At 42.8% G+C, this 72,089-nt stretch overlaps 1 non-coding gene across 1 annotated transcript; it reads right to left on the bottom strand.

The window, feature by feature from the left end:
- Nucleotides 1-28,598: 28,598 nt before the first annotated feature.
- Nucleotides 28,599-28,672, bottom strand: Trnat-ugu (transfer RNA threonine (anticodon UGU)). The gene has a single exon. It is a non-coding gene; the product is annotated as a tRNA-Thr (tRNA).
- Between the last annotated feature and the right edge of the window lie 43,417 nt (nucleotides 28,673-72,089).

Below are 72,089 nucleotides of genomic sequence, written 5' to 3'. Positions count from 1 at the left end.
TATTGATTGTTTGGTTTAATTGATTAATAGAATATGAAGCAATTGGTATAAAGAATGGTTTTTCCGAACTTTCTATAAAACAAAGTGTGCTATCAAGACATTGCTTTTGTTCTATTACTTTATTTATGACTGAATGTTTCTAAAACTGAAGACATTCATCCGTGCTCTGCTCTGCAGTCGAGATCTGGCAACGTCGTTCTCTGTTCATTGGCTGACTGTTTTTTTGTGACGTCAGATGCGCAGAACGAACCTAAACTCGGCCGCCAACATAAATGACGCGCACTTTAGTATTTCGATTCTAGAAGTGGCAACAATAGATGTGAATTACCCATCTTTCTTTTCGAGAACTCATTCAACATAAGCTCTGTCACAAAAAGTATCATGCTAGCTGCATAGTTCCATTCGAGAAATGGAGCATGTATGCGCCATACAACGCTGTACGAGTCTTAGAGCATACCATTTTCAGCATTATATCGGGAACGGATCTGTTTACGACCAGCCAAACGCAAAGAGAATCAAAACAGAAAGGAATTTACGCCAGTGTGCAAAACCAAATGACGAAAGTAATTTTTGCATCACGAGTCACTACCCGGTAACATAACTCGATGAAAATGGGACCAGAGTTATTTTTGCATAATTTGTCACTGCGAAGAAACATAACTCGATGAAAACTGGACCATACGCAGAGAGAACAGCTGCACTATAGTACAGGAGGTAAGTGAAAAAATACGCAGTCAGACGAACAGTAATGACATTTTTATTCAAAGATCATAGCCACTGAAGGGTAACCAACCCGGTGCCACATGATCAAATAACCAAAGGAAGGAATTGGCCCATTTTTCTTCATTTGCATGTAGTTGATGGGTGGGTAACACAGGCTTAATTTAACATTAATTTAGTCTTGACAGTACAAGGTAGTGATCCTTAACAATTTATCAGTTATTCTACTAACACTGCTAACAACCTAGCTAGGTAAACTCTTTCACACATAGCCTGGAGAGTTAATATAAAAAAAAAATTACGACGGAAATACAATTCCCAAGTAAAACGCTAGAAGGGCTGATTTTAATGAATAGCAAACAACAACCAATAACGCCTGAACGGCTAATTTAAAGAAATTGTCAATACCACAACCAATAACGCCTGAAGGGCTGATTTCAAAAAAATTGTAACTACCAACAAATAACCCCTGAAGGACTGATTCCAACAACAGACAGCAAACTGCAACCAGTAACGCCAGAAGGGCTGATTTTAAGAAATAGCAACTACAACCAAAAATGTCTGAAGGGCTAATTAAAGAAATACAATTAAAACTCGACAATTGAGTAGTACTGGAAAAGTTAATTTTGAAAGGGGCCTGGAGGGTTATCTTAAACACATGATATTTGACAGCAAGTTCTTTGACTCAATAATTAACAAGACACTTTAAACAGAAGCATAAGCTTTAACAAAGGAATCACAGTAATAACTACAATCGGCAATAAAATAACTGAAAATTTGGTTCTCAACTCTAAATTAGTCGAGTTGCTTCAGATTTCGCTCATACATGACCTGGCCAGTACACTACAGCCGGCTCACAAATCAACAGCTTAGCACTGGAGTGTCCACAAGTCTGCAACAGACTAAAACATTCAATTACCAGCCGGTAACGACAATTACATACAACAATAACAGAAATTAGAACCTAAACTGAATTATGCTGGCCCCACGTTAATATGTTGGCGCCGCAAGGAAACATTTTCTTACTAAAATACAAGTTCGAGGCTCCAGCCGCCAATTAAACAAACACACGTGACATACCAAGACGCCACGCAAATCGTACACAGCAAAAACTCTCTCCGCGAAGTTGTTAAAGAAATAGAGCATAAAATATCTTAATGTAAAGAGGGGCAGATTGAGCCGACACTGAGATCAGGTCAGTAAGTACAGTCAGACAATTCAAATTGAGTAACGACTATCTAGAATGGCTGGAGATAGCGGAAGAATCTTGAGGAGGTGGCACACTTTCGTAGTAGTCTGGAGAAGCAAATAATAATTATGCTCACTGTAGCAGCAGGTTGCTGATTTCCATTATGATGTAGTAAAACCGAAATGGATAACCTCTAACGAAACCCGCCTATGCATCTCACACAAACACCGAGACCGCCATTCCATAATTCCTTACGGGTTGCAACTAGCACGTTGCACCATGCCAACAGCCCGTGCTGAAACCTCCACAAGCAACAGGGTACGGCCTACTCCTTCCTCTCCAGCAAGGCCAGGCGTGGTTACATCCTCACACAGGCCACTGCTTCCGGCTAAAAGCTATCATGTGCCAAGCCAAACCAATCCAAAACTCACTGCATGACTGTTCGCATTGACAGCCAAGGCACCACTCCCTGCCGCACACCCCTTCAAAGACTCTCTTCCCTGCGCTCACTAATCTCTGACAAAGATTACTAGCCTCAAATAGGAAAGATAAACTAGCCGATCTCTGCTGGCGATCAACGATCCAGCTCAGAAGACAAGAATTATACTAAAGATACAGCGATTTATAATGGTCGACTGGACATCACAGAAGGCGAGACACAGGGTGTGTGATCACCATGGACAGCAATACACTCTCTGCAACGTCCATCATTTGGAAACTAGGGTTGGCAATGGGTTCACGTAGCAGGATCCTCCGTTCTTCCACCAGCGCGACTGACAACTGCCGGCTGGTTACTGGTGCGTGTGAACGTGCTACAGTACGTCTCACTAACGTATCCCACAGTTGATCGATGGCAGTTAAATGGGGAGAACGGGATAGCTAGTCCACTCGCCGAATATCCTCTCATTCCATGAGCTCCTCCATCGGCGCGCTTCGAAGCGGTCGCGCATTGCCATCGGTAGAAATGAAGTCACGGCTTTAAGCCCCCCTGAAAACACTCTCACGGGCAAGGAGTACAGTGCCACAACAACGGTGACCGGTGATTGACTGTAATGTGAAGTCGCCCATGTAACAGCATGTTTCCGCACACCGTAACACCTAGACACCCAAAACGATCATGTTCGACAGTACCCCTGGTTGCATTGAGTACCGTTCTGTGAGGAGAGGTTGGGAACACGTTGTGGAGTGGGGAGGCACATGTTGCATGGACGAAATGACCGCCAAATCTTTGCGTACGGAACTGCCACTGCACTCGGATTTTGTGTCACTGTACTCCTTTTGGCAATCTGGCATTGTGGTCTTGTGGCTGGAGAGCTTGGCCACGCTATAGGTAGTAGTGATAAGGTGCGTGATCGTGCAGAATTGGTCACACAAGAAGATGATTTATTCGTTCTGCAGCTTGAATACATCTCTCACTTGTTTCAGAATTGTCTTCTACTCGTCATAGTGCTATCTGCTGCGTATTCTGCTTGAGAACTGTGCAAGTTCCAGTGCGATATCCTGAATCGTTGCGAACGACCACGACTCTGAAAGTGGCTTCAGTAGATATTTTTCCCACGAAATACGGCGTTACGCAGTGGCAGCCGAATGTCTCCGGCATAAGAAGTCAAATTCATTCTGTCAACGGGCTTGTCAAAGAGGACAGAGGAGCAGACAGTGGTTCAGGGCACTCTCTTGTGATTGGGGCTGGAAATTGCGAAATAATCAGCAATCATCAACGGCATGAGAATGCAGGAGGTAATGAAACCACTGCATTAAACACACATAACGTGCATCCACAGCACATATGGCTAGTAAATGAAAAAGTGTCATGACGATCTCTCCATTGGCAAAAGATTCCCAAGTAGTCCCCCACTTGGATCTCCAGGAGTGGACTGTCAATGGGAAAGTGACCATGAGAAAAAGACTGAATAACCAACGAAATGATGACATTCTACTAGTCGGGGCGTGGCATGTCAGAAGCTTGGACGTTTTAGGAAAGCTAGAAAATCTGAACAGGCTAATGCAAAGGCTAAGTCTAGATAGAGTAGGAGTCAGTGAGGTGTGCCCTAGATAGACACGAAGCCCACTCCTACCATAGTAGTACAAGTTTATATGGCAACTATCTCCGAAGATGTCTAAGAGATTAATGAAATGTATGATGAGATAAAAGAAATTATTCAGATAGTGAAGGGAGACGAAAATTTAATAATCACTGATGACCGAAATTCGATAGTAGGAAAAGGAAGAGAAGGAAACGAAGTAGGTGAGTCTGGAATTGAGGTAAGGAATGAAAGAGAAAGCCGCCTGGTAGAATTTTGCACGGGGCATAATTTAATCACAGCTAACACTTGATTCGAGAATCATGAAAGAAGGTTGTATACATGGAGGAGGCCTCGAGATATTGGAAGGTTTCAGATAGATTATATAATGGTAAGACAGAGATTTAATAACCAGGTTTTAAATTGTAAGACTTTTCCAGGGTCAGGTGTGGACTCTGACCACAATCTATTGGTTATGCACTGTAGATTAAAACTCAAGAAACTGCAAAAAGGTGGCAATGTAAGGAGATGGGACCAGGATAAACTGACAGAACCAGAGGTTGTAGAGAGTTTCAGGGAGAGCATTAGCGAACGACTGGCAAGAATGGGGGAAAGAAGTACAGTAGAAGAAGAATGGCTAGCTTTGAGAGATGAAATAGAGAAGGCAGCAGAAGATCAAGAAGGTAAAAAGACGAGGGCTACTAGAAATCCTTGGGTAACAGAAGATATATTGAGTTTAATTGATGAAAGGAGGAAATATAAAAATGCAGTAAGTGAGCAGGCAAAAATAAATACAAACGTCTCAAAAATGAGATCAACAGGAAGTGCAAAATGGCTAAGCAGGGACGGCTAGAGGACTAATGTAAGGATGTAGAGGCATATATCACTAGGGGAAAGAAAATACTGCCTACAGGAAAATTAAAGATACCTTTCGAGAAAAGATAACAATTTGTATGACTATCAAGAGCTCAGATGGAAACCAAGTTCTAAGCAAGGAAGGGAAAGCAGAAAGGTGGAAGGAGTTTATAGAGGGTCTATTCAAAGGAGTTTATAGAGGGTCTATTCAAGGGCGATGTACTTGAGGACAATATTATGGAAATGGAAGAGGATGTAGATGAAGATCAAATGGGGTATATGTTACTGCGTGAAGAATTTGAAGGAGCACTGAAAGACCTAAGTCGGAACAAGGCCCCGGGAGTAGACAACATTCCGTTGGAACTACTGATAGCCTTGGGAGAGCCAACTCTCACAAAAGGATACCATCTGGTGAGCAAGATGTATGAGACAGTTGAAATACCCTCAGACTTCAAGAAGAATATAATAATTCCAATTCCAAACAAAGCAGGTGTTGACAGATGCTAAAATTACCGAACTATCAGCTTAATAAGTCACGGCTCCAAAATACTAACACGAATTCTTTACAGACGAATGGAAAAACTGGTAGAAGCCGACCTTGTGGAAGATCAGTTTGGATTCCGCAGAAATGTTGGAACACTTGAAGCAATACTGACCCTACGACTTATCTTAGAAGATAGATTAAGGAAAGGTAACCCTACGTTTCTAGCATTAGTAAACTTAGAGAAAGCTTTTGACAATGTTGACTGGAATACTCTCTTTCAGATTGTGAAGGTGGCAGGGGTAAAATACAAGGAGCGAAAGGCTATTTACAGTTTGTACAGAAATCAGATGGCAGTTATAAGAGTCGAGAGACATGAAAGGGGAGCAGTGGTTTGGGAAGGGAGTGAGACAGGGTTGTTGCCTAACGCCGATGTTATTCAATCTGTATATTGAGCAAGCATTAAATAAAACAAAAGAAAAATTCGGGGTAGAGATTAAAATCCATGGAGAAGAAATAAAAACTTTGAGGTTCGCCGATGACATTGTAATTCTGTCAGAGACAGCAAAGAAACTGGAAGAGCAGTGGAACGGAGTGTACAGTGTCTTGAAAGGAGGATGTAAGATGAACATCAATAAAAGCAAAACGAGGATAATGGATTGCAGTCGAATTAAATCGGGTGGTGCTGAGGGAATTAGATTAGGAAATGAGACACTTAAAGTAGTAAAGGAGTTTTGCTATTTGGGGAGCAAAATAACTGATGATGGTCGAAGTAGAGAGGATATAAAATGTAGACTGGCTATGGCAAGGAAAGCGTTTCTGAAGATGAGAAATTTGTTAACATCGTGTATAGATTTAAGTGTCAGGAAGTCGTTTCTGAAAGTATTTGTGTGGAGTTTAGCCATGTATGGATGTGAAACGTGGACGTTAAAAAGTTTGTACAAGAAGAGAGTAGAAGCTCTCGAAATGTTGAGCTACAGAAGAATGCTGAGGATTAGATGCGTAGATTAGATAACTAATGAGGAGGTAATGAATAGAATTAAGGAGAAGAGAAATTTGGGGCACAACTTGGCTAGAAGAAAGGATCGGTTGGTAGGACATGTTCTGAGGCATCAAGGGATCACCAATTTAGTACTGGAGGGCAGCATGGAGGGTATAAATCGTAGAGGGAGACCAAGAGATAAATACACTAAGCATATTCAGGAGGATGTAGGCTACAGCAGGTAGTGGGAGATGAAGAAGCTTGCACAGGATAGAGTAACATGGAGAGCTGCATCAAACCAGTCTCTGGACTGAAGACCAAAGCAACAGGTGAAATGGAAAGAAAACAAGAATTTCTGGTCAGATGAGTATAGGGTAATATCAACAGCAGCAGAAAATGGTTTAACGGGAGTAGGATTCGTAATGATTAGGAAGGTAGGGCAGAAAATGTGTTACTGTGAACAGCTCAGTGATAGTGTTATTCTTGTCAGAATCGACGGCAAACCGACACTGGCAACGATAGCTGAAGACGAAGAGATAGAGAAATTACAGGAGGATATCGAAAAGGTAATACAGTACGTAGAGGGAGATGAAAATCTAATAGTCATGGTGGAGTGGAATGCAGTTGTAGGGGAAGGAGTAGGAGGAAAGGTTACAAGAGAATATGGGCTTGGGGAAAGGAATGAGAGAGGAAAAATGCTAATTGAATTCCGTAACAAATTTCAGCTAGTAATAGCGAATACCCTACTCAAGAATCACAAGAGGAGGAGTAATGCTTGGAAAAGGGCAAGTGATACATCAATATTTCAGTTAGGTTACATTACGGTCAGAAACAGATTCCTAAATCAGATATTGGATTGTAAGGCGTATCCAGGAGAATATACATACTCAAATCACAATGTAGTAGTAACGAAGAGTACGCTGAAGTTTAAGAAATTAGTCAGGCAGAATCAATACGCATAGAAGTGGGATATGGAAGCATTAAGAAATGACGAGATACGCTTGAAGTTCTCTAAGGCTATAGATACACCAATACGGAATAATTCAATAGGCAGTACAGTCGAAAACGAATGGACATCTCTGGAAAGGGCAATCACAGAAGCTGGAAAGAAAATCATAGGTACGAAGAAGGTAACTGCGGAGAAACCACGGTTAACAGCAGAAATAATTCAGCTGATCGATGACAGAAGGATATACAAAAACGTTCAGGGAAATTCAGGAATACAGAAACACAAGTCGCCGAGGAATGAAACAAGTAGAAGTGCAGGGAAGTAAAGACGAAATGGCTGCATGAAAAATGTGAACAAATGGAAAAAAAAACTATCGGAAGTACTGCCTGCGTATAGGAAAGTCAAAACAACATTCGGTGGTATTAAAACCAAGGGTGGTAACGTTAAGAGTGCACGAGAATTCCATTGTTAAATGCAGAGGAGAGAGCGGATAGGTGGAAAAAGTGCGTTGAAGCCCTTTGTAAGGGGAAAAATTTGTCTGACGTGATAGGAGAAGAAACGGGAGACGACCTGGAGGAGACAGGCCAGCCAGTATTAGAATTTATGAGAGATGTATAGGAATTAAGGTCAAATAACACAGAAGTGATAGATAACATTCCACCAGAATTTTTAAAGTCTATGGGGGAAGTGGCAAGAAAACGACTATTCACGGTGGAGGGAAACCGCACACAGGGACCTTTATCGTCCAGCGGCTAGCTCCATCCAGGACCGCGATACTGCTGTCTAACGACATTGTATCACTGAGTGTAGACCCTGTGTGATGAGAGCAGGCTGCAATCATTACCGCGATGTACAGCGGCCATAATTTTTTGCCTCATCCTGATTTTTAGAATGTTTAATATCTTCTGATCACAAAGTAGCCTTTATTTTGTTTACAATCATTATACAACATGAACCCACTTTGTCTCGTATTCAAAGAAAAAATGTTTAATTTCAGCACGTGATTTCCCATATGAATATTGACTTTAGTATGAAGCGTATCCTAAAATATCATTTCCTCTCTAATATTTATAAATACTTAACGTTTTTAGGTAGTATTCCACCAAAATAAGATTTACTTCTTATATATGAAATCTTGAAGACGGTTGGACGACGTAATGTCAAAAAATTCTAGCAGAACATCCACAACGTTGTTTACGTTATTGAACAATGTTGTGTATTATTTATCAGAAGTCCTGGATTAACGAGGACCGAGCGATAGATTAGTTTCTCACTCATGTTGTCTGTGATAGCACATGTCACACTTGGAATGCATACCTAAAACTAACATACTGTATAAAAAGAGTGCCTTAACCCCGATGTTGCTCCACTATTTGAAGAGAAGTATATATATATATATATATATATATATATATATATATATATATATATAATGGTTGGATTCCATGCAGTCCACAAATATTATTGGCGACACAGGTGCGATTAATTGTGGTGGCAGTTCATACAGATATTAAAATAAACTGAGATCATCTCTCAGTATGGATTGTATCATTAATGCAAATTTTATAGAAATGAAAGAACCCACAGCGTCCAGTTGGTATTTTTCAGAGCGCGCTGTGTCGTTTCGAGACCAAATTAAAGCCACGTACATTCAAACGGAATCTGCGGAAATCCAATACTGTTAATTTATTACGTGTCCAAGAGCTCTGGTAATGAAATTGCTGCGGTTAGCTTTGTAGGATGAGTGTAACAGGAACCAGTGACGAAGCTTCACAGGAACTGGTCTCTGTCAATACACCGCTGAGGCTGTTTCCTGTTAGTGAGCTCACAAAATAAAGATAATGCTGCTGGAGCACATTATCTGAAAAATTTTCTTTCTGTATCCACTAGTCCGAAATTACTTCATTGATCTTACAGCGATGAAGAAATCGTTGAACGAGGTATGGCTTCCTATTATTGGCAATAGATTGTATTCATTAGCCACTAGATTCATTGGTAAAAACTCAGTTCTACTCAAACGATTCCGATATTATCAGTTCCAAGAATCTCTCTCATCTGCATCTCTATGTGGCATGTAAATGATATCGCGTTTCTCTGCGAATAGTCCCCGCTTTTTCGAAAAAGAGCCTGTATTGTATTGTGTGCACAGGGGCAGTTCACAAGAAGGCAACACCACTAGCAAAAGCCTTCTACACAGCGAATTACTGGAGAACCTGAAGTATTGGCAGTTCTCTCACCCATAGATCAGTGGTGTAGTTGTATGTCCCGCTTACAAGTATCTTCATTACAGGAGGACGAACTTCCGTAACCTACGCACATTTTAATTTATGTTCAAATGGTTCAAATGGCTGTGAGCACTATGGGACTTAACTGCCGAGGTCAGCAGTCCCCTAGAACTTAGAACTACTTAGACATAACTAATCTAAGGACATCACACACACCCATGCCCGAGGCAGGATTCGAACCTGCGACCATAGCGGTCGCGAGGGTCCAGAACGTAGCGCCTAGAACCGCTCGGCCATGCCGGCCGGGCTTAATTTATGTATTTATTTATTTACTTTTTTGTGGTGTTATCTTCTGGGGACTCTTACGGGGCACAACAGGTCAGAAATTTTTAGCCTAACTTTTACTGGCTTAACATTTTCTTATAGAGTATTTTTAAGGTTCATTCATGTAAAGGAAGTTATAAATGTTCAATTGTGTTAAAACCACTGTTTGCTGCGTGGGGGTCTGGCACATCCGAGCGCTCGAAAGCAATCGATGTAACACTATAGTAGTTGCCAACGGGATACGTGCCCTGTTTGCTTCGAACAGTATCAGAAATGTCATTATTACCATCTAAAATGCCATTCTCAAAAGATTTCTATTCGTAACATGATTTGTTTATAGTAAACAGTCTGAAAGTACGTGCTTCTCTCGCGTCTACTTAACTTATCATTTCGCTTGTTTTTTTGTACTAAGTAAAACGCGATCGCTTGACAATGACAAACAAACGTATTCATATGGACAGAAAAGATTCGAAAAGTAATCCCAGCCGTGCAAATTACAATTCGATTTGTACGCGGAAGCCAGATAATCGGTATAATTCGTCAAAATGAGAGTGTTCCGAAATCAGCGATAAAAGGTCAATTGTACGGAGCTGCCAGTGTCCATTAAAGGTTTGCTCAGCAACTATATCAAAAAACACGAAAGATTAAACGCTTGTTATTTTAAAAAAACAACATTTTTCAAGTTGTCGGGAACTATAACTCATGAAATATATATACACTTACGTTATACCCTTTTGTAGCTTGTGAGTCGGTGTTTTCTCTACTCAGTTACCTAGGAGTCTTGCGATACATTCTAATTTTGATTTTTAGCACACGTTTTTATAACGACTTTTATGTGGAAAACATTGACTTTTATTTCAGAGTGCCACTATTTTGTTAAAAATTAATTTCTTAATATTACTAAGTGCTTCGTTAAACAATATAATCTGCTTTAAAGAAATTTTTGAAACTTTGCTCTATGGTGAAAATTCTGGCGTTCAGAGGTTTCACCAACCGCCTCCGCATTCCACGAAGACGTTTCTTCGATAGCGTGTGTTGTCCTCAAGACCTTTTCAACATCTGTGTAGTTTTGCCACACGTTGTATATATAACTATACAGAAGCCAGATACACTATGTGATCAAAAGTATCCGGACACCTGGCGCCCTCCATCGGTACTGCTGGAATTCAATATGGTTTTGGTCCACTTTTATCCTTGATGATGGCCTTCAGTCTCGCAGGGATACGTTCAATCAGGTGCTAGAAGGTTTCTTGGGGAATGGCAGCCCATTCTTCACGGAGTGCTGAACTGAGGAGAGGCATCGATGTCAGTCGGAGAGCCCTGGCACGAAGCCGGCGTTCCAAAACATCCCAAAGGTATTCTACAGGATTCAGGTCAGGACTTTGTGCAGGCCAGTCCATTACAGGGATGTTATTGTCGTGTAACCGCTCCGCCACAGACCGTGAATCATGAACAGGTGCTCGATCGTGCTGAAAGATGCAATCACCATCCCCGAATTGCTCTTCAACAGTGGGGAGCAAGAAGGTGTTTAAAACACCAGTGTAGGCCTGTGTAGTGATGGTGCCATGCGTAACAAGGGTGCAAGCCCCCTCCATGAAAAACATGACCACACCATAACACCACAGCCTCCAAATTTTACTGTTGGCACTACACACGCTGGCAAATGACGTCCACCGGGCATTTGCCATACCCACACTCTACCATCGGATAACCACATTGTGTACCGTGATTCGTCCCTCCATACAACGTTTTTCCACTGTTTAATCGTCCAATGTTTACTCTCTTTACACCAAGCGATGAGTCATTTGGCATTTACCGGCGTGATGTGTGGCTTATTAGCAGCCTGTGGACCATGAAACCCAAGTTTTTTCACCTCCCACCTAATTGTCATAGTATTTGCAGTGGATCTTGATGCTGTCGGCGGTCTCTGTCAGTCAATAGACGAGGTCGACCTGTATACTTTTGTGCTGTACGTGTCCCTTCACGTTTCCACTTCACTATCACATCGGAAACCTAGGGATGTTTAGGAGTATGGAAATCTCGCGTACAGACTTATGACACCCAATCACCTCACGACGTTCGAAGCCCGTGAGTTCCGCGGAGCGCCCCATTCTGCTCTCTCGCGATGTCTGATGACTATTAAGGTCGCTGATATGGAGTACCTGGCAGTAGGTGGCAGCACAATGCACGTAATATGAAAAACGTATGTTTTTAGGGGCGTCCGGATACTTTTGATGCCATAGTGTAGGTCTACTGCAATGATAATTACTGAGAAGCTGATTAAATGCTATTGTAAACGCATAGGTGGACTGATATCATCATTATTATGTTTGATGTAGCAGTTATGCAACTCAATAGAAATGCTTTTCTCACGTGCACTAACTCTTGAGTGTTGTGTAAGACACTGAGATCGAACGTCACAACAAAATATTGACTATTGTAAGTGTCGGTTGCATATGTTGATGTGAAGCCTAATCAGAGTTAGTTAATTGTAATACAGTTTAGTAAATGCAGTTACTGATTACAGCACATATGCATGAAGTCTAAATTCCGATGTTGCAGCCAGCTAAATATGACCTTCTGTTACGTTTCAGAACAAGTCATGTCTTTAATCCCACATATTTAATCAAAATTATCGTTTTATTTAATCGCGTTCACAACTCCATTGCAAAGTATTTAACAAAACTACTGCAGCAATGACAAAGTGTGGATCTGTAGAGGAAAAGATCACGCTCCACGCTCTAACTTTAACATAGTTTCGCTACATCATATGAATGCAAAAATCTCATTGTGGGAGGAAGAATGCTGCCGCTGTTAATAAATTGATATGCTGTGGAATACTGTTAATTATTTCTTAAAGCAATACTAACACTGCTATTCTGTCTTTCTTAAATTTAATTCAATAGCCTGTGAAACTCTTTTTCGCAAGATGGAACGACAAAGATGGCAGCTGTAAGATAATCTCTGAATTACTGATATCGCTGTCCTTGTGATGGTCTGCAGCGTGGTGGACTCTTTGCTGCCAGCGCAGTGCTGTCATTCCTTTGAAGACCGCTGGACCACAGATATCTCTTTATTTGGAAAACGACAATAATAAACTTTTCCAAAAGTAGGCGGGATGGGACATGTTGTGTTACTAAAATTTAACACAGACCTATTCTGCACTTTCAGCAGCGGAGTCTGTGCAACTATGTTTCCGAAGGCAGAGCATCCGTTTACTACTTCACTCAAAATTAGGTAGCCGAAACCTCAGGTAATCACACTGTTTAACATTTGAAATCACTTCTGAGTTCTACTCACAGAACAATATCTGTCAATTTCCACTCATAAGCCCGTAGAACAATAAAGTTAATAGTCTCTGTTTGGTCTTAAATATCACCGAAAGTACACTACTGACCATTAAAATTACTACACCAAGAAGAAATACAGCCGGCCGCGGTGGTCTAGCGGTTCTAGGCGCTCAGTCCGGAACTGCGTGACTGCTACGGTCGCAGGTTCGAATCCTGCCTCGGGCATGGATGTGTGTGATGTCCTTAGGTTAGTTAGGTTTAAGTAGTTCTAAGTTCTAGGGGACTGATGACCACAGATGTTAAGTCCCATAGTGCTCAGAGCCATTTGAACCATTTTTGAAGAAATGCAGATCATAAATGGGTATTCATTGGGCAAATATACACTCCTGGAAATGGAAAAAAGAACACATTGACACCGGTGTGTCAGACCCACCATACTTGCTCCGGACACTGCGAGAGGGCTGTACAAGCAATGATCACACGCACGGCACAGCGGACACACCAGGAACCGCGGTGTTGGCCGTCGAATGGCGCTAGCTGCGCAGCATTTGTGCACCGCCGCCGTCAGTGTCAGCCAGTTTGCCGTGGCATACGGAGCTCTATCGCAGTCTTTAACACTGGTAGCATGCCGCGACAGCGTGGACGTGAACCGTATGTGCAGCTGACGGACTTTGAGCGAGGGCGTATAGTGGGCATGCGGGAGGCCGGGTGGACGTACCGCCGAATTGCTCAACACGTGGGGCGTGGGGTCTCCACAGTACATCGATGTTGTCGCCAGTGGTCGGCGGAAGGTGCACGTGCCCGTCGACCTGGGACCGGACCGCAGCGACGCACGGATGCACGCCAAGACCGTAGGATCCTACGAAGTGCCGTAGGGGACCGCACCGCCACGTCCCAGCAAATTAGGGACACTGTTGCTCCTGAGGTATCGGCGAGGACCATTCGCAACCGTCTCCATGAAGCTGGGCTACGGTCCCGCACACCGTTAGGCCGTCTTCCGCTCACGCCCCAACATCGTGCAGCCCGCCTCCAGTGGTGTCGCGACAGGCGTGAATGGTGGGACGAATGGAGACGTGTCGTCTTCAGCGATGAGAGTCGCTTCTGCCTTGGTGCCAATGATGGTCGTATGCGTGTTTGGCGCCGTGCAGGTGAGCGCCACAATCAGGACTGCATACGACCGAGGCACACAGGGCCAACCCCCGGCATCATGGTGTGGGGAGCGATCTCCAACACTTGCCGTACACCACTGGTGATCGTCGAGGCGACACTGAATAGTGCACGGTACATCCAAACCGTCATCGAACCCATCGTTCTACCATTCCTAGACCGGCAAGGGAACTTGCTGTTCCAACAGGACAATGCACGTCCGCATGTATCCCGTGCCACCCAACGTGCTCTAGAAGGTGTAAGTCAACTACCCTGGCCAGCAAGATCTCCGGATCTGTCCCCCATTGAGCATGTTTGGGACTGGATGAAGCGTCGTCTCACGCGGTCTGCACGTCCAGCACGAACGCTGGTCCAACTGAGGCGCCAGGTGGAAATGGCATGGCAAGCCGTTCCACAGGACTACATCCAGCATCTCTACGATCGTCTCCATGGGAGAATAGCAGCCTGCATTGCTGCGAAAGGTGGATATACACTGTACTAGTGCCGACATTGTGCATGCTCTGTTGCCTGTGTCTATGTGCCTGTGGTTCTGTCAGTGTGATCATGTGATGTATCTGACCCCAGGAATGCGTCAATAACGTTTCCCCTTCCTGGGACAATGAATTCACGGTGTTCTTATTTAAATTTCCAGGAGTGTATTATACTAGAACTGACACGTGATTACATTTTCCGGGTTCGATTCCCGGCGGGGTCAGGGATTTTCTCTGCCTCGTGATGACTGGGTATTGTTTGATGTCCTTAGGTTAGTTAGGTTTAAGTAGTTCTAAGTTCTAGGGGACTGATGACCATAGATGTTAAGTCCCATAGTGCTCAGAGCCGTTTGAACCATTTGAATCTGGCCGTAATAACGGCATTGATGTGCCTGGGCATTGAGTCAAACAGAGCTTGGATGGCGTGTCAGGTACAGCTGCCCATGCAGCTTCAACACTATACCACAGTTCATCAAGAGTAGTGACTGGCGTATTGTAATGAGCCAGTTGCTCAGCCACCATTGACCAGACGTTTTCAAATGGTGAGAAATCTGGAGAATGTGCTGACCAGGGCAGCAGTCGAACATTATCTGTATCCAGCAAGGCCCGTATAGGACCTGCAACATGCGGTCGTGCATTATCCTGCTGAAATGTAGGGTTTCGCAGGGATCGAATGAAGGGTAGAGCCACGGGTCGTAACACATCTGAAATGTAACGTCCACTGTTCAAAGAGCCGTCAATGCGAACAAGAGGTGACCGAGACGTGTAACCAATGGCATCCCATACCATCACGCCGGGTGATACGTCAGTATGGCAATGACGAATACACGCTTCCAATGTGCGTTCACCGCGATGTCGCCAAACACGGATGCGACCATCATGATGCTGTAAACAGAACATGGATTCATCCAAAAAAATGACGTTTTGCCATTCGTGCACCCAGGTTCCTCGTTGAGTACACCATCGCAAGCGCTCCTGTCTGTGATGCAGCGTCAAGGGTAACCACACCCACGGTCTCCGAGCTGATAGTCCGTGCTGCTGCAAACGTCGTCCAACTGTACGTGCAGATGGTTGTTGTCTTCCAAACGTCCCCATCTGTTGACTCAGGGATCGAGACGTGGCTGCACGACCCGTTACAGCCATGCGGATAAGATGCCTGTCATCTCGACTGCTGGTGATACGAGGCCGTTGGGATGCAGAATGGCATTCCGTATTACCCTCCTGAACCCACCGATTCCATATTCTGCTAACAGTCATTGGATCTCGACAAAGGCGAGGAGCAATGTCGCGATACGATAAACCGCAATCGCGATAGGCTACAATCCGACCTTTATCGACGTCGGAAACGTGATGGCACGCATTTCTTCTCCTTACACGAGGCATCACAACAACGTTTCACCAGGCAACGCCGGACAAGTGCTGTTTGTGTGTGAGAAGTCGGTTGGAAACTTTCCTCATGTCAGCACGTCGTAGGTGTTGCCACCGGCACCAACCTTGTGTGAATGCTCTGAAAAGCTAATCATTTCCATATCGCAGCATCGTCTTTCTGTCGGTTAAATTTCGCGTCTGTTGCACGTCATCTTCGTTCGTTATGGTTCATTGTATTTCGTCTTAAGGGACGTTACATTCTATCCGTTGAAGTTCGTTGTTGGTCTTTTCACTCAGTTTTTTTTATTACTGAGGCCAGACAGCTCTCTGACCGAACACGCTGAGCTACAGTGCCGGCATCAAATTTCCGTAAGTGATGATGATGGTGATGTTTGGTTTGTAGGGTGCTCAACTGCGCTCTCATTAGCGCCTGTACGAAGTTAGCTTTTGCACAGTCCACTGTCACAACTGATGATGATGATGATAAAATAATGAGGACAACACAAACACCTAGCCCCAGGCAGAGAAAATCCCCAACCCGATCGGGAATCGAACCCGGTCCACTAGACCACGAGCTGAGGACGTCAGCTTCATGTTGAGGTACTCCTGTGGCCAGTAAGCTCCCAAGATTTGTCTCTTGTATTACACGTGTGAGATCAGCTCATACACCAACTCCGTCCCTGTGCCTGCATCCAGGATACAAGGACCATTTGCAACGGTGGTGGGCCATTTTGCATGAGGAGATGACAGAATGGCCTTATGACAATCTTCCCAACAAACTCGATGGATGCAACGAAACCGCTAGGGGTGCAAGGTCATATTAATAAGTTGGCTCGTACTGCCAATTTCTTTGTTACGTGTGACTCGATTTTGTAACCAGTGCAGGGACATCACACACCGTGTCAACTCAGAAAGTTCCATTCTGTTTGTACTTCTCCTTCTGGGTGGTGCACAAGTTTTTGTCATGGAATGCTTTTACCCGGTGTAGCAGGCTTGGACCCAGTTAAGGCGGCTTCCTCCACTGGTGACACAGCATGGTGTTAGTCCGACAACAATGGATCGAGTATTCAATACAAACACAATTGGGCTCTGCTAGTGGTTGAAAAATGGTTCACAGAATGGAGAGTCAGCAAAAATGTTTTCCGCCCGTAGTGGTCGCGCGGTTAGAGGCACGATATCACTGACTGCGCGGCCCCTCCCGGCTTAGGTTCGAATCCTCCCTCGGGCATGGGTGTGTGTGTGTGTTGTTCTTAGCGTAAGTTAGCTTAAGTAGTGTGTAAGTCTAGGGACCGATAAACTTAGCAGTTTGGTCCCATTGGAATTAAAAAAAAAAATTTTGCAAGAGTTAAACTGTTATACAAGACTAAGACAGCATTTACAAACGCCGCTGCTGTTTTTCGAGACAGCATTACTTGGGCTGAATGTGCCAAACGTCTTAGTTTCAGAAACGTGTAACAGACGACGTAGCGAATAAAGCAAGCAGTGCGTTAGCTACCTTATATCTTTATGCCTGATAAGGCGCCGGCCGGAGTGGCCGAGCGGTTCTAGGCGCTTCAGTGTGGAACCGTGCGACCGCTACGGTCGCAGGTTCGAAACCTGCCTCGGGCATGGATGTGTGTGACGTCCATAGGTTAGTTAGGTTTAAGTAGTTCTAAGTTCTAGGGGACTGATGACCTCAGCTGTTAAGTCCCATAGTGCTCAGAGCCATTTGAACAATTTGAACCTGATAAGGCCGTCTCTAAATAGAGAAAAAACGCCTTTCGCTTTACAAGTCGATAATAAAAGCAGTAATGTTTTTGCCGCTTCATATGGGGAGAAGCCATTTCTACGCATATTAACAAACTTCAGATTCTCCTAAATAAGATACTGTAAATGGTATTAATTGTAAATGTTTCGTCATAAATTCAAAGATCCACAATCGCTTGGAAATGAAAACTGTTCCAGGAGAGATCCGTTCCATATCTGAAAGCTCTTATAGAAGTATTTCTTACTCAGCCAACACGCTAATTCATCAGTTATCGACATCTAGGTTCAGTGTTAACAAAAAGTCCAGATGTGGTACTGTTACACATCAGTAATGCTAAATCAGGCTGATATACAACACCAACATTGTTGTCACATTTTCACATATTTACAGGTCAAATAGACATCACTGTCAATAACAGTTTGTTATTTTTTGGTAACAATGTTGCAAGTTGTCCAATACTTACGTGCAAGAATCTTCGGCACCTTACTTTGATTTCAGTTTAATTACTAACTAGTCATTGTAAAACAAAAACTTCTACCTCCGTCTGTATATTCATCCGTACCTTGTCACGTTATCGTTTTTTTTAAATTATCTTCATGGTATGTAGGAGCATTTGGGCTGGGGCAGGGGACGATATGTGCTCTAGTACGATTCAAGTTCATCAAATCTTCATAAATTTCAGATGCATCATAATTATAGAAAAATTGACTGTATGTTAAGGAATTACGTTGGCTGTCAAAATATAACAAGTGAAAATATAGTTATTCCTATTCGACAAAATATATTACAGATGATCGGTCAGCATTAAAATCGAATTAATGAATTGCACACTTATTCCAGATTAATATATCGCACTTGCATAATCCAAAATGTCTATTATTAGTTCTTCTTAGTTTACAATAATCCTCGTCACCCACTTGCCACAGTTACGATGCACGTCCACATGTTTTTATCATTATGTCTGCTTCTGATAGCTATCGGCCGCATTTGGTAAGTGGTCGGAGCACCGCATCTATTACTGAACAATGCAGTCTTCTCTACCCCATTGGACCTATTTCGTCTCCCCGTGCTGCGCAGTGTCAGAGAGTCAGCCTTTTACGCCGATGCAGTAACGCTACTCAGTCACGGAAGAAGTATTGTTTGCTGTTCATCTTTTACTGTTAATCCAAATATTGCAGTACACTAATTTGGGCATAGAATTGGATCATAATGTTAAAATTTAAAAAAAAAACTCTCTAATGTCAATAGGCATCGTATGAAACAGGTGATGAATATTATTTGCTTGGAATGACTGTATACAGATACTGCAAAAACTAAATTTTATATACCAGCAGTAACTTTTCACCTCAAATTACTGTTGACTCGTCAAAAATATTTGGAAACGTTTTTCTCTTTAGCAAACGGTGACAAATGAGCCACAAAACGGCGACCAACCATTTTTTGTAACCTTACTAATCACAAAAACACAGCCATTAAGTTCTTTCATATACATGTTTCATAGTGACAAGCACCGATAAAATTCTCTTGAGCTTCAGGCTGCCTCGAGTAGTTAAAAACCCTTGAGCTTTCGCCAGAGAACGCCTCGGCCATTGAAATGTGATGACTGTGTTGAGGTTGCCACTGTCGTCCTTGTACAGTCGCGCTACCGTTTTGACACCACTGGTGCACAGAACAGTGCCATAAATGATAATGTTTTAGTTGCAAGACATCACGCTTGCTTCAACCTTGTGTTGGCGTTGAAAGAGTTCTTAGAAATTGTTAATCTTATTCCAGCCCCTGAATGCCTACGCAATCGCCTGCCCATCAATTTAACGTTCCGTAGTAGTAAAATCATTGGGAGAAGTGGCAACAAAACGGCTATTCACGTTGGTGTGTGGAATGTATGAGTCTGGCGACATTCCATCTGACTTTCGGAAAAGCTTCATCCACACAATTCCGAAGACGGCAAGAGCTGACAAGTGCGAGAATTATCGCACAATCAGCTTAATAGCTCATGCATCCATGTTGCTTACAAGAATAATACGCAGAAGAATGGAATAGAAAATTGAGGATGAGCTAGATGACGGTTAGTTTTGCTTTAGGAAAGGTAAAGGCACGAGAGAGGCAATTCTGACGTTACGGCTAATAATGGAAGCAAGGCTAAAGAAAAATCAAGACTCGTACATAGGATTTGTCGACTTGGAAGAAGCGTTAGACAATGCATAATGGTGAAAGATATTCGAAATTTTGGAAAAAGTAGGGGTAAGCTATAGGGAGAGGCGAATCATATACAATAAGTACAACGGCCAAGAGGGAATAATAAAAGTGGACGACCAAGAACGAAGTGCTCGTATTAAAAAGGTTGTAAGACAAGAATGTACCCTTTCGCCCCTACTGTTCAGTCTGTAAATCGAGAAAGCAATGATGGAAACAAAAGAAAGGTTCACGAGTGGAATTAAAATTCAACGTGAAGGGATATCAATGATACGATTCTCTGACGACATTGCTAACCTGAGTGAAAGTGAAGGAGAATTACATGATCCGCTGAACGGAATGAAGTCTAATGAGTACAGAGTATCGACTGAGAGTAAACCGAAGAAAGACGAAGGTAATGAGCATTAGTAGGAATGAAAACAGCGAGAAACGAAACATCAGGATTGGTGGTCATGAAGTAGATGAAGTTAAGCAATTGTGCTACCTAGGAAGTAAAATAACCAATGACGGACGGGGCAAGGAGGACATTAAAAGCAGACTAGCTATGGGGAAAAGGGCCAAGAGAAGTCTACTAATATCAAACATCGGTCTTAATTTGAAGAAGAAATTTCTGATAATATAAGTCTGGAATGCAACAGCATTGTTTGGCTGTGAATGATGGACTGTGGGAAAACCGGAACAGAAGAGAATCGAAGCATTTGAGATGCGGTGCTACAGACGAATGTTGAAAATTAGGTCGACTGATTAGGTATCGAATGAGGAGGTTATGCGCAGAATCGGAGAGGAAAGGAACATGTGGAAAACATTGATAAGGAGAAGGGACAGGATAGTAGGACATTTGTTAAGACATGAGGGAATGACTTCCATGGCACTAGAGGGACCTGTAGAGGGCAAAAATTGTATAGGAAGACAGAGATTGGTATACATCCAGCACATAGTTGATGACGTAGGTTGCAAGTGCTGCTCTGAGATGAAGAGGTTAGCACAGGAGAGGAATTCGTGGCGGGCCGCATCAAACTAGTCAGAAGACTTATGACAAAAAAAAGTAATATATCGTAAATAGATTACATTTTTCCGTTCTCTTCATTTTTTATCTACTGCATGAGTTGGTATATGTCGACATGTATTAATAAAAAATGTTATTTGAGTTTTTATGTGATTTTTACTATAATCATACATATCCTGTATGTATTCCTGTAGGTTTAAGCCCATTAGGAAGTATTTAACCTGCATAAAAAAATCTGCAAGAAGAAGTGACAGTTGACGATCCAGCCAGTCTAACTGCAGGACACGAAGGTGTTAAGACAGCATGTCTAATTACTGAGGAAAAACTGTTGCATTCTTAACGAGACGTTGTTTCTTACTATTTCCAAGGGAAATATGGAGTTTGGAAGAAGAAACTATACAGCTTGGATTTTTTTTTATGGTGGTGTTTCCCAACGAAACTAGAGTGTGTTTAGATGGTTGAGCGCAAGTCCAGGATAAATTCCCGAAAAATTAAATAGTTTGTGGATAGAATAACAGTTCAGTAGCAGTGGAAGGATGATAAACTTGGAAGATCTCAGAGACAATGTTTTTAAACTGAAAATGTTATAAATTGACGTAGAGAGGCGAAAGTAGATGGAGACCTCTGGAACACGAATGCTTCAAGACCGTTGATGTTATCACCTAATGTTTCTGAAAGAAGATACGTTTCGGACATAAACACAGAAGAGGACAGCGCAAGTGGTAAAGACTTTGGAGAAGAATCAAGAACACGAGGGAGGACATTACGGGTTCATCACAGAAGACAATGACCAGAAGAGGACGAAAAATATCTAACAGTCAATTAATCCAATGCAGTTTCATCAAGAGAGCGCAATTACAACGTGATAAATACGAGCAACAAACGGAACTACACTACTGGCCATTAAAATTGCTACACCAAGAGGAAATGCAGATCATAAACGGGTATTCATTGGACAAATATATTATTCTAGAACTGACATGTGATTACATTTTCACGGAATTTGGGTGCATAGATAATGAGAAATCAGTACGCAGAACAACCACCTCTGGCCGTAATAACGGCCCTGATACGCCAGGGCATTGAGTCAAACAGATCTTGGATGGCGTGTACAGGTACAGCTGCCCATGCTGCTTCAACACGATACCATAGTTCATCAAGAGACTGACGTTTTGTGACGAGCCAATTGTTCGGCCACCATTGACCAGACGTTTCCAACTGGTGAGAGATCTGGAGAATGTGCTGCCCAGGGCAGCAGTCGAACACTTTCTGTATCCAGCAAGGCCCGTATAGGACCTGCAACATGCGGTCGTGCATTATCCTGCTGAAATGTAGGGTTTCGCAGGAATCAAATGAAGGGTAGACCCTAGGGTCGTAACACATTTGAAATGTAACGTCCACTGTTCAAAGTGCCGTCAATGCGAACAAGAGGTGAGCGAGACATGTAACCAATGGCACCCCATACCATCACGCAGGGTGATACGCCAGTGTAACGATGACGAATACACGCTTCCAATGTGCGTTCACCGCGATGTCGCCAAACACGGATTCGACCACCATGATGCTGTAAACAGAACCCGGATTCATCCGAAAAAAATAACGTTTTACCATTCGTGCACCCAGGTTCGTCGTTGAGTACACCATCGCAGGCGGTCCTGTCTGTGACGCAGCGTCAAGGGTAACCACACCCACGGTCTCCGAGCTGATAGTCCATGCTGCTGCAAACGTCGTTGAATTGTTCGTGCAGATGGTTGTTGTCTTCCAAACGTCCCCACCTGTTGACTCAGGGATCGAGACGTGGCCCCACGATACGCTACAGCCATGCGGATAAGATGCCCGTCATCTCGACTGCTAGTGATACGAGGCCTTTGGGATCCAGCACGGCGTTCCGTATTACCCTCCTGAACCTACCGATTCCATGTTCTGCTAACAGTCGTTGGATCTCGACCAACGCGAGTAGCAATGTCGCGATACGATAAACCGCAATCGCGATAGGCTACAATCCGACCTTTATCGACGTCGGAAACGTGATGGTACGCATTTCTCCTCCTTACATGAGGCATCACAACAACGTTTCACCAGGCAACTCCGGTCAACTGCTGTTTGTGTGTGAGAAATCGGTTGGAAACTTTCCTCATGTCAGCACGTTGTAGGTGTCCCCACCGCCGGCAACCTTGTGTGAATGCTCTGAAAAGCTAATCATTTGCATATCACAGCATCTTCTTCCTGTCGGTTAAATTTCGCGTCTGTAGCACGTCATCTTCGTGGTGTAGCAATTTTAATGGCCTGTAGTGTATGTTAAGTGTGAAGGAGAACATTTTATGCTTTCCGTCTGATCACCTAAGAAGCGTGCTGTTGTGCTGGTATTTTGCCGAAAGTTATTTCATTCTCCTTGAAAATTAAACGACACTCAGAGCTGCTCGTCCCTTTTTACGTCTGAACTGCAGCTGGTGACACCACTGCAGGTTAGTTGGACCAGCTGGCTGGCCAGTGCTGTCTAAGTTAAATGCTCCGCTAAAACTGTTGTGCAGCATTATCGCTGAGTCAATGTGCGTGCAACTCAGCTTGAAACGTATCCTTATGATCGTACTTAACTTTACTGGACACGGCTTGGGTTCCACTCCACGTGAAACGAAACCCAATGACATTCAAGCAAGCGCGGAAGAATACATAGTGTAATGATTACATGGAGTTCGTTCGTATGACGAACAGTGTATAGAACCTGTTGTAAAGTACAGCTGTTTTTTACATTTAGCTGATAGCATCAGTGAATTTAGAATTCATACTGAAATGACAGTGCGCTAAATGGGACGAATATCAACTTCTTTACCTCAGCAAACGTTTTAGGAGTGATAGGAGATGAAAATATAACTTGGACTGAGCTCGCTACTGCAGTAGTCAAGAAGGCAACAGCATCTCTCCACTTACGAAATACTGTTATCTCTTGACCTGAAGAAGAAATGTTGCACAAACACTTATGCTGCTACTTATTGATTATAGGGCTGTTATCCTGCAAGGCCTTTCTCAGAAAAGCTCAAGGCTTCTGGCACTGGTCATGAATTCCTGTGTTCGTTATATTTGTGATGGTCGACTATTTGATCGTATTTCACCATAGCATGCACAGCTCTCCTGATTGACTCGAGAGAAAGGGCAGAAATTTCCATTCCCTCTGACTTCTCTACTGCCTTATCAATGAACAGAGTCCTGCATATCTCTCCTCGACCTTAAAGCTCATGTCTGAACAATGCGGCAGAAACACCATCTCCTATCAGAGCAAAATCCTTTCCGTCACATTCAATCGTTCAGCCACCTTCTTGTTCTCCGCAGCAGAAACCCTACTCTGGAATAACTTGCTGCATTATGTTACAGAGGGCAATGGCCTTGCCGCAGAGGATGCACCGGTTCCCGTGAGATCACCGAAGTTAAGTGCTGTCGAGCGTGGTTGGCACTTGTATGGGTGACCATCCAGGCCGCCATGCGCTGTTGCCATTTTTCGGGGAGCACTACTCGACCTAATGTAGCGGCTTCGCTCAAGAATACCATCATAACGACCTGGAGAGCGGTGTGCTGACCCCACGCCCCTCCTATCCGCATCCTCCTCTGAGGATGACATGGCGGTCGGATGGTCGCGGTAGGCCACTTGTGGCCTGAAGGCGGAGTGCTTTTTTTATTATATTACAGAACTGAATTACTTCTCCAGTTTCAAAAGACATTTAAAGATGTGTCCACTAAAGCAACAGTAATGATTACCACTGACCCTGTAAGCACTCATTATCCTTGTACATCCCTCTTTCCAACCTAATCTTCCTCATCTAGCAGTATTCTTAGTCGATGCAGACTCCTTAAATTTCCTTTTTGTGCTGGCATGCAGCATCGCCAGCACACAGGTCGGCACTAAGAATTATTATAAAGCAGGCGCTGAGCAAGGCCCGCCTATGACAAGACAAGACCAAGACACGTCTCCAGGCTACGCGCCGCCAACAGCCCGTGGCCAACGTGCATGCAGGCCACCACCGCCGACCGCGCTGCCTCCATCTCCCAGTCTCAGCACCTTAATACCTCGCACTGTGCTGCAGTCTTCCAAGTGATAATCGTCGCCCCGCACCTTATCTAGGCGTGAGAGAACGTATGTAATTGCAACATGGACACGGACACGGACAAGATTCTAGAATTAGTACATGTTATTTGATTGCTGTTAACCACAGAACTTCAGATTTGGCATAATTGAAGTTAAATACTTAATTGGTTACTGAAGTGTATTTTAACCACATATGTATTTTGTGTTGCAGTGAGAGGAAGTCGGCCTCCCACCTATCATACCACCCTCTCCTCTTCCAGCCAGTAACCATAAAACATTACAAGAGGACACAGCCACAACACTTATCGCTGAACTTGCTATATAAGAAAACATATATTTTGAAGACCTATAAATTCTTCTTATATCTGCCATTACCATTATTGTTATTATTGTCATTATTTTTGTATGACTGTTATCACTATTAGTGGCAACAGCTGCAGCAGTACAAGTACTTGGAGCATCAACTTTTTAAGTTCATATCAGGATAATTTACTCATAATGCCACTTCAGACACTCACATATTTTTAATACTAGCAGTCGTAGTAAAATTTTTATCCCTAAGGTAACTATTAAGTAAAACAGGTACTGTTTGTTGACATCTAGGTCCAATGTAAGACACAGCCCGATGTCCCAAATCAGAACAGGTTAAATAAGTAAATAAAATAAAATACCATTCGCTGCATTTGAGTACTAATCTGTACGACCATACGAAAGAATGCTGAAAAGTAAAGCCTCTGAACTTCTTGTTGAGAAAACTCTTAGAGATTGGTTGGTGGGTTGGTTTGGGGAAGGAGACCAGACAGCGTGGTCATCGGTCTCATCGGAATATGGGAGGATGGGGAAGGAAGTCGGCCATGCCCTTTCAGACGAACCATCGCGGCATTTGCCTGGAGTGATTTAGGGAAATCACGGAAAACCTAAATCAGGATGGCCGGACGCGGGATTGAACCGTCGTCCTTCCGAATGCGAGTCCAGTGTCTAACCACTGCGCCACCTCGCTCGGTAACTCTTAGAGAGTTCTAAATAAAGCAAACGTTATTAAAATTCTACATCTTTATTTCTCACACCTACATATTTATTTCTCAAAACAGTCATCCTGGCGACGAACACATTTCTCGCAACGAGAGACCAGTTTGTTGATACCGTCACTGTAGAATGTATGACTTTGTTGACGGAGCCACACCCTCACCTCCGCTTGCACCACTTAGTCACTTTCAGACTGAAGTCCTCGAAGGAATACGTTAAGCTACGGAAACAGATGAAAATCTGGTGGAGCCAAATCCGGACTGCATGGAGGATGGTCGATGACAGTGAAAGCAAGGCGTCAGACTGTTGTAGATGTCGCAGTGCTAATGAGTGGCGTGGCATTTATTGTGGAAGACAGTTTGCTACATACGTGGACAAACTCTTTGAAGTCGAAACTCGATTACAGTACGCTGTTTCTCACGCACCGACATAGTTACCTTACACATTGCCTTGTTACAATTGAAAGAAAATCAGCCATTGGTCACTATTTTTAACAAATTTGTTAAAAATAGTGGCCGAGGGCTGATTTCCTTTCAATTGTAACTATTCACGGTCTCTGCAGCCATGTACAAGATTTTGACACTGCCATGTTACATCCTACGTTTAATAGCTCCCTGGCGGTAGATGATTGGACCTGGCTTTAGCAAGCTGGGAAAGTAAACCGAGTAATATGCAAGACGTGTAGTACCTTAACCAATATTGAGAACAAAATAAAAAAATTTCGAAGCCATTACTTGCAGCATATCCTTGTCATTAAAGGTGGTTAGGATCCACATTCTTATAAGCAACCGTCACATATAACATCAAAATTCTGTTATTACGTGTGATCTATCTTATGCTACACCGATCTCCTTAAATGTAACTCCATACACATATACACCACTGGTGGGCAAGTAAACGATTGGAGTTGCAGTTTTCTGTCAAATGGTTCAAATGGCTCTAAGCACTATGGGACTTAACATCTGAGGTCATCAGTCCCCTAGAACTTAGAACTACTTAAACCTAACTAACCTATGGACATCACACACATCCATGGCCGAGGCAGGATTCAAACCTGCGACCGTAGCAGAAACGCGATTACGGACTGAAGCGCCTAGAACCACTCGGCCACAACGGCCGGCAATTTTCTGTCACACGCAGAAAAGCGTGCAGAGCACATTAGTGCTGATCATTTAGTGCTGTTACCAGACCTGTAAGATATATGAGGGACGTGAACAACGTGAAATGTTGAACTACCACTGTGAAGTACCTGGAGATAACATATACTCACGTGAAATAGTGTTATCAATACCTGACGCAGATTGTAAGGGGAGTCATTGTGGCTCTCCATTTGAGCGACTGATAGAACCGTGCAATAGCCAGATTTGTGGGACGTTCAGATGCGACAGTGGCGCAATGTTAGGCTGCAGGGGAACGTTGGGAACAGGTTCCAATCGACCGTGTCTGACCACCAGAACCTAGGAACCTGCAATGCTCACCAAGCCCTTCGTAGCCCCTTCACATCTGTGCCTCCCATTTGAGAACACCGTCGCCCGTGGGGCAGTGACGTCGTGAGGCACCGTTTTCTCCCAATGCTCCGCTGCAACTCTAGGAGTAGTGGTGTGGAAGGCTTCATGTATAGCTTCAAGTCACTTTTTTGGGAAAACAACTCATCATGTACACTCTGTGTCCTCACATGTTAATTCTCATGCAACGGTACCACGGTCAGCAGGATAGTGTCCGACCACACACGACACGTCTCTCTATTAAATGAAACTTGATCATGATATTTAGTTTGAGGGGCTCTCAACTACATGGTTATCAGCGCACGTATAAATTTCCTATCGTTGCACTGTCCAGTCTTGCCAGTTTTTCCGAAAAATAATGAAATGATGAGGACAACACAAACATCCAGTTCCCTGGCGAAGAAAATCGTCAAATCCGGCCGGGAATCGTACCATGTCAGTTCTAGTATAATATATTTGTCCAATGAATACCGGTTTACCATCTGCATTTCTTCATGGTGTAGCAATTTTAATGGCCAGTAGTGTAGTATTCTAATTACAAACAAGAGTAATGAAAATTCCTACTTCAACACAGGTCAATTTTTCTGAGCGAGCTATGTGTGATGCAAAAGCATACTGTAGGGGTTTCACAATATTGTTGAAAGCTGAAGCCAGTGAAGATACTGAATATATTCAGTCGTTTGGTAATCTCTAAGTTCCTTTCTTATCCGAATCCGAGAAATACATTTCAGTTCTGGAACTGTCATCTGCTACATTGATAAAGAGTCGATCAACTACAGAATCCACGAAGCCACCCAGGATCCGGGTTTTCTCCTCTTCTTTTAAGACGTTGCATTCTACAACCTATATATTTACTAAGATTATATCTGTTCTTTCGGACATGTCCGAAAGAACAGATACCATCGGTGACCAAGCAGCTCGTTAGAATGAAATTACAATGAAATGAACACCCGTAGCTGCTTACAGGCGTTGACATACGTCAACGGGGACAGATGAAATGTGTGCCCCGACCGGGACTCGAACCCGGGATCTCCTGCGTACATGGCAGACGCTCTATCCATCTGAGCCACCGAGGATACAGAGGATAGCGCGACTGCAGGCATTTATCTCTGACACGCCTCCCGCGAAACCCACATTCTCAACGTATTGTCCCGCACTACATTCATAGTGCCCGCGTCCATTATACTCATTACTCGGGGCACGTTGCCGATTCCCGTAAGAGTTCGGGCACTGTTTGTGCATTCGCACAGAAGAAGAAGGTGGTCAAGTGGCCGGTGAGCCTTAACTATATATTTACTAAAATAGTAGAACGAAGTGCTCGTATTACTCGTAAGAAGGGTGTAAGACAAGGCTGCAGCCTTTCGTCCCAACTCTTCAATTTGTACATCGAGGAAGCAATGATGGCAATAAAAGAAAGTTTCAGGAGTGGAATTAAAATACAAGGTGAAAGGATATCAATGATACGATTCGCTGATGACATTGCTATCCTGAGTGAAAGTGAAGAAGAATTAAATGATCTGCTGAACGGAATGGTTAGGTTAGTGGTGTTTAACGACCCGTCGACAACGAGGTCATTAGAGACGGAGCGCAAGCTCGGGTTAGGGAAGGATGGGGAAGGAAATCGGCCGTGCCCATTCAAAGGAACCATCCCGGCATTTGCCTGAAACGATTTAGGGAAATCACGGAAAACCTAAATCAGGATGGCCGGAGACGGGATTGAACCGTCGTCCTCCCGAATGCGAGTCCAGTGTGCTAACCACTGCGCCACCTCGCTCGGTGAACGGAATGAACAGTCTAATGAGTACACAGTATGGTTTGAGAGTAAATCGGAGAAAGACGAAGGTAATGAGAAGTAGTAGAAATGAGAACAGCGAGAAACTTAACATCAGGATTGATGGTCACGAAGTGAATGAAGTTAAGGAATTCTGCTACCTAGGCAGTAAAATAACCAATGACGGACGGAGCAAAGAGAACATCAAAAGCAGACTCACTATGGCAAAAAATGCATTTCTGGCCAAGAGAAGTCTACTAATATCAAATACCGGCCTTAATTTGAGGAAGAAATTTCTGATGATGTACGTCTGGAGTACAAAATTGTATGGTAGTGAAACATGGACTGTGGGAAAACCGGAACAGAAGAGAATCGAAGCATTTGAGATGTGGTGCTATAGACGAATGTTGAAAATTAGAAGGACTAATAAGGTAAGGAATGAGGAGGTTCTACCCAGAATCGGAGAGGAAAGGAATATGTGGAAAACACTGATAAGAAGAAGGGACAGGATGATAGGACATCTGCTAAGACATGAGGGAATGACTTCCATGGTACTAGAGGGAGCTGTAGAGGGCAAAAACTGTAGAGGAAGACAGAGATTGGAATACGTCAAGCAAATAATTGAGCACGTAGATTTCAAGTGCTACTCTGAGATGAAGAGGTTAGCACAGGAAAGGAATTCGTGGCGGGCCGCATCAAACCAGTCAGTAGACTGACGACAAAAAAAAAAAAAAAGTATCTGTTCTTTCGGACATGTTAAGGCTCACCGGCCACTTGACCACCTTCTTCTTCTGTGCGAATGCACAAACAGTACCCGAACTCTTACGGGAATCGGCAACGTGCCGCGAGTAATGAGTGTAATGGGCGGGGGCACTACGAATGTAGAGCGGGACAATACGTTGAGAATGTGGGTTTCGCGGGAGGAGTGCCAGAGATAAATCCATGCAGTCGCGCAATCTTCTGTGTCCTCGGTGGCTCAGATGGATAGAGCGTCTGCCATATAAGCAAGAGATCCCGGGTTCGAGTCGCGGTCGGGGCACACATTTCATCTGTCCCCGTTGACGTATGTCAACGCCTGTAAGCAGCTAAGAGTGTTCATTTCAATGTAATTTCATTCTACAACTGTAAGTAGGTGTAAGTAGGCTGTTTAGGTTTTTATGTTGGCAACGCCACGTAGCGCCCTGTATGAAAATCACTGGCTGTGCTGTGTGCAGTCTGAGGCTGGTCGGCATTGTTGCAATAGTCGCTATTGTAGCGTTGGGCAGTTGGCTGTTAACACCGCGTAGCGTTGCGCAGTTGGATGTGAGCCGCCAGCAGTGGTGGATGTGTGGAAGTGAGATGGCGGATTTTTGAGAGTGGATGATCTGGACGTGTGTCCATCAGAAACAGTACATTTGTAAGAATGGATGTCATGAACTGCTATATATATTATGACTTTTGAACACTATTAAGGTAAATACATTGTTTGTTCTCTATCAAAATCTTTCATTTGCTAACTATGCCTGTCAGTAGTTAGTGCTTTCAGTAGTTTGAATCTTTTACTTAGCTGGCAGTAGTGGCGCTCGCTGTATTGCAGTAGTTCGAGTAACGAAGATTTTTGTGAGGTAAGTGATTTGTGAAACGTATAGGTTAATGTTAGTCAGGGCCATTCTTCTGTAGGGATTTTTGAAAGTCAGATTGCATTGCGCTAAAAAATATTGTGTGTCAGTTTAAGCACAGTCATGTACAGTTTTTCTAAGGGGACATTTCATATGGCTACCCTGCCAGGATACCTAACTGGAATCTTCTGATTTTTTCTTGTAGTTGGTGTAATTAGTGTGGCTATTGTTTATTGCTAGCACATAATTATAGAGAGTATTTCCTTTGTAGTTGTAGTTTTTCATTGTTGTACAGTAAAACAGTTGTGACATGCATGTAGATTTGCACCAAGTATTTCGCAGCTGCGCTTGCGATTAAGGAGATATTATGTTCAATGATATGTTAATGTGTTTTCTTATTTTGCTCATCAAATTGTGGTTTTCTGTGTTGTCGTGTGAAAAATTGTGACAATAATGGCGTGTAAAAAACGTAATACTAGGCTCCAAAGTAAACTGAGAAAGGACAGTGAAGACGAAAGCAGTGTGTTAGCGCAACCGTGTAATGAATTAACTAATGTTCAAACTAGTAATTTGGTAATTGTGCATAGGGACATAGAGCGGTCTGCAAATAATGATGTAGACAGTGAAACAATTAGTGAACAGGGAAGCATTATCGATCGATCAGTCAGCAACAGTTCGCCTCAGGAATCCGAAATGACAGGACACAACCTTGCAAATGCTGTAGATTCAGGTTTTGCGTCTTCACCGTTTTCTCAAATAAGTCAAGACACATTTTCTGCTCGTCAAAATGTGAATGTTGCCGGTGCAATGCACTGCCGAAAAGCATAGTGGAACAGATTCCAGACACTAATACATTATTATTGCAATTAATGCAACAAATGAAACAAAATCAGAAACAAACACAGCAAAAGTTAGACACAATGGATCAAAATCTTCAAAAGTTAGACACAATGGAACAACACCAGAGACAAACACAGCAACAGTTAGACGCAATGGAACATAATCTTCAAAAGTTAGACACAATGGAAGAACACCACAGACAAACACAGCAACAGTTAGACGCAATGGAATAAAATCTTCAAAAGTTAGACATCACGCTTGAACAAACACGTGAAGATTTAACTACTGAGTTACATAAAGTCGAAGCGAAATGTCAAAAAGTCTGTAATGACGTAAAAACACAAATTTGTGAGCATTCCCAACCGATTTTTTCGCGTCATGAAAGTGCATTACAGAATCACGAAGCAGCCATAAAGGAACTGCAAACTAGTGTTCATGAAAATCACGACATCTTGCAAGCTAAAGTTGACTCAGCTGCATCTTCCGATTCGGTTTTGCAACTTGCAAAAACACAGGAAAACTTAAAGGACACAGTAGATACGATTTCAACACAAATGGACACTCTGAAACTTGGTTCAGAAAAACACACAGAAGAAATAATTTCACTAACGGATAAAGTAGCCGAACTTTCAGATCAGTTCACTAACTTATCTACAAAAGTAGATGATAATCTGAGTGACACAAAACCGGTAGTCTTTAATGACACAGAAGAGAGCGAACAAATTAGGAAACTGAAACAAAATCTGAATCAAATTAATACGCAACACAAAAGAGAAATGCGGGAAGTACAAGATCAGTTGGCACAAGTAATACAAGAATCACATATTTCAGAGGACACTCGCGCTCCATTACGGGAAGAGGGACATAGAAATACGGAACAGCCACAAAATAATAACACAGCGCATTTCGGAAATTATGAAAGAAATTGGCAAGGTGCGCCGAATTTTGAAATGGAACCGCCGAAACGACGTAACAATGACCGACATGCGACTCGCCGACACGATGATTTTGACTATAAGCTGTTCATTAGTACACATACATTCAAAACATTTAAGAATTCTGGCAACGACATTCATCCACAAGCGTGGCTTCATCAATTCTCTCATTTTTTTCCTCCCAACTGGTCATTAGAGCACAGATTAGAATTTATGTGTGGCTATTTAGAGAATGAACCAGCTGTAAGAATGCGATCGGTCATTCACGATTGCCACAGTGAAGGAGACTTTTATCATGCCTTCCTCTCAGCATATTGGTCTCAAGTTACACAAGACCGAGTAAAACATAGCATCATAATGATGAAACATTTCGAACAATCTGAATTTTCCAGTCTTGTGAAATATTTTGAAGACATGTTGCACAAAAATCAGTACCTGTCAAACCCATACAGCCCCTCAGAACTCATCCGCATTTGCTTAATCACATTGCCCGAACGTTTACGACATATTATTTTGGCGGGACGTTGCAAAGACGACATTGAAGCTTTTCAGGGACTGTTACAAGAATTGAAAATTGACACTGACAATCGCGGGATGCTAAAACAGGAACACAGCAATTACAGGTTGTAACGCTGGAAATGCATATCCTCCTATTTCCATCTATTGTACTATAATTTTTTTCCTTATTTTGTTACCTGAAGATATAACATTTCTGTGTCTTTGTATGTTGTAATTGTTTTACTATTTGTATATATATGCATATATGTCGATGTATAATTGGTTTGTTTTGTGAATATTATTTGTATTTATACGCTGGGTCTGGCCTAGGGAAAACTATGCTATCGAACGAATACATCGATAGGTCGTGTGGAGAACCAAAGTGTTTAGGATCTTTGGTAGTGTTAACTCTGTCGCGTGGAGCGCGGGCAGAGGGGAGTCTGGCTGGGGTAGGGCAGTGGAGCAGGTGTGTTGTGTGACGCTCCCGCGAGTTGCCGCGCTTTCGGAGTTTGGCAGCATGTAATTGCGCTCGATTTGCTATGATAGTTTCTGACACGGTGTCGCGGACGGGAAGCATTAGCTGGCGCACATCAAGAGCCCGTTTCGCCTGGTGACCGTGTCGAGAAGGAGGCGCGCCAACATCCAGTTTCTGCAACAGCGACGGCCGACAATGAGTGACTGTCGCCACCTCCTCGATCGACAGCTTCAAACCTTCAATCAACCAACAAGGAAGACTGGAAGCACGTAAAGTTTTATAACTGTATGGCAGACCGCAGTTTTTAAAACTGTTGCATCACAAAAATACAGCAACTTAGCATGAACCTTTGTTGCTCATTGTCCCAATTGCATTACCAAGTAGGGTCCCTTCCTTTTCCCGAAAGAACCCGAGTGTCGTTGAAATTCAAACGCTAGAATTAAAGTAATATTATTCCATTTCACTGCTTTAATTTCAAAGTTCAGTTAAAGTATTCATAGCTGGCTACAATATTTAGATTACACAAGCACAAATTAAGAGTGCGACTTTTGTTAGCATATTTTAGCTTACCTGTGACTGCAGCTCAGCTTGGTACGTACTAAATGTTACTATTGTTAATTGTCCAGAATCATTTAATTCAAGTTCTAAGTTAAATCTCTTATTTATAAATTGCGTTGATTCAAGTAGCTTTTGAAATGATTGTTGAGGTAGCCCATGACTAACCTTATTTTACTGACTTTCGTAGTGCTTCAGAAACAAATCTCACTATTAATTTCAGTCACTAAATTAACTTTCAGTTTTCCGGTTTTATTAATTCTTTTGCTAAATTAAATCAGAGTGTAGCGAAATTTATTACTTCTGACAAACTTTCAATTTTCACACAACACGTGTCAACTCTCAGTTGCCACGCTTTTAGTGCTAATTTTATGTGCAATAACCTTTCTTTTTCAGTTATTATAGTAGTTGTCCATAGGACTGGCGACCGTAATTGTCCCCAAATCTCAAATATCTGATTAACGCCAATTAATTGTTAACGTGACGACCGCACATTTACTTTCTTTATTAATTTTCCCCTTTTCTCAAAATTAATTCCCACCAATTTCATTTGCATTTTTCCTTTCGTTTAGATGTAACCCTTTCCTCCATCTTTACCGACAGATTAACTTCGGTGACGATTGGTTTTCCCAAATTTCCATTAGGTACACACGATTTAATTTTTTCTGTCAGTAAGGCCGATAAGTGAGGAGGAGGTTACACGTGGCGACCTGGTGACAGGACAATCTTCAAATCTGAATTTGTTCTGGACACGAATTTTGCATTGTGCAAATCTCGTAACAAAGTACTGGTTACGAACAGGCCGTTACGCTAGCGAGAATAAGTAGTGGGAGGAATCCTAATTAGATTTGAGATTTGTCATTTATATTGAAAATTATTAAAATGAGTGAAGGCAACAATTACCAAAATTTGGTAGACTTGGATACGGAACAATCGGTCGACCAGTGGGAAACGCGCACCGCGGTACCCATTGTTCAGGGGCAGGCGGATACCATGAAAGACGCGACCGCCGAAACGCAACAAAGAGCAGAAATGGGATTCCAAACTTCAGAAAATGTTTCGGAATCGGAAGTGAAAATCAAATCTGAACCCCTTTATGACGAATACGGGGGGACAATTGAAGAGGAAGCCGCTACCGAAGTAAAACCGGTAGTTTCCGGGAATTTAACTGATTTATTGAGTGTTTTGATTAATGAAATCAAGAGTCAATCGGCAGAAATTAAAGCTCAGGCTGCCAAGCAAGAAGCTCAGTCTGCCAAGCAAGAAGCTCAGTCTGAACGGAAGCTAGACAATCAGAGCTATTAATGTTGTTAACAACAATGTTGGAGTTGTTAACACAAAAGTTGATTAAATCAAAGAAGATATTGTTGTGATTAATGCCGAAATCGGTAATCTTAAACAGGAAATGATAGGCGTTCAGGCGGAAATTGCAAGCATAAATACTCGTTTTTATTCCGAAATTAGCAGAATCGAGAAAAGTGTAGGAGAAGCAGTTGCTCCAATCATCGAGAATAAGGTGACGGAACAAATTCAATTAGTGAAAAAAGAGGATCAACAGAAGGTGGAAACTTTAATGGCTTTAGTGTCCGAAGTAGATATTAAAGTGAGGAAGCAGGCTAATACCTGCGAAGAGAAAAAGAGGGAAGTGGAAACGCTTGCGACAACCACTTGCCAAGTAATTACGAGAGTGCCGGAATTAGAAAAGAAACTTGACGAAAAACAGAGCTATGTGCCAATCTGTGCACATAGTTCGGAATTGTTGACGAAAGAGGAGCGGTTCGACCCCTTGGAAAAAGGCGGTATACACGCGACGGATTTCATTAAAAATTGTGAAAGAGTTTTACCCAGATCATGGATTAATGAGAGAAAAATTAATGCGGTTATTGACGTGTTGGCTGGTGATGCCAAGCGTTGGGGCTTAAACCCCAACATTACGAACCTGGCTTTTGGCGAGTTTAAAAATTGGTTTCTGGCTAAATACTGGTCAGAGCAAAACCAACAAATTGTCTGGCGCGAATTTGTCGTATCGAGGCCTTTCGATGCGAATTCGCGTGGCTCGATGAAGGAGTTTTGTGAGGGCTGGATCCGCAAGTTGGAATATTTGCGTGATCGCCGCACGGAATCCGAAATAGTCTGGGAACTCTACAAGAAGCTTCCAGATGATACAAAACGATGCGTAGGAAGCAATTCCAAGACAATCAATGATTTCCTGGAAAGAGTTGAGGACGAGGACAATTGGCGCAATAATCGCGAAAGTGGTAGAGGCCGTGATAACAACAACGGGTTCCACAACAACCAAAACAACGATAACCATGGGAATAACGCATACCGCAACCATGGCAGCAATAACAATAATGGTTCGCACCGTAATAACAATCGGTACAATGCAAATAATAACAGGAATGACGGAAACCAGTATCATACTAACGTGATACGGGCTTCACAGAATAGTAATAACGTCAGAGGGTGTGATAAGCCGCCTCAGCAGCATCCGGGGAGTAGATCTGCTGGGACGAGACAGGGAAACCATTAGCCGCGCCGGTGAGGGGCCGACCGGGCGTGGAGAAATTTTGGCGGCCCAATAACAGGAGAAAACCCAGGTGTCGTCGTTATGAAAATTCCGTATGGAATAATCAACGGCGGGATAGTGTGCCAGTGTTAGGAGAAAGGAGTGCGCCCACAAGTAGTAGATCAGCTGTATACACGGCAGTAGAAAAAACATTCACTGTCAGTGAGAACAATTTAAGTAGTGTTCCGGAAATCGATTATAAAGTGGCAGCTGTAATACCCACTGCGGAACTGGAGATTGAGTTTAAGAATAATTCGCAAGTGTTGAGAGAAGATCAGATGTCGGATAAAACGTCCGTCATTGAGCGAGGGGATGCAGAGAGGGATGAGGTCTGGTTAAGGCAGTTCGGTCGCTTATACGACGAACTAAGAGATTATAGGGGCCTGTACGGGAGAAGTGTTTGTGGGGAGCGCGGGCTGGATTTGCCGCGTCTCGTCCCGCAGGAAGGTGGTGTTTGTGAAGTGATAGAAAGTTCTGGCCCTAACCGGCAGACTTTACTAGAAATAGTTGATGTTAAGGGGGAGCACGAGCAAGATGCGTCGTGTTTCGTCCCGCAGGAGTTGAATGTTGAAGTAGTAACGGAAAGTTCTGGCCCTAACCGGCAGACTTTACCGAAAGTTGTAGTGGTAGAAGTAGCCGACCCATCCGACGCGAACATCCAGTTTAAACATTGCGAGAGTATTAAGGAGAAAGATTACGAAAATTTTGGTGATAGCCGGAAACGACTGGTAGAAAAGCACGTAGATTACAGCGTGTATGAGGTTAGAGCTGACGTTATGCGGTTAGACGGTAGCAGTGTGGGTTGCGCAGATCCAGAGGAAGTAATTTCAGATGCTCCTGGGCACATTCCTCCAGGTAGATTGGCAGATGAGATCAATCTGGCCAAAGAGGAATCAACAAAGGTGACAATTAGTGAATTGATAGCAAAGCAACACTCACTAGTTGACGAGTTACAGGAAAAGGTTTCGGTATTGGAGGCGAAGCTAAAGTCTAAGCCTCGGGACAAACGTGTTGAAATTAAAACTGCGTGTGAACAGAGGCTGAAAAAGCCGCCAGATAAACCGGATTTAGGATCAAAGCCGGATGGTTTTTTCTGGAATGTCCTGGATATAGACGAGGATTTACTGTGTGAAAATAATGAAACAGTCGAGGACAAGTGTAGACAGATAGTAGTGTCTGTTAATATGCACGGCCTACAACTAAACGTGTTGATTGACACCGGTGCAGAATTGAGTGCTGTATCTGGGAAAATATTTGAGTTACTGAAAGACAGACCTGGCATCGTAGTTATTCCAGTAACAGGAGTGAAAATTATCGGTGCTACTGGGAAGGCCAGTAAACCAGTCACAAAACAGACTTTTGTCAACTTCGAGATATGTGGGGCACGATTTGAACAAGAGTTTCTCGTCGTGCCAGACTTAACTACGGAAGTAATTATCGGGTTAGATTGGCTACTAAAGTACCGTGCAGTAACTAATTGCGAAAGCAAAACTTTGACATGTACGTCACAAAATAAAACAATAGTAGTTAGTTTTGACTAGGCAGTAGACGGTGTGTCAAACGTAACACACGAACAAAGCCGAGGCCGACTTTGCCGTACCTATTGCCATCACAACCATAGAGCATGGGGCAAATATGTAGCAGAATTTGAAGTTTAGTGGAAGAGATAATCAATTTCCCTCCACGGATTGACATTAGTATTGGTGTGAAAAAAGATCGTTTGCGAGAAATAATGAAGCTAAAAGCCGATGCTCGCATACGTCGTCATGACGCTCAAGCGCGTTTTGCTAAGTTCGCAATCAGAGACTTAGTACTTGTAAAAAAGCTCATGAGAAATCGAGCGAGACAGACAATGAAATCTCTAAATTTAAGTTTGTTTATAACGGATCATATAAAGTCATTGGTATACCTCACATAAATGCGTATTGCTTAGAGTATCCAAGCTCTGGAAAACTATTAGGTATACGGAACATTGTAGACTTGAAATTGTACCTACCTAAGATCGATTAATACCACACAATGGGTAATTTGTACAGTATGTAAATATAGAGTGTAAGATTTAAGGTTTGCTAGATTGCCATGCTTTTGCCTGACCAAGAGGACATTAAAGGTGTTGTAATTAATAAGTAATTAATTGTGACTAAATGATTTAAGAGGAATTGATTAATAATCAATTGAAAAATCCAAGCTGCTAGTTTAAGTTTTCAGCTGAGTCACAGTAGATTAAGGAGTGTAATTATAATTTTGAACTAGCTTTAAGACTTCATAAATATGTGATTTACTAGTCATTGCCTATGTACTTAGACGCTGTTTTAAGTTTCAGGATAGTACATGCGTGTGATGATGGACAGTGTTGAGTTATCCATTGTGATAGTGTTAATGGACTCCTTGAGATTACTCGGGAGTGAGTTTTTCCGAAAGAATTCAGTGAAACGGACGTTCTGGAAATGCCGTTACACAGGCGAGTGAGATCAAGCATGCCGCACAGGCGGGCGCAACAATACTGGCGAGGCGGAGCCGCTGTCGGCTATTGTACCGCTCTCGGCATTCTTTGTACTTGCGAGTACGGAAAGCGGAGTTGGTTTTCTTCCCGGACAGCTGATGTGAAAGAATTCTGCTGTCAATATTTATATTTTTTTCGATCTGCTGTGTATTATTTTCTTGTTTAGCGTTAAGTGGACTCTCATGACAAGAATATTAATTATCAAAAGATTATATAAAAATGTGCATTCTATGTAATTAATTATTAATTTGCGTATTTTGGTATACCTGTTTTTTATGACCATGTACTCTGATTAATTTTGTAAATTATACTCCGCGACCCACCTTACGGTGTGTGGCGGAGGGTACTTATTGTACCACTATCTGATCCCCCCTTCCCTGTTCCATTCACGAATTGTGCGTGGGAAGAACGACTGCTTGTAAGTCTCCGTATTTGCTCTAATTTCTCGGATCTTTTCGTTGTGATCATTACGCGAGATATATGTGGGCGGTAGTAATATGTTGCCCATCTCTTCCCGGAATGTGCTCTCTCGTAATTTCGATAATAAACCTCTCCGTATTGCGTAACGCCTTTCTTGAAGTGTCCGCCACTGGAGCTTGTTCAGCATCTCCGTAACGCTCTCGCGCTGACTAAATGTTCCCATGACGAATCGCGCTGCTTTTCGCTGGATCATGTCTATCTCTTCTATTAATCCAACCTGGTAAGGGTCCCATACTGATGAGCAATACTCAAGAATCGGACGAACAAGCGTTTTGTAAGCTACTTCTTTCGTCGATGAGTCACATTTTCTCAGAATTCTTCCTATGAATCTCAACCTGGCGCCTGCTTTTCCCACTATTTGTTTTATGTGATCATTCCACTTCAGATCGCTCCGGATAGTAACTCCTAAGTATTTTACGGTCGTTACCGCTTCCAATGATTTACCACCTATGGCATAATCGTACTGGAATGGATTTCTGTCCCTATGTATGCGCATTATATTACATTTATCTACGTTTAGGGAAAGCTGCCAGCTGTCGCACCATGCATTAATCCTCTGCAGGTCCTCCTGGAGCACGTACGAGTCTTTTGATGTTGCTACTTTCTTGTAGACAACCGTGTCATCTGCAAATAGCCTCACGGAGCTACCGATGTTGTCAACTAAGTCATTTATGTATATTGTAAACAATAAAGGTCCTATCACGCTTCCCTGCGGTACTCCCGAAATTACCTCTACATCTGCAGATTTTGAACCGTTAAGAATGACATGTTGTGTTCTTTCTTCTAGGAAATCCTGAATCCAATCACAAACCTGGTCCGATATTCCGTAAGCTCGATTTTTTTCACTAAACGTAAGTGCGGAACCGTATCAAATGCCTTCCTGAAGTCCAGGAATACGGCATCAATCTGCTCGCCAGTGTCTACGGCACTGTGAATTTCTTGGGCAAATAGGGCGAGCTGAGTTTCACATGATCTCTGTTTGCGGAATCCATGTTGGTTATGATGAAGGAGATTTGTATTATCTAAGAACGTCATAATACGAGAACACAAAACATGTTCCATTATTCTACAACAGATTGACGTAAGCGAAATAGGCCTATAATTATTCGCATCTGATTTATGACCCTTCTTGAAAATGGGAACGACCTGCGCTTTCTTCCAGTCACTAGGTACTTTACGTTCTTCCAGCGATCTACGATAAATTGCTGATAGAAAGGGGGCAAGTTCTTTAGCATAATCACTGTAGAATCTTAAGGGTATCTCGTCTGGTCCGGATGCTTTTCCGCTACTAAGTGATAGCAGTTGTTTTTCAATTCCGATATCGTTTATTTCAATATTTTCCATTTTGGCGTCCGTGCGACGGCTGAAGTCAGGGACCGTGTTACGATTTTCCGCAGTGAAACAGTTTCGGAACACTGAATTCAGTATTTCTGCCTTTCTTCGGTCGTCCTCTGTTTCGGTGCCATCGTGGTCAACGAGTGACTGAATAGGGGATTTAGATCCGCTTACCGATTTTACATATGACCAAAACTTTTTAGGGTTCTTGTTTAGATTGTTTGCCAATGTTTTATGTTCGAATTCGTTGAATGCTTCTCTCATTGCTCTCTTTACGCTCTTTTTCGCTTCGTTCAGCTTTTCCTTATCAGCTATGATTCGACTACTCTTAAACCTATGATGAAGCTTTCTTTGTTTCCGTAGTACCTTTCGTACATGATTGTTATACCACGGTGGATCTTTCCCCTCGCTTTGGACCTTAGTCGGTACGAACTTATCTAAGGCGTACTGGACGATGTTTCTGAATTTTTTCCATTTTTGTTCCACATCCTCTTCCTCAGAAATGAACGTTTGATGGTGGTCACTCAGATATTCTGCGATTTGTGCCCTATCACTCTTGTTAAGCAAATATATTTTCCTTCCTTTCTTGGCATTTCTTATTACACTTGCAGTCATTGATGCAACCACTGACTTATGATCACTGATACCCTCTTCTACATTCACGGAGTCGAAAAGTTCCGGTCTATTTGTTGCTATGAGGTCTAAAACGTTAGCTTCACGAGTTGGTTCTCTAACTATCTGCTCGAAGTAATTCTCGGACAAGGCAGTCAGGATAATGTCACAAGAGTCTCTGTCCCTGGCTCCAGTTCTGATTGTGTGACTATCCCATTCTATACCTGGTAGATTGAAGTCTCCCCCTATTACAATAGTATGATCACGAAACTTCTTCACGACGTTCTGCAGGTTCTCTCTGAGGCGCTCAACTACTACGGTTGCTGATGCAGGTGGTCTATAGAAGCATCCGACTATCATATCTGACCCACCTTTGATACTTAACTTAACCCAGATTATTTCACATTCGCATTCGCTAATAACTTCACTGGATATTATTGAATTCTTTACTGCTATAAATACTCCTCCACCATTGGCGTTTATCCTATCCTTGCGGTATATATTCCATTCTGTGTCTAGGATTTCGTTACTGTTCACTTCCGGTTTTAACCAACTTTCCGTTCCTAATACTATATGCGCACTATTTCCTTCAATAAGAGATACTAATTCAGGAACCTTGCCCTGGATACTCCTGCAGTTTACCAATATTACGTTGACTTTTCCTGTTTTTGGTCTCTGAGGACGGACGTTCTTTATCAACGATGATAATGTCCTCTCTGGTAAGCCGTCAGGTATTCCATTTTGAATTTTTGGATAGCTAAACCTTTTTCCAAGTTTTCTATGAATTTTAATATGTTGTCAAACTGTTTTCTTTTGTGTATGATGACTGAGCGGAATAAGATTAAGAGTGTCTTCACTCAATTATTATGGTCTAAAAATTGGTTCATGGTTAATTAGCCTAATGCTAAATTTTCTTGATGTTTTGAGCATATGCATTTCCGCTGTTTTTTTTTCCTTTTTGGGACATTTTCTGAGTCTGTTTAGGTTACAAAACATCCTCAGACAATGTGGGGCACGTGTAACGCCGGAAATGCATATCCTCCTATTTCCATCTATTGCACTGCAAACTTTTTTCCTTATTTTGTTACCTGAAGATATAACATTTCTGTGTCTTTGTATATTGTAATTATTTTACTATTTGTATATATATGCATTTATGTCGATGTATAATTGGTTTTGTGAATATTATTTGTATTTATACGCTGGGTCTGGCCTAGGGAAAACTATGCTATCGAACGAATACATCGATAGGCCGTGTGGAGAACCAAAGTGTTTAGCATCTTTGGTAGTGTTAACTCCGTCGCGTGGAGTGCGGGCAGAGGGGAGTCTGGCTAGGGTAGGGCAGTGGAGCAGGTGTGTTGTGTGACGCTCCCGCGAGTTGCCGCGCTTTCGGAGTTTGGCAGCACTCGATTTGCTATGATACACTCCTGGAAATTGAAATAAGAACACCGTGAATTCATTGTCCCAGGAAGGGGAAACTTTATTGGCACATTCCTGGGGTCAGATACATCACATGATCACACTGATCGTAGAGATGCTGGATGTAGTCCTGTGGAACGGCTTGCCATGCCATTTCCACCTGGCGCCTCAGTTGGACCAGCGTTCGTGCTGGACGTGCAGACCGCGTGAGACGACGCTTCAACCAGTCCCAAACATGCTCAATGGGGGACAGATCCGGAGATCTTGCTGGCCAGGGTAGTTGACTTACACCTTCTAGAGCACGTTGGGTGGCACGGGATACATGCGGACGTGCATTGTCCTGTTGGAACAGCAAGTTCCCTTGCCGGTCTAGGAATGGTAGAACGATGGGTTCGATGACGGTTTGGATGTACCGTGCACTATTCAGTGTCCCCACGACGATCACCAGTGGTGTACGGCCAGTGTAGGAGATCGCTCCCCACACCATGATACCGGGTGTTGGCCCTGTGTGCCTCGGTCGTATGCAGTCCTGATTGTGGCGCTCACCTGCACGGCGCCAAACACGCATACGACCATCATTGGCACCAAGGCAGAAGTGACTCTCATCGCTGAAGACGACACGTCTCCATTCGTCCCTCCATTCACGCCTGTCGCGACACCACTGGAGGCGGGCTGCACGATGTTGGGGCGTGAGCGGAAGACGGCCTAACGGTGTGCGGGACCGTAGCCCAGCTTCATGGAGACGGTTGCGAATGGTCCTCGCCGATACCCCAGGAGCAACAGTGTCCCTAATTTGCTGGGAAGTGGCGGTGCGGTCCCCTACGGCACTGCGTAGGATCCTACGGTCTTGGCGTGCATCCGTGCGTCGCTGCGGTCCGGTCCCAGGTCGACGGGCACGTGCACCTTCCGCCGACCACTGGCGACAACATCGATGTACTGTGGAGACCTCACGCCCCACGTGTTGAGCAATTCGGCGGTACGTCCACCCGGCCTCCCGCATGCCCACTATACGCCCTCGCTCAAAGTCCGTCAACTGCACATACGGTTCACGTCCACGCTGTCGCGGCATGCTACCAGTGTTAAAGACTGCGATGGAGCTCCGTATGCCACGGCAAACTGGCTGACACTGACGGCGGCGGTGCACAAATGCTGCGCAGCTAGCGCCATTCGACGGCCAACACCGCGGTTCCTGGTGTGTCCGCTGTGCCGTGCGTGTGATCATTGCTTGTACAGCCCTCTCGCAGTGTCCGGAGCAAGTATGGTGGGTCTGACACACCGGTGTCAATGTGTTCTTTTTTCCATTTCCAGGAGTGTAGTTTCTGACACGGTGTCGCGGACGGGAAGCATTAGCTGGCGCACATCAAGAGCCCGTTTCGCCTGGTGACCGTGTCGAGAAGGAGGCGCGCCAACATCCAGTTTCTGCAACAGCGACGGCCGACAATGAGTGACTGTCGCCACCTCCTCGATCGACAGCTTCAAACCTTCAATCAACCAACAAGGAAGACTGGAAGCACGTAAAGTTTTATAACTGTATGGCAGACCTCAGCTTTTAAAACTGTTGCATCACAAAAATACAGCAACTTAGCATGAACCTTTGTTGCTCATTGTCCCAGTTGCATTACCAACTAGGGTCCCTTCCTTTTCCGGAATGAACCCGAGTGTCGTTGAAATTCAAACGCCAGCATTAAAGTAATATTATTCCATTTCACTGCTTTAATTTCAAAGTACAGTTAAAGTATTCATAGCTGGCTACAGTATTTAGATTACACAAGCACAAATTATGAGTGCGACTTTTGTTAGCATATTTTAGCTTACCTGTGACTGCAGCTCAGCTTGGTACGTACTAAATGTTACTATTGTTAATTGTCCAGAATCATTTAATTCAAGTGCTAAGTTATATCTCTTATTTCTAAATTGTGTAGATTCAAATAGCTTTTGAAATGATTGTTGAGGTGGCCCAAGACTAACCTTATTTTACTGAATTTCGTAGTGCTTCAGAAACAAATCTCACTATTAATTTCAGTCACTAAATTAACTTTCAATTCTCAGGTTTTATTAATCCTTTTGCTAAATTAAGTCAGAGTGTAGCGAAATTTATTACTTCTGACAAACTTTCAGTTTTCACACAACACGTGTCAACCTTCAGTTGCCACGCTTTTAGTGCTAATTTTTTGTGCAATAACCTTTCTTTTTCAGTTATTATAGTAGTTGTCCATAGGACTGGTGACCGTAATTTTCCCCAAATCTCAGATATCTGATTAACGCCAATTAATTGTTAACGTGACGACTGCACATTCTTTATTAATTTTCCCCTTTTCTCAAAATTAATTCCCACCAATTTCATTTGCATTTTTCCTTTCATTTAGATGTAACCCTTTCCTCCATCTTTACCGACAGATTAACTTCGGTGACGATTGGTTTTCCCAAATTTCCATTAGGTACACGTGGTTTAATTTTTACTGTCATTAAGGTCGATAAGTGAGGGGGAGGTTACAAGGTCACATCCGTTACAATTCCGCGATGAAAGAAATAATAACTGGACACGACAAGGCTATTCTTACAACGCAAATCGTGAATAAAACAGACAGCACCCGTATGACAACTGTTGGCAGAATAATAGTTACAGAGAAAGATCGCAGTTCCGTAGTAATGAATGTGACAGAGACAATCATAGAAACAGACAATATGGCCACCAGAACTATTATTATCACGGGATACAGAATAACTTCAGACGCAACAGTCCACCGTGCAGTTACGATTCCGGGAGAAATTCTCCACATCATGACCGACAAAAAAGAAACTATGTAAGATATCGACATAACGACAGACCTGAATTTCATCAGAACTGGCAGGATTCAAACAGTGCAGGGCCCTCTCGACAAGGTGAATTTGTAGAAGTTAGACCTCTAAATCCCAATAACGACGAGCGCCAACAAAGAGACGAACAATGACTTGAACCGCAGGCAGCCACGTGCGCCGGCTCGCGCAGCGAAAAATAACATAGACGCTGACCTTGAGAAAAATTTTAGCATTCCTTACCGACGTATACCGCATGATAATTGCATTAAAGTTGAAATTCTGCGTACTAGGAAGAGTAAAGTGTTACACCACATTTCGCATGTAAAACCGTTTATTGAGAGATAATCTTCTTTTTAACTTTGTCTTTGCCATACAACTTATCACTTCACGTTACTAGTATGCTTTGCCAGACTTGGAAACTGTTAACATGCAGCAATGTTTGAAGTTAAACATCCAGTCAAGAACCAAGAGAACTTATTTAAACAGAAATTACGAATGCATTGTTATAGTGAACAGACGACACAGTGTTATTGTGTGTGTACATTCTTGCTTGTTAGTTGCACGATTATGTAACAACCATAAGGCTCACATACTTAGAACATGTACCGGTACTGCTAATGAGATTTTAATGCAACATTTTCGGTTACTCGAAAATACATTCTGGATTTAAAGTACTTTCTGAGAGATATCAGATGACACAGTGGTTAGTTTATTTGACAGATACACGATTATATAGCGACACTACTAATGAGTGGCACAATTTATATTATTGCTTTTGCGCTGTATTTGTTTTACATCTGCACAGTTTTTCTGAATTATTCTGGAAAGTAAAACATATTTTAGTAGTAACTTTTGTGGTATAGCTACAATGAGACAGCCTTTTCCGTAGCACAATAATACGTTACAGCACAGTACTTTCTTCATCGTGGCAATAAGCGTAATAACTAAGATATCTATACGCAAAGCATTTCACTTTTGTTTATGAGGAGGTGAGTACACTGACTTCAGCAGAACTTTCCTTACAGAGGATGATAACTATGACAGTTCCACAGAATTATCTTACAGCAAGACGCACATTTAGCGCTACAGGACACGCATTTGAGTGATTAATTTTGTACTTAAAACATCTATTTTTAAAGATTTTTGAATTACAATGAAAGTTTTCCATGATACATTTCATTCCATTTATGTAATCTGTAATACCTGAGGGTATAATTACATTAATCCTCAGGGGGTACACGCCTACTTTGTGTCCCATGTGTTTGGCAAGCACAAGGAGCCCTAGCTAATATGTTATTTGTTTATACAACTTTACACATCGGTACCATATGCCTCTAACACAGAATTACACAGCTATCTGATCATTTAACTGAGAGAGAGAAACATTTTTTTTACTATGTCAGTAACAGATGTTTACGCAATTACACAGATGGATAACTTCACACTTATGAAACTGTATTTTGTCTGTACTTTGTACATAGTTGCTTATTTCATTTGAAATCTGTTTTCCAGCTGTGTTGCAGCATTGGTTTTATAAAATAAACTTAAATGCTTTTGCTAATGTGAACACATTCTGTCAACATATCTATTAAATAATTATTTTATGATCCACATTCTTCGAAAAAGGAGCTCTTGGAATGGAAAGAACAATAAGAAGGGACTAATAACAGTAACTGCATTTATAATTTTCTTTTCAAGTACTTGGTAATTTTTTGTAGAATTAGTTTTTGTGGTGCACCACTTTAATTACATAGACATTATCTGCATTGTTGTCTTTAGTGTACTATTTTTTCTGCTTGAGCTTTGTCATGTTTAGGTATAAGTTATTGCATTTGCTGCTGCTGTGTGCCAAGCATAGTGCTATTGAATTTCACTTTGTATTACTCTGTTAAGCCAGTTTTACTACTGATTTATTTTTCTTGTTGCTGCACATTGGCTCATATTAGTTGTAATGTTGCATTTGTTCTGCTAATTTATATTTATTGCTGCTTGCTTTGCCAATTTCCATTTTTTTATCATTGCTGTTTGTGTTAATTGTTTTGTGCTGCTGCATTGCCTCGTCCCTTAGTATATATTTCTGAGCTCAGTAGATTTAAGTTGGCTTAAGATGGGGTAGGCTATATAAGAGAGCGAGTTGTGATGACTTGGAAGAAATGCATTGAGAAGCTATAAGAAAATGGTTCAGCCAAAAAAGTATTTTGAAAGAGGATATGAACAAAAAAGTAGGGTTTAGGGACAACAGGTTTAGGTAGGATTTCCTTGGAAATAAATGATGAGGTAAGATAATGGAAAAAATATAATGCGGTAAGATATAGGTTAACATATAAATACAGAAAGCAGGCTTGGTTTGGATTTTTTTTTTTTTTTGTGGAAACAAATGTTGAAATAAGAGGAAAGATCTATGGAATGAAGTTTTGGGTTGGACAGCAGTACCAAATGTCACACTGAAAACGAACCCTGTCCTTTCCTTTTGTGTTATCCCACTATGTTTTTGTGTACCCTTGTGTATTTGTGTTCTTCCTGTCCTTATGTGTTTAGCTAATAAGATTTATGTTGTAGAATTTTTCCAATACTCAGCTACATTCACTATGATGAGGAATACTATTATCCTCAAATATAATTTGCATTTATAATATGTTATTTTCTTTGTAAAGATGTTTAAACATTATTTATTCTGTTTTGTTTTAATACTCATGTGTGAAGTTGATGTTTCAAAAGTTATTCTGATCTTTTATGTATTTACTTGTGTCATAATTCCTGTAACACTGATGCATATGTTAGTTCGATTCTTTTGTAAAGCCTGTACTACTACAAATGTTATCTGCATTGTTATGTTCTTTAATTATGTATTTTGTACCTTTGTTATTGTATTCTTATGTTATAAAATTGTAATTGACACCAGTTCATCAAATTATTAACTTGTAAGTTACATTTCACTGCACACGTTTTTGTTGGTCATAGTATATGGACAATATGTGAGAAGTAGGGACTGATAGTGTTTGCACGTGTGTTAATAATTCAGCAAGGGACTGGTTAACAGCATTGCTGGTTCTAAGGACATTTCAAAAAAAAAATTTGCGAGTGCACCAGTGGTGGTTCATGGACTTGCTATATTGTCCGCAAGACTCTTCAGTGGTGATTGTGCACCTGCACAGTCGCAACAGATGGCTGCTGGCCATCTCTACAAGGACTGCAGTGGGTCTGCATCTTTGATGGCCCACTAATACCATTATTTCTACAAGGACTACAGTGGGTCTGCATCTTTGATGGCCCACCAATACCATTATTTCTACAAGGACTGCAGTGGGTCTGCATCTCTGGTGGCCCACCAATACCGTAATCTCTACCGGGACTACAGTGGGTCTGCTCTGTGCTGACCCACCTACCATTATTCTTCAAAACTTTGACTGATTCTTTTGAGGGTTTGCTCTGTTGTGGCCCATTACCCTTTTTGCATGTCAAGAGTCAGCGCTGTCTTTCCGTTAGAAGGACAACACTACTTGTTCAAGACTGCATGGAAATCCACTACTTCTGTGTGCATTTTCATTTACTGCTCAGACTTCGAAAAAAAAAACACTGCAATTTTATTGTGATGAATGATCAGGACTGTCTTTATGGACTGTGAGAAAATTTTAGATTTTGACCAACATTGTATCAATAAGTGTGTGCATTGGATATCTTTGTTATTGTAATTATGAAAAAATTTTTCAAATCTGCATTGGCCACTGCTCAAAACAATTTGTAAAATTTTTTGTGGGAAGCATGGGGGCTATGTAAGTAGGCTGTTTAGATTTTTATGTTGGTAACGCCACGTAGCGCCCGTGTATGAAAATCACTGGCTGTGCTGTGTGCAGTCTGAGGCTGGTCGGCATTGTTGCAATAGTCGCTATTGTAGCGTTGGGCAGTTGGCTGTTAACACCGCGTAGCGTTGCGCAGTTGGAGGTGAGCCGCCAGCAGTGGTGGATATGGGGAAGTGAGATGGCGGATTTTTGAGAGCGGATGATCTGGACGTGTGTCCGTCAGAAACAGAACATTTGTAAGAATGGATGTAATGAACTGCTATATATATTATGACTTTTGAACACTATTAAGGTAATTGCATTGTTTGTTCTCTATCAAAATCTTTCATTTGCTAACTATGCCTATCAGTAGTTAGTGCTTTCAGTAGTTTGAATCTTTTATTTAGCTGGCAGTAGTGGCGCTCGCTGTATTGCAGTAGTTCGTGTAACGAAGATTTTTGTGAGGTAAGAGATTTGTGAAACGTATAGGTTAATGTTAGTCAGGGCCATTCTTTTGTAGGGATTTTTGAAAGTCAGATTGCGTTGCGCTAAAAAATATTGTGTGTCAGTTTAAGCACAGTCATGTACAATTTTTCTAAGGGGACGTTTCACAACCTGCCAGCGTTCTGCAACAAGATGTGAAAAAGCAGATTACGTTAATGCCAGTACGTTTGGCAGCTTAACAATGTTGTTATTTCTTGCAACAAATTACTTAACTTGGCTCCATATCAGTGCTGTAGGGTTCATATTGTAGTGGTACAGTGCCAAATGTAATTATGCAGCAATTTGTATGGTGTGCTCGATGCCGTGAAAATGATTGTTTCTCATGTTCCTACGACATTTACCACTATGGTTCGTGTGAGATTACATCTGTGTCATAGAAAATTAAAATGTTATGTTATCTTAATTCAAGCAATCTTTATTAATCTTTCATAAAATACTGATAATTAAGAATTTCTATTTGAAATGAAAACAGGAATTTCGCGTGCAATATGCAATTAGAAACAAGAAGACGTGCATTATTCATACAAAAAATTACGATGAATTTTACAATTATGAGATATAGGTATTACAAATCGAACGAAAAGAAAAGATGGCTAAGAGAAGACTTCAACAAGTGATCCATGAACTGTATAAGTTTATACTACACTATTAGTTCCACTGTAAATGCAGCGTGTAATTGAATCTCTCCTGTTTCATGCAGTCCACTGAAAAACTTTTAAAGCAATTTTTTCTGTAACTGTATGAAAAACATTAAGAACAACCTATTTCTCGGCACTTTTTAATCGTGTTCCACACTTTTTAACTGTGTTCCACAGGGGTGTTTCACTACGGAGCAGGAAGCAGCGTTAGCCATTTTCATACCGCGTATTATCAGCGCGAAATCAGAGCACAACAGCAAAGAGACTGTGACAGTACACGATTTTTTAAATAGAAACTACGTAACTAGAACGTGACTAAGAAACACGTTGGTGGCTATTAATACATCACAATATCTTAAAGTTTCATTTAGCCTTAAGTAAGTAATAAGGTATCTAATACATAAGTTGGATCTACTTCCAACCTCGTAACAGCACCAGCTTCTGACCAGTCATCGCGTATGTGTTTGCAAAGTATACATTCAGTTTCATATGTACGTGTGTTACGGCTTCCCTGCGTTTGTGGAAAAATGTTGGAAATTTGTGGTAATGTCTTACGGGAACTAACTACGGAGGTCATCGGTCCCTAAGTTTGCACACGACTTAATCTAACTAAAACTAACTGACAGTAAGGGCGACACACGCCAATGCCCGATGGAAGACTCGAGCCTCCGACGGGGAGATCCGCGCGCACCGCGACAAGGCGCCATAGACCGAGCCACCATCCCTCGCGACTTGCATTTATGCACTTCATGTCTATCCACGACATATACACAGTTTACCTTAAGACTGAATATGACGCCAAAAGTTGTTTGAACAAGTCAAAAGTTGTTTGAACAGGGTCCTAATACATGAAATGATTGCAAAATTCTCACTGCCAGACAGATTTATGCGCTGTTAATGTAACTGAGATTCGGTGGAACACTGTTAATGATTTATACTTTGTCGGATCATAGATTGGTGAGAAATACACTTACCCTATGCCTCGTAGTAAAGTAATATTTTAGTCTAACGACCCTTCAGCATCAAAGTCAGTAGAGAGTAAGCACAAACTCAGAGTGGAAGAGAAAGAAGAGTGAAGTCGAGCGATCCTTCTCAAAGAAGATTCACAAGAAACCTGAGTCTTATTTTAAATAGGTATCACAGTCATTTAATTATAGTTGGTACTGACTTTAATCTACCCTCGATGCGTTGGAATAAATACATGTGTAAAGTTTCTGACAAGTATAAAACAGCGTCCGAATTTTTATTGCTCTTTCTCAGAAAATTATTTTTGAGTAATTACTTCAGGAGCTCACTCTAGCTGTAAATGGTTGTAAAAACATACTTGACCTCTTAGCAACAAACCAGTAACTCACTGATTCATTAAAGAATTGAGCTCCCATGTCTGAAATAGCTTCAAACTACTGATTACTTTACAAGTGAGTTACGTAACAAATGTTTCACATTAACCAGGTAAGTGAGAAAAAGTCTAGAAAGGGTTTGAAATTATGCTTACATTTTGTTGGAAGTTGCTAACTGCTCTTATTATGAAACACTGGATGAATGTAGTGTGAGTAATTTGCTCTCCATTTTAAGCAAAACTTATTTTTTCACACATATCTGTATTTATGACGTCATAACTTCTGAACTATGTATCGGACTATGATATAATTTTGCAGGCAACATTTAGTGGTGTAAGCCGATCCCATCTACAAGCTGTGTTACGAATAGAGACGTCGTGTCTGATGCTGAAGTTTTAATACATGAGCAGTGAAAATGTAGTAAGCCATAAAGTTCTTTGCTTTCATATTTTTTGGTGAGTATCAGCGATAAAATGTTACGTAAAGGTTTGAAATCATGTATGAAGTTTGTTGGAAATAACTAAACGCTCTCAATCTCAAATCCTGAAATAATGGAGTCCGGCTATTTGCGCTTCCTTCAGTTACACTGTTTCAAAAGAGACTCACAGTATATAACTATAATATTTACTATGTTAAACTTTTGACATAAAATTATACCTCTTGACGTGTAGATTACGAAAGAGCATTTTAGATTTTCAAATTGCGTCAGTAAGTACACGAAATATTGAAAATGAAATTTTTGTTTCCCTTGAAAGCCGTTGGACAGACAGCTTCATTCCGGAATAGTTGATTAGTAATACAGGTGATCCTGGACAAATATATCTACTTAAAAAAGCAAAAAAAGCCTCTTCACGCCTTCGACCGTGAAATGTGTGGCAATCAACGCCCCAAAGGAAGGTCTGGTTTCACTGATGCCCTTTATGCCACCTATGAGGTCTTTTCGTGTCGACCCTGAACGGAGATATGTCGGAAATGTTTTTCTCTGGCACGCAGAAGAGAACCGCGTGGTTTCAACTCTGGGTGTCATGGCTGTGACCTCCATCAAAGAGGCCTCAAAAAAAAAAAAAAGCGTGAAACGTGTGTAAGAGGTGTCGTGACGACTTTCACACCGTATGACATGTCCACAGTGACATTTGGTGAAATTTTGGGAAAATACGATGCTAATTTGACATCGTTAACCCAGTTTACATCTTATGTGAACTTCTGAGCTCTGGCTTTCTTTTTCACATGTGTCGCCACATTGCTGTATGAGATGTAGTCGAGACTGTGAGTGACGTCGCAAGGCGCCACGTTTTTGCATCATTGCACAGGAAGGCTGTAGGTACCTTTGAGCCAAATTTCAAAATTATGCGTCTGAATGATAACAATTCAGGGGTGTCGGTAAAGTAATCTGGAGGCTCTACTCTCATGAATACAAGCCCAGTCTTCTTAACACACTTTCCACGAGTATTTAATAATGTAAAAGTCATGCATGTCTCACGTAATCGAGTGAAGTGCACCAGTTTACAGATACAAAGACATTCGCTTGGGAACTTTGAACCTTAGATGCACTGTGCAGGCCGGCCTGGGTGGCCGAGCGGTTCTAGGTGCTACAGTTTGGAACCGCGCGACCGCTACGGTCGCAGGTTCGAATCCTGCCTTGAGCATGGGTGTGTGTGATGTCCTTAGGTTAGTCAGGTTTATGTAGTTCTATGTTGTAGGGGACTAATGACCTCAGAAGTTAAGTCTCATTGTGCTCAGGGCCATTTGAACCATTTGCAATGTGCAGTACGGGCCTAAGGTGGTCTGCGAAGTATAGAATATAATTTGAGATAATAGGTTTCGCACGATACACCATAACTCAAGTCTCCGTAAAATGTAACGATGAAGAAAAGATTTTCAAAAATCGTCATAAACTGTTAAAATAGAATAGAAAATCCATGACAGGTAACAGAGAAGTAAATTTGTGTTTATTAATAGTCCACGCACCAAAAAAAGTTTTGCATCACCCCATCTCCCAGAACTTCTGAAGATAGCCGTTGACTGTGGATATGGTATCACACACACAGTCCCTTTGACCATAGATGCCATCAAACCTGCCCGAAGATGCAAACAACCATGCATGAGCAGCGTCTGTTATACAGAGGGGGTGCGACAGCCGATCAGTTCCAGTCATTCTACCAGGAACGAGGTACACGGCTTGTGTTGTCTGTAGTTCAACCATGCCTAGACGATAAATACCGCGGTCCGATCGCGTCCCCATTGTTACTCTGTGCCAGGAAGCCTCTCAACAAGGGAAGTGTCCAGGCGTCTCGGAGTGAACCAAAGCGACGCTGTTCGGACATGAAGGAGATACAGAGAGACAGGAACTGTCTATGACTTGCCTCGTTCAGGCCGTCCTAGGGCTAATACTGCAGTGGATGACCGCTACCTACGGATTACGGCTCGGAGGAACTCTGACAGCAACGCCTCCATATTGAATAACGCTTTACGTGCAGCCACAGGACGTAGTGTTACTACTCAAACACTGCGCAATAGGCTGCATGATGCGCAACTTCACTCCCGACGTCCATGGCAAGGCCCACCTTTGCAACCACGACACCACACAGCGCGGTACAAATGGGCCCAACAACGTGCCGAATGGACTGCTCAGGACTGGCATCACGTTCTCTTCACTGATGAGTGTCGCATATGCCTTGAGCCAGACAATCCTGTCAGGCTGCTTAGATACTCCAGGAAAGTGGAAGTTCCCTGCTGTTTTGGGGTGGCATTACGTGGGACCGACGTTTGCTGCTGGTGGTCATGGAAGGCGCCGCAACGGCTGTACGATACGTGAATGCCATCCTCCGAGCGATAGTGAAACCATATCGGCAGCATATTGATGAGGCATTCGTCTTTATGAACGACAATTCGCGCCCCCATCTCGCACATCTCGTGAATGACTTGCTTCAGGATAATGAAATCGCTCGACTAGAGTGGCCAGCATGTTCTCCACACATGAACCCTATCGAACATGCCTGGGATAGATTGAAAAGGGCTGTTTATGGACGACGTGACCCACCAACCACTCTGAGGGATCCACGCCGAACTGCAGTTGAGGAGTGGGACAATGTGGATCAACAGTGCTTTGATGAACTTGTGAGTAGTATGCCATACGAATGCAGGCACGTATCAGTGCAAGATGACATTCTACTGAGTATTAGAGGTACCGGTGTGTACAGCAATCTGGGCCACCACCCCTGAAGGTCTCGCTGTATGGTGGTACAACATGCAATGTGTGGTTTTCATGAGCAATAAAAAGGGCGGAATTGATGTTTACGTTGATCTCTACTCCAGTTTTCTGTACAAGTACCGGTACTCTCGGAACCAAGGTGATGGCAAACTTTTATTGATGTATTTACATTTAAAACAATATTAAAAGTGTTCCAACACCTTCGCCTGTTTCTTCTGGCTGCTGCCCAATGCTATCACGACTGGTTAAGACAGTTTCATAAAAGTTCGGGGAGCTTGTAAATCGATGACGTTCGTTACGGTACCCCGACAACAACCAACAAGTATCAACAAAATCCGTAGCCTCCTCTTGTTGTTTAGAACACCGATAACAGATTTCACTATGCCGTCACACACGCTTATTACTTCAGTATATGATACGGGATCCTGAACTACACTACGCCAAACAAAATTAACAAGAAGCACCACAAAAAGTTTCAAATCCTGCTAAACAGAACTTTGCAATTGCTTAGTGGCTGATTTCCCTTCTGTGCCCAACTGTGGGAACCCCATAACACATTCACGCTTTAGAATTCAGACCCGCAGAATACTGAATGCGATTCAGTACATAAATAGATAAGAATACACAAGTGCTGTAAGATCTGCTGTAGAACTGATTACAGTGTAACTAACTCTTCTTTATTGTAAATGAGTATATAGACAAGTAAGCCCTGCATCAATCACGTTTTATGTGCCTGCTATGTAGTGAGAAAGCAAATTGAGATGCTTTCCTGATATGTGTTAAAACATTAGTAGGACGAATATCTTGTCGATTGTAGTACCAAAATGTTGATTATTGTATGGGTTAGTAATATGTGGCGATCGGATTGGGAACGAGCGCCTGGTCCCCGGCACGAATCCACCCAGCGCACTTGTGTTGAGGTCCAGTGAGCGAGCCAGTCTGTGGATGGTTTTTAGGCGGTTTTCCATCTGTCTCGGCCAATCTGGGCTGGTTCCCCTTATTCCGCCTCAGCTACACTATCTCGGCGATTACTGCGCAAACACGTTCTCCACGTACGCGTACATCACCATTACTCTACCACGCAAACATAAGGGTTACATTCGTCTGGTGTGAGACATTCCCTGGGGATGGGGGTCCATCGGGGGGCCGAACCGCACAATAACCCTGAAAGAGTGGTTCGGTGTTAGGCGGCGGGGGGTGAAGTTGACCGCGGTAGTCATCATGGGGTTGTGGACCACTGCGGCTGCGGCGGGGACGGAGCCTCTCCGTCGTTTCTCGGCCCGCGGTTTACATACAATACAATACAATATGTGGTGATATAAATCATAACTAGAATTAAATTACGTGTAGCACAATGATCTTGGGATGTAATGTATGTTTATAGCACTTCTACATGAAGTCACAATATAAGTCCATTAAATGCCGCCTCCTATTATGTTTCACAAAAGCGCTATTTTTAACCTTGTATGTTCGAGAAATACTGCTATCGCCTTTAATTTTGTTTGCAATTCTCTTAGGAATATGTAAGAAATACCTTTAAGTAATGATTCCGATGTTATTTATTCTCAGACTAGTATGTTTACACAGTTCCGATCAAATGCACAATCGCAATTCTAGAAGGGAGAGAGAAAGTACTGTTGCTGTTAATGTAATGCATACTCATCAGAGTTTGGTTACATAAAGCCTAAAAGAAAATACATACACTGTTATTGAAGACAGTACGCATTGTGTAATATTCCGACATAAGTTGCGGGCCGGTGTGGCCGTGCGGTTCTAGGCACTTCAGTCTGGAACCGCGTGACCGCTACGGTCGCAGGTTCGAATCCTGCCTCGGGCATGGATGTATGTGATGTCCTTAGGTTAGTTAGGTTTAAGTAGTTCTAAGTTCTAGGGGACTGATGACCATAGATGTTAAGTCCCATAGTGCTCAGAGCCATTTGAACCGAAAGAAGTTGTAAAGATGGCGGCTGACAACTGATCGCTAAATCGCCGATGTTGTCTACCTCGTAATGATCCATGAAATATAATAAGGAGAGCAGGTGCTGCAGTCTTACGCTATACGTCATTTCAAACTCGGCGCAACTTTGCTGGATGCTCAAAACATTAGCAGACTGCTGTTTACAATTGCCTCTTGTTCTTAATTTCTCTCGTGCGTACGCAACAGTTGTTTCTAATCGTAAATGTTACAGTGATTTCGTGAATACTTCAGAATCAGGATGGAATTTCCAGACTTTTTCTAGTTTTAAATGGTTATTTGTTCCATTAATACGACGCATTCCGCCTCGTTAATGTAACTTTGTTCTTGGTATATGTGGTGTGCGTACTGTAAGACCTTCAGCACACACACCATCAGATTATTTGACTTGTCGCTCTAACGTAGTAGGCGAGTGTCAGCAATATGTCTCGTGGTCTTATCGTGGTGTATTTATCTTCTGCCGTTAGGTCAGACGATAGAAATGCCACTTGCACGCTTAGAGTAGCAGATTGACGGTGACAAAAATTGACAATCTGAAGTTCCTTTGGTATTGGTACGTTACTCTTATTCTCACATATATCTCTGATACTTGACAAAAGTGTCTATACATTTATCTTCATGGCTATGTACAGGAATTTTGTAATCTCATTAGGCGCAGACTCAAACTTGACTATAGACTGGTACAGACAAATGTAGAACTCGTACAGACTGGTACAGACTAATGCAGACTGGTACAGACTGGTGCAGACAAATGCAGACTCACCAATCAGAGGTCTGTACACTCGTTATAATACCTCGTGCGTTCATTTATCAATGCGCGAGTGTGATCCGCAAGCAGAAAAGGTTCTACGTTAGCAGCAATCTCATTGGCTGCGATACATATTAATACCCAGATCGGCGGAAGCAGAATTTGGTCCATCTCTTAGGCAGCGCCATCTCGTAGTGCAGAGACGGACGAGCGCTGCGCCTGTGCTGTTGAGGTTAGCGGGGTGCGGTCTAGTGGGAAAGCTGTGTACGCGCAGACTACGCGGAACTATGTACACAACAGTACACCTTTCGGAAAAAGCAAGAAGCAATGTGACAAGCCTGTTTTCTTAAATCAGAATTTTCCTTGATATGGACCTACGAGACTTGTGTCCGGTCTATGTTCTCTTCCCGAATCTCTACACAAATAGGTAGTGGACGTAGGGACATTCTCAAACAGTGGGTGGTAAACCAGTCCAGTACAGACACTGGGTATGAGCGGCACCAACCCGTGGGCGCGAAGAGAGGCGCTGTCGTTGACGTGGGCGTTGGTTCTTTAAACAAACATTGTGTAGGCCAGCAGCGGATGCCGATCTGGCGGTAGAAGTGCATTACAATTTCAGTTTGTTGCGTGCTCGGCCATTACGCAGCGTCAGGCAGGTGTCGGGAGTCATCGGCAACTTTTGGCCGCCGCTGCGTTGGTGTCCGAGGAGTTTGGGACGCGCCGGAAGCCGGCCGGGGCAGGCGGGAGCGGCACACGTGCATAACTCATCGCGCCCGGACATGAGAACGCCATTACGTCGCGCCGCAACTTCGACAGCGGGCCGTGACGCCACAAACGCCAGTGTCTGGCGGCCGCTCGCAGCGCCGACTGCGCCAGAAAGAGCGACGGCTAATCTCATTAAATGCCGAGGACGGACTCCGCTCCACCGCGACGACAGCGCTTCGCAACCCACTGCAGCTAGATGGCATGTACCGTAGCGGATCAAATGGCAGTACCTCATCATTCAAGTTGTAGTGGTGGATTTTTAGTAACATGCCCCAGTCCCCGATTAGAGCACTTAGTTAGTGCAGATTTCAATATACAGAGAATAATTACAAATTGAATGCAGCAGGATATAGACTTAATTACAATTCGAGTTATGAGTACTTGAAAAACAACTGTTTTTCAGAATAGTGGTTAGTTAATTCATTACCTTCTACAAAATACCTTTCTTTCTTTCTTTTGCTTGTGCCTTTTTCCCGCAAATACGCAAGGTCGGCATGGTTAATCGGATTTGGCAAGGTTAATTGAAGGGGTAGCCGGATGCCCTTCCTGCCGCCACGCCGTACCCCCCGGGATGGAATTAGCGTACCCCAGCTGTCTGAGTCTTGTGTAATTCATGGAATAGTGCGAGCCATGTAACTGAGGCGGGACGTGGGGACCAGCCCGGTATTCAGCTAGTGGGATGTGGAAAACCGCCTAAAAACTACATCCAGGCTGGCCGGCACACCGGCCTCCGTTGTTAAGCCCGTGGGCAGATTCGATCTGTGGGCGGCCCTTCTACCCCAGTACAGAAAGCAGCACATTAGCGCACTCCGCTAACCTGGCGGGTCACCTTTTACAAAATACCGTTACCAAAAAATAAATATCTTTCCATCACTACATTTGAAATATGTCGTTGTTGTTGTGGTCTCCAGTCCTGAGACTGGTTTGATGCAGCTCTCCATGCTAATCTATCCTGTGCAAGCTTCTTCATCTCCCAGTACCTACTGCAGCCTACATCCTTCTGAATGTGCTTGGTGTATTCATCCCTTGGTCTCCTTCTACGATTTTTACCCACCACGCTGCCCTCCAATACTAAATTGGTGATCCCTTGATGCCTCTGAATATGCCCTAACAACCGATCCCTTCTTCTAGTCAAGTTGTGCCACAAATTTCTCTTATCTCCAATTGTATTCAATACGTCCTCATTAGTTGTGTGATCTACCCATCTAATCTTCAGCACTCTTCTGTAACACCACATTTCGAAAGCTCCTATTCTCATCTTGTCCAAACTATTTATCGTCCAAGTTTCACTTCCATACATGGCTACACTCCATACTTTCAGAAACGACTTCCTAACGCTTAAATCTATACTCGATGTTAACAAATTTCTCTTCTTCAGAAACGCTTTCCTTGCCATTGCCAGTCTACATTTTATATCCTCTCTACTTCGACCATCATCAGTTATTTTGATCCCCAAATAGCAAAACTCCTTTACTACTTTAAGTGTCTCATTTTCTAATCTAATACCCTCAGCATCACCCGACTTAATTCGACTACATTCCATTATCCTCGTTTTGCTTTTGTTGATGTTTATCTTATATCCTCCTTTCAAGACACTATCCATTCCGTTTAACTGCTCTTCCACGTCCTTTGCTGTCTCTGACAGAATTACAGTGTCATCGGATAACCTCAAAGTTTTTATTTCTTCTCCCTGAATTTTAATACCTACTCCGAATTTTTCTTTTGTTTCCTTCACTGCTTGCTCAATATACAGATTGAATAACATCGGGGAGAGGCTACAACCCTGTCTCACTCCCTTCCCAACCACTGCTTCCCTTTCATGTCCCTCAACTCTTATAACTGCCATTTGGTTTCTATAAAAATTGTAAATAGCCTTTCGCTCCCTATATTTTACCCCTGCCACCTTCAGAATTTGAAAGAGAGTATTCCACTCAACATTGTCAAAAGCTTTCTCTAAGTCTACAAATGCTAGAAACGTTGGTTTGCCTTTCCATAGTCTAGCTTCTAAGATAAGTCGTAGGGTTAGTATTGCCTAACGTGTTCCAATATTCTATGGAACCCAAAATTATCTTCCCCAAGGTCGGCTTCTACTAGTTTTTCCATTCGTCTGTAAAGAATTCACGTTAGTATTTTGCAGCCGTGACTTATTAAACTGATAGTTCGGTAATTTTCACATCTGTCAACACCTGCATTCTTTGGGATTGGAATTATTATATTCTTCTTGAAGTCTGAGGGTATTTCGGCTGTCTCATACATCTTGCTCACCAGATGGTAGAGTTTTGTCAGGTCTGGCTCTCCCAAGGCCGTCAGTAGTTCTAATGGAATGTTGTCTACTCCCGGGGCCTTGATTCGACTCAGGTCTTTCAGTGCTCTGTCAAACTCTTCACGCAGTATCATAACTCCCATTTCATCTTCATCTACATCCTCTTCCATTTCCATAATATTGTCCTCAAGTACATCGCCCTTTTATAGACCCTCTATATACTCCTTCCATCTTTCTGCTTTCCCTTCTTTGCTTAGAACTGGGTTTCCATCTGAGCTCTTCATATTTATACAAGTGGTTCCCCTTTCTCCAAAGGTCTCTTTAGTTTTCCTGTAGGCAGTATCTATCTTACCCTAGTGAGATAAGCCTCTACATCCTTACATTTGCCCTCTAGCCATCCCTGCTTAGCAGTTTTGCACTTCCTGTCGATCTCAGTTTTGAGACGTTTGTATTCCTTTTTGCCTGCTTCATTTGCTGCATTTTTATATTTTCTCCTTTCATCAATTAAATTTTGTTACCCAAGGATTTCTACTAGCCCTCGTCTTTTTACCTACTTGATCCTCTGCTGCCTTCATTACTTCATCCCTCAAAGCTACCCATTCTTCTTCTACTGTATTTCTTCCCCCCAATCCTGTCAATTGTTCCCTTATGCTCTCCCTGAAACTCTGAACAACCTCTGGTTTAGTCAGTTTTTCAGTTTCTTCAGTTTTAATCTACAGTTCATAACCAATAGATTGTGGTCAGAGTCAATATCTGCCCCTGGAAATGTCTTACAATTTAAAACGTGGTTCCTAAATCTCTGTCTTACCATTATATAATCTATCTGAAATCTGTCAGTATCTCCAGGCTTCTTCCATGTATACAACCTTCTTTCATGATTCTTGAACCAAGTGTTAGCTATGATTAAGTTGTTCTCTGTGCAAAATTCTACCAGGCGGCTTCCTCTTTCATTTTTTAGCCCCAATCCATATTCACCTACTACGTTTCCTTCTCTCCCTTTTCCTACTGCCGAATTCCAGTCACCCATGACTATTAAATTTTCGTCTCCCTTCACTATCTGAATAATTTCTTTTATTTCGTCATACATTTCTTCAATTTCTTCGTCATATCCAGAGCTAGTTGGCATATAATCTTGTACTACTGTAGTAGGCGTGGGCTTCGTGTCTATCTTGGCCACAATAATGCGTTCACTATGCTGTTTGTAGTAGCTTACCCACATTCCTATTTTTTTATTCATTATTAAACCTACTCCTGCATTACCTCTATTTGACTTTGTATTTATAACCCTGTATTCGTCTGACCAAAAGTCTTGTTCCTCCTGCCACCGAACTTTACTAATTCCCACTATATCCAACTTTAACTTATCCATTTCCCTTTTTAAATTTTCTAACCTACCTGCCCGATTACGGGATCTGACCTTCCACGCTGCGATCCGTAGACCGCCAGTTTTCTTTCTCCTGATAACGACGCCCTCTTGAGTAGTCCCCGCCCGGAGATCCGAATGGGGGACTATCTTACCTCCGGAATATTTTACCCAAGAGGACGCCATCATCATTAACCATACAGTAAAGCTGCATGCCCTCGGGCAAAATTACGGCTGTCGTTTCCCCTTGCTTTCAATCGTTCGCAGTACCAGCACAGCAAGGCCATTTTGGTTAGTGTTACAAGGCCAGATCAGTCAATCATCCAGACTGTTGTCCCTGCAACTACTGAAAAGGCTGCTGCCCCTCTTCAGGAACCACGCGTTTGTCTGGCCTCTCAACAGATACCCCTCCGTTTTGGTTGCACCTACGGTACGGCTGTATGTATCGCTGTGGAACGCAAGCCTCCTCACCAACGGCAAAGTCCATGGTTCATGGGAGGGGGGGGGGGGGGGGGGGCTGAAATATGTCAAGACTGAATAAACTAAGCCAGGCGTATTTCGGGAAGACGACGTAACTATGTGGTCAGCTAAGCAGATTAAGATCTTAAATATTAGAATTAAAGTTATAGCAGGAACCAAATCTTACAATTTTTTGTACAAGGAATTTTAACTGTCGGCCGCCACATAAGCAGGCTATACAATTGGTGAAGATGCATTAGAAATTGAATAAAAGTGCTATAAATAACTACCAAATAAGTTCAGGTGGCACATTGGCCAAGTGAAACAGGAGCCCGAACTTATACTACAGGCGGTGTTCCTTAGATTTACATAGAGGTTTAAGAAACCATTTTAAAATAAATCAGATTAAACTGAGTAACTGAAAAGTCTTAGCGAGACCAACGCTGAACTTCAGGGGCACCGGACAACGGCAGTGGCCGGTCAGATACTGAGAAAGAGTGGGCGAGGCCCAGTGGCAAAATAAACAACTGACAAAAAAATAAACAGGTGGACTAGTCCAAGAAACCGCAAATGGGAAGTTATACGGATGAATACAATCAGCTGCTCAGCTACCTCATTAAAATAAAATAAATACCTCATTAAAATAAAATAAAAACAAAAAAATTGTAAACATTTAATTTAGGAGTTGAATGAAGTGAGTTACAATGATTGGGATAGGGGGTATGCGCAAAATGTCCCTGAGCAGTCTTAGTGGCTGCACTGTAAGGTATGGTGATGGCTGGCTATTCAGTGCTGAATGGTGTTCATGGGATGTGCTAAGATAAGCAGCTACAGTTGAATTTACTGTCGTTTTTGCGTTGTTCTTTTTTGTTTTAGAAACGAATTGCAGCACTCTCAGCTGGAATTTCAGTACTTCATCGTGGCAAAACCGCCTAAGAACGGAATTATTCCAATGATAAACGATATACGGTGGTCTGGCTTTGGCTGCAAAGACATCAATTCGTTAAACTTCAACTAGGTCTGGTTTGTTCGTTTCATTTTAAGTAATATTGCTTTCTAAGATGTTTCAATACCCATCAACATAAAAACAGATAGCAACCAGTATAACTTCACATGAAAGAAGACAAAAGCATCGGAGGCTACAACAATAAACGACAAATACCGCCAGATGTGAACGCCAACCGTGCCTCGCGGTGCATTTTCCAGTAGTCGGCTTGGTGTGCTGTCAACGGCTGGTGGCTGTGTCAGAGCTGGATGCCGGCTTCCCATAACACCAGTCCGGCAGTCGTGTGCCGTATAGCCGGCTCTGGACTATAACCGGATCGGAAAACCAAAGTGATTGACGTCTAACTGCTCACAGGGCTGCTACCACAGCAACAGCCGATCACAAAACGCCGTTGGCTGGGCCTCCTGTTCCGTTGTCAAATCTCGCTGCTACTGCAGCTAGTAGCTACTGTAGTCAGCTGTGGATGACGCTCGCAGCCATCAATGAAAACAGTTGTGGTTTGTTTCGTTGTGTGCTTTGTTTCTCTGTGCGGCGAGTTTATTTTGCACTGCAGAATGTCTGAAGCGTGTAGTGGAAGTGTGCAAAGAAGTGTAGCTGGTAAACGGGAAGTTCAGCGATCTACTCATGTTCTGCGTGGTCAGACACGTGAGTTTGTGTGCTCGGTGCGAGAATATTTTCAGAAAGAAAGCAGAGAACTGCAGACGCCTTGAAGATACACAAAAATGCTATCGTCAAAATTTGTAAGGAGGAATACTGTGTATAAGGGGAAAAGCATGGTTATTCCAAACCGCAGTCACCCGGAAAGAAGAGAAGGACAGAACTATATGTATCAAACTAGGACTTGTTTCAGAAAGATGCTGTTCATCGCCACATACTCCATGTTATCAAAAGTATCCGGACACCTGGCTGAAAATGACTTACAAGTTCGTGGCGCAGTCCATTGGTAATGTTGTAATCCAATATGGTCTTCGCCCGCCCTTAGCCTTGATGACAGTTTCCACTCTCGCAGGCATACGTTCAATCAGGTGTTGGAAAGTTTCTTGGGGTATGGCAGCTCACTCTTTACGGACCGCTGCACTAATGAGAGATATCGATGTCGATCGGTGAGGCCTGGCTCGAAGTCGGCGTTCCAAAACATCCCACAGCTGTTCTATATGATTGACGTCAGACGTTGTCCATAACAGGGATACTGTTGTGTAACCACTCCGCCACAGGTCGTGCATTATGAACAGGTGCTCGATCGTGTTGAAAGGTTCGGTCGCCATCCCCGAATTGCTCTTCAACAGTGGGAAGCAGAAAGGTGCTTAGAACATTAACGTAGGCCTGTTCCACGCAGAAAAACAAGGGATCCAAGCACCCGCCATGAAAACCAGGATCACACCATAACACCACCTACGAATTTTACTGTTGGCACTACACACTCTGGTAGATGACGTTCAGCGGGCATTCGCCATACCCACAATCTGCCATTGGGTCCCCACATTGTGTACCGTGATTCGTCACTCCTCACAACGCCTTTCCACTGTTCAATCATCCAATGTTTACGCTTCTTACACCAAGCGAGGCGTCATTTGGTATTTACCGGCATGATGTGTGGCTTATGAGCAGCCGCTCAGCCATGAAATCCAAGTTTTCTCACCTCCTGCCTGTCATAGTACTTGCAGTGGATCCTGATGCAGTTTAAAGTTCCTGTGTGATGGTCTGTATAGATGTCGGCCTATTACACATTACGACCGTCTTCAACTGTCGGCGTTCTCTGTCAGTCAGCAGACGAGGTCGGCCTGTAGGCTTTTGTGCTGTACGTGTCCCTTCACGTTTCCACTTCACTGTCACATCAGAAACAGTTGACCTAGGGATGTTTAGAAGCGTGGAAATGTCGCGTACAGACGGATGGCACAAGTGGCACCCAATCAAGTCTCTTTTTGATGGTCTCTGGATACTTTTGATCACGTAGTGTATATACGAATCATGAGAGAAAATGATTCGTATATACACTACGTGATCAAAAGTGATCAAAAGTGAATCATGAGAGAAAATGGGGGTGAAGCTGACTCCTGCACGTGGTGCCCCTGCATAGGTACTGGACTAGATTCTCCAGTACTGAACTGAACGTCAGCATTCCAAAAGCATTGCATTATAGGTTTCACTATGAATGGAAACCAAAGGTCTTTATCAAGACCTCACCTTGTGATTGTATCAATCAACATAGAAGGATTGTCTGTTGCCAAAGAAGAACTCCTGCAACATATTGCCAAGGAACCTAGGTGTGATATTTTATGTATACAAGAAACCCATCGAGATGACACCATGAGAAGACCAAAAATCCTTGGGATGAAACTGGCAGTTGAGCGACCCCATAGACAATATGGCAGTGCTATCTTTGTGAGGAACGATATAGCTGTTCTCTCTACCTCACTTACAGAATTCAACAATATTGAAATACTGTCTGTAGAACTGAATGGTTGTATTGTGTCGTCAATTTACAAACCCCCAGGAGCAGACTTCCAATTTTCACCTACAGACAACTACACCAATCAACAAGCTCACTTTATTGTTGGAGATTTCAATAGTCATAGCAGTGTTTGGGGTTATGCTGAGGACGACAGTAATGGTGAAGCAGTTCTGACTTGGGCTGATACCAACCATCTTAATCTTGTCCATGATAATAAACTCCCACCATCTTTTAACAGTGGGCGTTGGAAACGTGGGTATAACCCCGACTTAATTTTTGTTAGCGATAACATAGCTCACCAATGCAGAAAAACTGTTCTAAATCCGATACCAAATACTCAACACCGCCCCATAGGCTGCCAAGTGTTTGCAGCCATTACTCCTAGAATCACATCATTCCGAAGGCGATACAATTTCAAGAAAGCAGACTGGCAGAAGTTTGCTGATCTCCTTGACTCAGAAGTTTCACGCATAGAACCCTCAGTTTCCAACTATGATGAGTTTGTAGAAGCCGTGAAAAGATGCTCAAGACTCTCAACTCCCAGAGGCTGTCGAGTTAACTACATACCTGGCTTGACAGAAGAATCCGTGAAGCATCTACATAACTATATCCAACTTTTCAATGATAATCCTTACAGCATTGAAACCTTAACTGCTGGCCAAAATTTATCCTCAGCCTTAGCCAAATCCAAAAAAGAACGATGGATAGAGCTACTCGAGAACCTTGATATGTCTAAAAGCAGTCAGAAAGCCTGGCAGTTGCTGCGACGCCTGAACAACGACCCTGTCCACAATCATGGCCATGCAAACATTGCACCAGATCAAATTGCTCATCATCTAGTTCAGAATGGAAGGGTCAATTGTTCTAAAGATAGAACAAAACTCAAAAGAGAACCTGAACGTGAAAACAACCATATATCAAATGACTTCATCTTACAAGAACTCAGAACCGCAATTCAGAAATGCAAAAATGGTAAAGCGCCTGGTCTAGACGACCTAATGATTGAGCAAATTAAACATTTTGGTCCCATCACGGAAAGATGGCTTCTGCAATTCTATAATGGTTGTCTGAAGCGGAAACAGATCCCTGCCATCTGGAGGAAAACTAAAGTTATTCCCTTACTAAAACCTGGAAAGGGTGCAGCTGATCCCAAGAACTACCGACCGATTTCGCTCCTTTGCCATTTGTATAAAATCTATGAAAGAATGTTGCTAAATAGACTCACTCCCATTGTTGAAAAACAACTCATACCTCAACAAGCAGGTTTCCGACCTGGAAAGAATTGTACAGCACAAGTCCTTAATCTGACTGAACATATTGAAGAGGGATATGAAAAAGGATACATTTCCGGGGCTGTCTTCGTGGATCTCACAGCAGCATATGACACCATTCAACATCGACAATTATTGCACAAAGTCTACTACATCACTAGAGACATTAATTTCACCAGAACTGTGCAGACACTTTTGGAAAACCGGCGATTCTATGTGGAGTTCCAAGGAAGAAAGAGTAGATGGAGAAGTCAAAGGAATGGCTTGCCTCAGGGTAGTGTCCTTTCCCCCATATTGTTCAACATATTTACAAATGACCAGCCTCAACCTTCTCTTACAAAGAGTTTCATCTATGCAGATGATCTTGCCTTAGTCACACAAGCCAGAGATTTTGACACAGTAGAAAACCAGCTTACTGTTGCTCTCAAGGACCTATCTGAGTACTACAGAGTCAATAACTTAAGACCGAACCCTGCTAAAACTCAAGTTTGTGCTTTCCACCTACGCAATCGAGAGGCCTATAGAAAACTTACAGTGTTTTGGGAAGATCAAGAGCTTGAACATTGTTTCTACCCCAAATATCTGGGTGTCACCTTAGATCGAACGTTGACCTACAGAAAACACTGCACTAACACCAAGCAGAAAGTTGCTGCTCGTAACAACATCCTGCGGAAGCTCACTGGCAGCGTTTGGGGTGCAGATCCCAAACTACTAAGAACATCAGCCTTGGCCTTGTGTTATTCCGCAGCTGAATACGCATGTCCTGTATGGTACAAGTCATCTCATGCAAAGCAGGTTGATGTGGCCCTGAACGAAACCTGCAGGACAGTAACGGGATGCCTCAAAGCTACACCTATTGATAAACTCCATAAACTAGCAGGTATTGCTCCTCCAGACATAAGGCGTGAAGTCGCAGCCAAACTTGAGAGACATAAAGCAGATCATAACACCGATCACCTGCTACATGGATACCAGCTACCAATTAGTAGACTCAAATCTAGGAGGAGCTTCATGAGAACTACTACACCCCTCACCGGTCGGACTGGAGCAGCCAGACTATCTCAGTGGACAGCAAAATCTGACAGTAACGATTGGATGACTCCTTCTGAGACCCTTCCTCCTGGTGGAAATCAAGTCTGGACAGTGTGGAAGTCTCTAAATCGGCTCAGGAGTGGCGTCGGACGAACTAAGGACAATCTGTTTAAATGGGGCTTCATGAAGGAATCTTCCACCTTGTGTGACTGCGGAGAAGAACAGACAACCAAACATTTAATTAACTGTCCTAGATGTCCTGTATCATGTTCCACACAAGAGCTTGTTGATGTTTCAGACAATGCTGCTGCCGTTGCACAATTTTGGGCTAATACCGTTTAGTTTGTTCTTTTATGATTTGACCTGATTTGTTATATTGTATATATTGTAAATATTGTTGTAATGTTTTTGACTCGAAATAAAAATAAAATGAGAGAAAATAGCAAGCAACTATTAAAAAACTGTGAGTTACTCTTCGTGATTCAGAGTTATTTAGTGGCAGCAAAACATCTTTGTTAACCCTATCACTCGTTTTTCGCTATAAAAGAATTAAAATTATGGTGGAGAGAGGCGACATGGTAACGTGGCGTTGTCGATTTTTAAGGACTATAGTTAAAGTGCCGTTTGAAGATATTGTGTGGCTCAAAGGAAACCTTATAAACGCTGGTCATTCTTTCAGAAAAGACTGGACAGGTGATAGCATATGTGGAAGTTCGGCTTTTTCAGTGCGAAAGGGCGCAAGAATTATTTTCTTGCATGTTGGAACTACATCTGGTTTCGTACTGAACTGTCTCCTCGTTTGCAAATGGAGAAAAACAAACAACTACCACGAGGAAATGAACTACACTGCTGGCCACCGTAAATGCAACACCAAGAAAGACAAGAGGTAGCACAACAAAATTTATTTTGTAGATAACATGTCGACCAAGTATCAAATGATTACGTTTACAGACGTCTGTGACATGTGGTTCCTGCCAGAATCAGTAGCCAGAGTAGCCGCCATTGTTGGAGATCACCGCTGCCACACGTCTCGGCATTGAGTCAAAGAGACGTTGGATGTGTTCCTGGGGTACAGCAGCCCAAGCAGCTTCCACACATTGCCAAAGATCATCTGGTGTGGCAGCTGGGGATGTAATCTGGGTCACTCGTTGAGCAACAATGGACCACATGTTTTCTATCGGCGAAAGATCCGGAGAGCGAGCCGGTCAGGGAAGCACTTCAGTCTGGTTGTTGACGAAGAACCTTTGGACAATGCGTGCCACTTGTGGTCGCGCGTTATCCTGTTGAAATATGGCTGTGGCCGAGCCCTGAAGGTAAGGAAGGACAACTGGCTCCAGCACCTCGGATATGTAGCGCCGGCTATTTAAAGTACCGGCAATGCGTACTAGAGGCGTGCGACAGTAATATCCAATACCGCCCCATACCATAATACCCGGTGCAAGACCAGTGTGGCGGTGCATAATGCAGCTGTCCAGCATCCTCTCTCCACGGTGTCTCCACACTCGAATCCGACCATCGTGGTGCTGCAGACAGAAGCGTGCCTCGTCAGTAAAGACAACGTCATTCCATTCTGCCGTCCACATCCGTCTGTTATCACACCATTGGCGACGGAGACGTCTGTGGTTCTGCGTCAATGGTAGACGAAGCAATGGACGTCTTGCGGACGGACCACTCTGCTGTAAACGGCGTCGAATGGTACACGCAGACACTGGATGATGCGTTACAGACGCAATGTGCTGTGCTATGGTTCGGGATGTCACTGAGCGATCCGTCACTGCCATGCGCACAATTTGCCTATCAGCACGTGCAGTGGTGCACCGAGGTGAATGCGATCGACCACGACGGTCCGTCGTACCCTCCTGCATCCAACGGTCACATATCCGCATTACAGTTGTTTGGTTTCGTCCAACACGACTAGCGATTTCTCTGTATGATAATCCACAATCTCGGTAAGCCACTATCCTTCCTCTGTCGAACTCGGATACTTGATCAAACGATGTCCGCTGTTGTCTATGAGGCATAACTGATCGTCTTGTGAAACAACCACAAGGTAAACACACGTGCCGAACGTATACTCGTCGAAATCGCCAATCCTTAAATGGCGCTATGAGGTGGCGCCACAGGCGCGCGTGATGTGCGTCTGCGCTGAAATTCTAATCAGTTGCATATCTCATCGCTGCAAACCCATGGTGTAAAATTCACTTGATTCGGATGCTTCCTTCAGGGTGTTGCATTTACGGTGGCCAGCAGTGTACGATAGCGTTCTGAAGTAGTTCAAGGGGCAACTACTGGAAAACTTAAATCGGCCGACTGTCATTGTTAAAGATAATGCCACATACTATTCAGTTATTGAAGATAAATCTCCAACAATGAGAATGAAAAAGCTCACATTGTTGAGTGGTTGAAACGCCACAATGTGAAAATTCAGGAAGATTAATGTAAGGCAGAGCTTATGTAAATAGTAAAGAAAAATAAGCCACAGTTTCAACAGTATGTTGTGGACGAGGTAGCTAAAGAACATGGACACAGGGTTCTTAGGGTTCCACTACGCCACTGCCACTTTAACGCCATCGAAATGATTTGCTCTCAATGTAAAAATTACGTGGCAGAAATTCAGAGACTGTTAGAGGAAGCAGTGACACAAATAATGTCAGCCAAGTGGGGAAATGTCACACAGAAACGGTTGTTAAAGAAGCGTGCAAAAGTATGTGTCGAAAGTAATATATAAAATATATTTATATCCTTGGCCAATTCCATGGCTTGTCCACGGGCCATAGCTCAAATAACGACAGTGTCGGAGAAAGAAAGTGATTCTGAAGTAAGTGGCATTTACCCTTTGGCTTAATTCATCTTTATTTTTGAGTTTGTATTTTGTATTATAGAGTGAATGGAGTGAACTGCAGTTGCACAATAAATCTCATCTCATTATTAAGTAATAGCCCTTCGCACCAGTGTGACCCTCTGCGTACACACCTCAGTCATTGGTAAGTGCTCAAACAGTATATATTATTTTAAAGTCGTTAGTTATTGTATTTACATGAACGATTCAGATCTATTTTAAGACCTCTTACGTATTGAATACGACGACTGAACGTGATTCATTCTGATTGTTGTAAAACAGTACTCTTCCTGTTGCTTTCGTTGAGATATGCAAATAAAAGAAATATGGCATCGTCTTGCGTTTGCTAAGCCACAAGGATGCAACGATCCCGTAAAGCGAACTCAATATCGTAAATTAAAAGGCGGCGTGAGAAGGTAGTCCAGTAAGAAACCGTACAGCTGTTGCTACTACAGCAAT

The sequence above is a fragment of the Schistocerca serialis genome, chromosome 7 (genome assembly GCF_023864345.2).
Source record: "Schistocerca serialis cubense isolate TAMUIC-IGC-003099 chromosome 7, iqSchSeri2.2, whole genome shotgun sequence".
NCBI lineage: Eukaryota > Metazoa > Arthropoda > Insecta > Orthoptera > Acrididae > Schistocerca > Schistocerca serialis.
The sequence above is the reverse complement of the archived record's forward strand: the minus strand, read 5'-3'. Positions and strand labels throughout refer to the sequence as shown.